Source organism: Giraffa tippelskirchi, chromosome 4, assembly GCF_054371585.1.
Source record: "Giraffa tippelskirchi isolate mGirTip1 chromosome 4, T2T-mGirTip1v1.2.pri, whole genome shotgun sequence".
NCBI classification, from domain to species: domain Eukaryota; kingdom Metazoa; phylum Chordata; class Mammalia; order Artiodactyla; family Giraffidae; genus Giraffa; species Giraffa tippelskirchi.
The window spans coordinates 75002493-75074581 of record NC_137278.1 but is presented as its reverse complement, the minus strand read 5'-3'; the positions used below and the strand labels follow the sequence as shown (position 1 = coordinate 75074581).

Below are 72089 nucleotides of genomic sequence, written 5' to 3'. Positions count from 1 at the left end.
GAGTGGGGAAAAAGGAATTTTCAAAAGGATCCATAAAATATGGTACCCACTATATACAATTTTAAGCAGCAGATATTATTATGTGTGTGTGTGTGTGTGTGTGTGTGTTAGTGGCTCAGTCATGTTCGATTCTTTGCGACGCCATGGACTGTGGCCCACCAGGCTTCTCTGTCTATGGGATTCTCCAGGCAAAGAATACTGGAGTGGATTGCCATTCCCTTCTCCAGAGGAACTTCCCAACCCAGGGATTGAACCCTGGTCTCCTGCATCACAGGCAGGTTCTTTACTGTTTGAGCTACAGGGAAGTCCTAGATATTATTATAGCATATATTATTTACAGATACTTACATAAGTATCAAAAGTAAAAAAAATGTACTGGAATAATAAATACTAACTTCAAGACACTGGTTACCTTTGGAGAGAGAAGAGGAAGTAACAGAATAGTTTTAGTTAATTGTTAACATTTCATTTCTTCTCTTCTCTTTTTTAAATTGGTAGTTATTTATTTTTAAAATTTTATTGCAGTATAGTTGATTTACAATGTTATGTTAATTTTGGCCATACAGCAAAGGTATATATATATATATTCTTTTTCATTATGGTTTATCACGGGATATTGATACAGTGAATACAGTTTCTTGTGCTATGCAGTAGGATCTTGTTGTTTATCTATTTTACATATAATGTTTTGCATATGCTAATCCCAATCTCTCAATCCTTCCCTCCTCTACCACCCCTCCACCTTGGCAACCATAAGTCTGTTCTCTGTATCTCTGAGTCTGTTTCTGTTTCATAGATAAGTTCATTTGTGTCATATTTTAGATTCCACATATAAGCGATATCATATATATTTCTTTCTCTTTCTGACTTTCTTCATTTAGTATAATAATCTCCAAGCCTGTCCATATTGCTGCAAATGGCATGGTTTCATTTTTATGACTGAGTAATATTCCACTGCATGTATACATCACATCTTCTTTATCCATTCATCTTTTGATGGACATTTAGGTTGTTTCCATGGCTTGGCTGTTGTAAACAGTGCTGCTATGAACATAGGGGCGCATGTATCTTTTTGAACTATAGTTTTGTCTGAATATATGCCCAGGAGTGGGATGCTGGATCACTTGGCAACTCTATTTTCAGTTTTTTGAAGAACTTCCATACTGTTTTCCATAGTGGCTGCACCAATATACATTCCCACCAACTGTGTAGGAGGGTTTCTTTTTCTCCACACCCCCTCCAGCACTTACTATTTGGAAACTTTTTAATGACTATTCTTTTTTAAAATTTATTTATTTAGCTGTGCCACATCTTACCTGCAGCGTGTGGCTCTAGTTCCCCAAACAGGAATCGAACCCAGGTCCCCTGCATTGGGAGCATGGAGTCTTAGCCATTTTACCACCAGAGAAGTCCCCTTTAAAAAATTGTTTATTTATTTGAATGATGGCCATTCTGAGCTGTGTGAGGTGGCACCTCATAATAGTTTTGAATTGTGTTTCTCTAATAATTAAGGATGATGTGCATCTTTTCATGTGCCTGTTGACCATCTATGTATCTTCTTTGGAGAAATGTCTATTTAGGTCTTCTGCCCATTTCTCGATTGGGTTTTCTTGTTTCTTTGTTATTCATCTCTTCTTTTAAAAAAAGGTGATATAAAGTAAATATGATGTAATATTTATGTATTTAATGCTAGTGATGAACACAGGGATACTCATTTTATAAGATTATATGTAAGTGCCTGTTATATATTTCTCTGAAATTCTTCCTAGGTAAAACAATTCATTTTGGAAAAGAAAAGAGGGATTAAATAACTCTGCCAGCTGGGAAGAGGCAGATTTGAAGAACCTGGATTTGAACTCACTCTGTCTGACTACAGAGAGAAACTGTTAACCACATAGTCTACATTTCTCTTAACTTACTGCTGCAAATATTTAGTAAACGGGCTTTCTCTTTCTGTCTCCCCTAAGAGTTTGTAAGCAACAGTAGAGGTAACCCCCTTATCTCCAATGGCATCAAGCAGTTTGGCTCAATCACTCTACTAAGCTCCTGGGTCATGCCCATTCCAGGAAGGAGAAGACCCCAACCTATCCCCGGGAGTTTGCTGACACCCATGGGGGTCCATCAGAAAGCAGTTCAGGATGCCTGCCAAAGGGAACATGACAAGACATCTCAATGTAGGCTTCATATCCTAATAGGCCTGGTACAGAGACAGTGACCTAGGTCATGTGGAAAATGTGGGCTCCTTAGGAATCCTTTCAGACTTTGTGGGCCACCAAAGAGAGTTCCAGAAATTTTGTCTGCTAGTCCTTGTTGAAAAAGAATATTCTCCCCATCCCTCTCTCCTCCTCAGTATGGCCCCTAAACAGTCAGCATCCTTCCCCTCTCAGAATGGGGAAGTGGGCAGTCAGATGGGAAGGTCTTGTGCAGGTGCAACGGGACCTTGAGCATGATGTGTGTTTCCATCACACCCAGCCGTCCAGACCACGGCAGTGAGGCCCAGGGCACCAGGGAGTCAGGGCTCCCACGCCTGTGCCCTCACTCTCCCCAACTCCTGTGTTCCTCTCACCTCTAGAAATGCCTTATCTCTTTGTCCTATCCAGCCACAAGGCTCATTTTAAAGCCCACCTTTTCCAGGAAGTCTGCCCAAACCCCCCCAGTCCACTGTGCCCTCTCACCTCAGAACTCCTGGAATATTTGTTATCCAGAGCTCTGGTGGGTTCCAGAGGAGCTGTCTTGTTTTTAACTGTTTCACATCTGCCGGTTTGATCTGTGAGTGACTGGAGCTCAGGGTCTCTGCCTCTTTTGTACTTTCCCATGATTCCTAGCACGTTGTCAGGCACACAGGAAACATTTAACATGTTGGTGAATAAATCAATGAATGAATAAACAAATGAAACATATTTGAAGAAGCTCCTGTAATTCTGTTCCTAAGGAAAGAGCAAGCCCCAAACTAGGTTAAGGGAAAGCCTGCCTAGCCTGACTTTGGGGATACCTCAGACACCCTCAGCATGGCGAGAGAGCGGTTTGCCTGCTCACTGGCCTTGAGGCGGAGGGAAGAGAGAAGGAGACGTGGTGCCTAGACGAGATGCCCCAATGAGGTGGGTGCTGGGGTCTCTGAGGGGGGACCTTGGCATTGGCCTTTCTCGTTACATTTTTGTTTATTTTTCTGTTTGTGCCCAATTACCTCAGACAATGTCCCACAGTGGCTTAGAAATGTGAAAACAGCTAAAGAAGAAATAAAGCGAAAGAGAAAAACAAGGAAAAGAGGGTAAACAAAGAGAGAATTCACCTTTCATTCGCCTGTAAAGTCCTCGGTTGGGGAATGAAGTTAAGACACAAAAGCTTTGCAACAACAACATTGTGGGGGAAGGCACAAGAGGGAAGCCGAACAGCCATTAAAGCAATTAAGAAAAGATTAAGGTCGCTTGTGGTGGAGAGAGAGAGAGACCCATTAATCAATAGGCCAGAAATCGCAGCAGGCTACAAAATTATAAGACCAGGCAAACTGGAGAACACACAGGCTTACCTCAACCAAGATGCCTGAGTAACCCAAAAGCAGAAACATTATATTCATTTCTCAGGCTTGGGGAAAAATGCTTCTTAGGGGAACCCTTTCCTTTTAATCAGCTAATAGGGCATCCTGAGGTGGGGGTGAGATCCACAATGATTTCAAGGCAAATTCTGGAGCATCGTGGTCTAAAGAAAAATTCATAATAATGCATGATACTAATGTGACTGGGTTGGAGGGAACATCATAGCAGAAACCTATATGATAATATTAAGGAGGGTCTTAAAACTCCCTGGGGGAGGTTATATTATTGTTCTCAAATATGTGCTGCTCCTTCCTAGGAAGACCTACATCCCTGCCCCACTGACAGTGGGCTTAACTGTATGACTTGCTTTGGCCAGTGATACATGTCACTTTTCAACAGAAGTTTTAACACCCAGCACTCTGTTTGCCCTGTGCTTTTTCCTCTTTGCAACAACAAATCCAAAATGTTGACAGAGGCTGTTTCCTCATTTCTGGACCCCAAACTGAAGCCAGGATATGGCAAAGACTCACCTGGCAGAGGACATATATTGTGAGCAAGAAATAAACTTTATCATTTGACACTACTGAAAAAAAAAAGGAGGAGTGTGTTTGTTACAAAGCCTATCCTGACTGATACATTTCCTTGCAACATGTCACTGCTTCATGGAAACTTAAAGGCTCCCTATTTCTCTCAGGATAAATCTCAAAACTTTTGGTCCTGACATCAAGCCCTCCCCTTGCCCCCACTCATCATAGTGTTCACCATTACCTTCATGTACCCCACAGTCTTGCCTGACTTCTTTCCTTGCTCTGCCCCACATACTTTCTTGGACAAGTTTTGGTGAAAAAGGTCTCCAGGGTTAAGGAATCTGAATTACTCAGGCTTTTGATTTTGCCCTCTCTGCTATGTCCTCTGTGAAGCCATTTCTAATCACTCTAGCTCAAAAGCCATCTCTGGACTGACCACTATAGTTCATGATCCGTATCAGTCAAACAACATTTATTTTTATTTAATGGGCTTCCCTGGTGGCTCAGTCAGTAAGGAATCTGCTTGCATTGCAGGAGACCTGGGTTCAGTCCCTGGATTGGGAAGATCCCCTGGAGAAGGAAATGGCAACCCACTCCAGGGTTCTTGCCTGGGAAATCCCATAGACAGAGGAGCCTGGTGGGCTACTGTCCATAGGGTTGCAAGAATCGGAATGACTTATAATATTATTACATGTGTAGTGCTTGCTGAGTGTCAGGTACTATATTCATAGCTTTATATATAAATGAAGCTATGAATATATATATATAAACACTATATATATATATATATGCACATTCAATTCTCACATGACCCCATTATTCCCATTTTACAAAGGAGTAAATAGAAGCAAAAAGAAGTGAGCTTATAGAACCAGCAAGTATAGTGTGGGGATTTAAACCCGGGCACTTGGGTTCCCTGATTTTAATCTCTGAAGCATACTGCCTGGCATTCTCCTGCACTATCTTGCATGTGGCCTGGGTTACCTCCCTAACAAGATGATGGAGCCCTGGAAGGCTGGGAATCTTTCTAGATCTCTTATCTTCCCTGGCATTGAGCCCCATAGCTGGTCCACTAACTCCCTGCGAGAATCTGTTGGTTGATTAAAAATATAGTGGGTTACTTCATTTCATCCATTTCTTTTCCTTCAGATAGAAAAGAAGCAAAGCCATCTCAGAGAAGACGTCTTCTCTAGAAGGCCTGTTACACTGTAGGGGAGGCATCCTGATGTCTGGCTGAAGTCTCCTGCTGCAAAATTGTCTTGGGCTTCCCAGGTGGCATAGTGGTAAAGAATCCACCTACTAATGCAGGAGATGCGGGTTTGATCCCTGGGCTGGGATGATCCCCTGGAAAAGGAAATGACAACCCACTCCAGTACTCTTGCTTGGGAAATCCCATGGACAGAGGAGCCTGGTGGGCTACAAGAGTCAGACGTGACTCAGCAGCTAAACAACAACAACATTGCATTGTTTTCCTTTGTTTCAAGATTTATAGCATATGAGCAGCTCTTAGAGTGACAACTATTGTTATTATTTTATTAATCATTATTTAGATCATTATTTTATTAATTACTTCCTTATTTGAACTCTGCCTTGTTCTCCCCCTCCCAAAATATATGGTGGCTAATAAGAAATCATAAGATATAGCAGAATACACACAAAGACCAAGAAAGGATGACCAAAACACAAAAAGCACACTGCAGGACAGTGCATACTTTGTGAACCATTTATAAAATTTATACAAAACGTAAATCTACTCACATATTTCTATAATTAATTTATTAAGAATAGGAAAGAAAAAACTGAACTAAACTTAAGGTATAGGATACTGCTAGATTTGGGGGGAAGGAAATAGTCCTAGAGTAGAAGGACGGTGGGCATTTCCACTTTCTGTGTAATGTTTCAGTGACTTGAAGTAAATCGAACAAAATATTAACAGCTGTCAATTTTGTGTGGCAGGTACTAGATATAGTACTATTTTATGTGCTTTAGATTTGGAAGAAGATCTCAGAGTTGTATTTACTTGCTCAAGTGAGCCATGAATTGATCTCTAAGCTTGCTAAAGGGCAATATAAGGAAAGGAGCCAGGTCAGTTCTATAATTCACAGTATCATGAGTATCCCAAAGTGAAAATATATCCAGGCTTTGGAGGAGCCCAGAAGCTGGTACTGAGAACTCTAGAAGCTATGCTTGTTCCCCAGTGTCTAGTAGGTGGTGGTTACAGCTGGGGTTTGGGAGTCTGAGAGCTTGTGTGTGTATGTGTGTTTCTGTGTGTGTGACTGGAAGAGGGAGCAATTGGTTACACATCTACAAACATGTAGCTCTTCACCTGAATTGTCTGTTCTAATGACTCAGGTGAGAGTCACCTCAGCCCTGAAGATGGGAATGCTCAGGGACAAGCCCCTCATGATGGCCTTGCCACCAGCCAATGACTCAATTTTTCAAATGGCATCACAGCAACGCCCAGATCATAAAGTTTCAAGGAGCCCCCACTACTATTGGGCAGGCCCCAGCTCTCTGCCTATCAGACCTGGGGTTTTCAAGTCCCTGGAAGAGTAAAGGGGCCGGCCGTCCTTAAAGCAAAGAAATGCAAGCTACTCCTGCCCTTGGCCAAAGCTGTGACCAACACAGGGAGGAGGTGAGATGGAGATGGTGCTGCCCACAGGAGCCTGGGAAGGTCACCAATGTCTTCTTCCCCCTGTGAGGGAACAGTAGTCAGCTGGGTGCAGAGGAGGCCGGGAACTTGCATCTCTAGAGGGCCACCCCTCCTCCTCTGGAGGTGAGCCCAGGTGACTCACCGTTGTGCCAGGTTTTTCCTCAGAAAGCATTCGAAATTGGCTCCAGCACCCAAATGCACAGTGATACAGGCACCTAGGGTCAATTCCAGGTGGTGTCCCCAATAGTCGAGCCTGAAAAACGTCTAATGCAGGTGTAACCAAATATCCAGCCACCACCCACCCTGCCAAAAAAGAATTCAAGATTGTTTGCCAGACTGGTCACACTTCCTTGTATGTCCCCTGGATGCCCTGCTTTGGAAATGAACTCCCCTGTAATCCCTTGAAGTGTGAAGCTGACATTTTACAATCAGTTAGTGTGGCTCTCAGAACCGTCTCTCTCTTTCCCTTCCTTAGGGCAACAATTAATGAAGAGAACCAACTGGCCCATTCAGGCCCCTCCAGAGCACTTACTCCTCAAACTGCCAGACTTCAGAGCCAAGGATCTGGAGCCAGAGTCCAGTCCCACTACTTGGTAGGTGGCACATTCCTTCATCTTGCTAAACTTTGGCTTCCTCATCCATTAAGTGGAAATTATATTAATGATGCACTTGCCTGATTGGGTTGTTGTGGGGGAAATGTCTGTTTGCTAATCATACATGTTAGTTGTTATTATCATTATTTATATGGGTGAGGGTGGCATTTCTACCCATAAGTCCTTCCCCTTGCCTTCTACCCTCCAAACAGATCTTAATTCCTTTGTAACTTGACAATCCAGTGCTCCATACGCTTTTTTTTTAATTAGTTTATTTTCTATTTTTAACTTTACAATATTGTATTTGTTTTGCCATACATTGACATGAATCTACCATGGGTGTACATGTTTTCCCCTTCCAGGACCCCCCTTCCACCTCCTTCCCCATCCCATCCCTCCAGGTCATCCCGGTGCACCAGCCCCGAGCACCTTGTATCATGATACATTGAACCTGGACTGGCGATTCGTTTCACATATGATAATTTACTTGCTTCCATGCCATTCTCCCATATCATCCCGCCCTTGCCCTCTCCCATAGAGTCCATAATACTGTTCTATTTATCTGTGTCTCTTTTGATGTCTCGCATGCAGGGTTATTTTTACCGATTGACTAAATACCATATATATGTGTTAATATACTGTATTGGTGTTTTTCTTTCTGGCTTACTTCACTCTGTATAATAGGCTCCAGTTTCATCCATCTCATTAGAACTTATTCGAATGTATTCTTTTTAATGGCTGAGTAATATTCCATTGTGTATATGTACCACAGCTTCCTTATCCATTCGTCTGCTGATGCTCCACATGCTTTGATTGATTTGATACTGAGCAGTGAGCTGTTTCACGTCTTCAGGGCAACACAAGGTTACACATATTCTACTTCAGTCTAGGCCTCGAGACAGTTTCCTTGGTCAGATGGTTTGGGGGTTTCTGAGGTGTGTGTCAGGCTTCTTTGGTAGCTCTGCTGGTAAAGAATCCGCCTGCAATGCAGGAGACCCCGGTTCAACTCCTGGGTTGGGAAGATCCCCTGGAGAAGGGAAAGGCTATCTCCTCCAGTATTGTGGCCTAGAGAATTCCATGGAGGTGTATATCACTGAGTGATAGGACCCTCAGCTCTGCAGCTGCCTTCTGGAAAGGGCGCCCCCTTCTCCCTCTCTCTCCCCGCTCCCCCTGCCATCTCCAGGGGAGAGTGAAAATTGGGAGTCAGCTCATCCTGAAGGATGGGGCCTTGAGAAACAGTCCTCTCAGCTCTTGCTTTGGGAAAAGAGTCTGTGAGCTGAGAGAAGCCCGTGGTTGGATTGGTCAGGTTCTGTGGGACAAGACAAGTCATTTCTGAGGTGATAAGAGAGACTCATGGGCCTCTACAAAGAGGAAAATGAAAAGGCCTGCTGGCCATTGAGGGAAGAGTGCCCAGGGACCCTTGCTAAGCCACTGCCTCACACAGCAGGGCTGCCCTCATTAGCATGCTGGCACTCAGGGCCCCTGGGAGCCACACTTGATGGATTATCCGGAGCTAAGAGTAATCCCAAAATCCATGGTCACAGGCTCCAGGAATAAAAGAGAGCTGGGAATTGGTGAGTAGGGGGAAGGGACGCTGCCTATCAGACAGACAATATTCGTATTCTAGTGCAGAGGTTCTTAAACTTTTTTGTATCAGGACCCCTTTTCACTCTTAAACATTATTGAGGACCCCAGAGAACTTTTTGTTTATGTGGATTATAGCTGTTGATATTTACTGTGTTAGAAATTAAAACTGAGAAATGTTTAAAATAGTCACTCATGTATTTTTAAAATCACTATAGTAAGCCCATGACATGTTAGCATACACAGAATATTTTTAGGAGAAATAACTATATTTTCCAAAGTGAAAAAAAATCAATGAGAAGAGTGGTATTGTTTTGCATTTTTGCAAATCCCTTTAGTGTCTGGCTTAATGGAAGACAGCTGGATCCTTGTCTCTGCTTCTGCATTCAGTCTTTTGTGATATCAGACATTATGTGGCTTCTGGAAAACACCAATGTGCACTCCTGAGAAAATGAAAGTGAAAAAGGCAAATCATATCTTAGTATTATTTTGTAAATAATTTTGACTCAGGGGTCTCCAAACCGTACTTTGAGAACTATTGTTCCAGTGAACAATGGAAATAACCCTTCTAAGGTTTCAGAAGCTTCTTTTAACTTTGCAGCTTCTACCTTCTTTACTTCTTGCCTCACTCTGATCTGCATCTTAGGCTTTTCACAAAATAAAAATCCTACCAGTGTGCCAGGACTGTGCTCAATGCTATAGAGACACAAAGATGAAAGAGCCAAAATATGGGGTTGGAGTTCAGCTCTGTATTGCCCTAGGCTCAGAGGACATGACCCTCAGCCTACAAGTGAAGGGGAGGGCAGGGCCCCTTCCAGAGTGGACTGGAGGGAAAAGAACACAACACAGTTAAGGAGCCCATCAGTGCTGCCAGTGACATTCTGTGTGGGTGGAAGCAATCAGAGAAGTCTTCATGGAGGAGGTGGGATTAAGGGTCTAATGTGCCACATTCCAGGTGGTTCTAATGGTAAAGAACCCGCCTGCAATGCAGGAGATGTAAGAGATGCAGGTTTGATCCCTGGGTCAGGAAGATCCCCTGGAGAAGGAAATGGCAACCCACTCTAGTATTCTTGCCTGGAGAATCCCATAGACAGAGGAGCCTGGTTGGGTACAGTCCATGGGGTTGCAAAGAGTAGGACATGACTGAAACGACTTAGCACACTCACAGTCTTCCTGGCACTTCGGAGCCTGAGAGAAGGTCAGGGTTGAGTGGTGATGAACTTAGGAGAGATAAAGGATGGATGAGGGTGCTAGGAGAGAAAGCACAGCTGATGGCAGAGGGAACATGAGGGTGAAGGTCAAAGGCAGGGCTGGGACCCTGTGAGCCTGCCCACTTTCTCCAGGGTGTGGACTGGTGAGCTACTGTGGATCAGCAGAGCCTCATTGGGACCTCATAGCAGCTCCCCAAATGCTCTCCTACCATTAAAATCTAGGCTGTGAGGACTCCCAGGACTCCAACGTTAGGTGACCTGAGAGGTTGGGTCCCTCACCCTTGAGTTCTGTAGGCCACATGCCCTCAGGGGCCCACCTGGGCTCTCCTACTTTCCTCTTTTCCCAAGTTAGCACAGTCCCTGGATGGTACCAGGCTTGTGTTCTGCATTTAAGGCCAGCATTCTTCCATTGCACTATTCACTTCCCTTGACAGCTATGGAAATAGAAAGAAGGAGAGAAGGAAGGAGGGAGGGAGGAAAAGAAATGATGCAGTTAGACAAGAATAATCTTTAAGTCCTTTCTGGCTCTGGAGTTGGCAGATCTTATTTAAAATGTGCTAAATGCCTGCCTGGGCTTCCCCAGGTGGCTCAGCGCTAAAGAATCCACCTGCGATGCAGAAGACGCAGGAGACGCCACGGGTTTGATCCTGGGTTGGGAAGATCCCCTGGAGGAGGGCATGGAAACCCACTCCAATATTCTTGCCTGGAGACTTCCATGGACAGGGGAGCCTGGTGGGCTACAGTCCATAGTGTCGCACACAGTCGGACATGACTGAGGTGATTGGGCACACACCTAGTCACACAAATACTCAGGCAAAGCTCTTGTTCATCACATCCTAAGTGAAGTGTGTGTAGATGAGGCAACTCCCTCTGTGGACCATCTGCTATATCATCTTCCAGAAGAAGGAGACCCCAGAGATGTAGCTAAAGCTACAACATTTTTTAAAATTAATTTTTACTGGAGTATAGTTGATTTACAATGCTGTGTTAGTCTCTGCTGTACAGCAAGGTGAATCAGTTGTATAAATATCCACTCTTTTTAGATTCCTTTCCCATGTTAGTCATTACAGATTATTGAGCAGAGGTTCCTGTGCTATACAGAAGGTTCTTACTAGCTATAACAATTTTTGAAGATGTAGCTGGGAAACACTCGAACACTTCTCTATAATGAAACAAGAGCCGGAAAACGAGATGCTTCCTTACCCTGGTGAGACTGTAAACCTCTCCCTTATTGTCTTTCTTTTTCCACTGCTCATCCTCACGTCCCCAAGAGTCAGGCACAGCCCCCAGGTGCAGAGAAGGACCCACATTGCTCCCTTCACATCTCCTGGTACAAGGCTCAGGGGCACCTGTTATCAAATGAGTAGTCAGTGGTCCATAAATGAGCACAATGATGTTGTATATGTAAGAGTGATGGGATCAAGCAAGTACAGGGAGGTGGGGGGCTAATGAATTAGTGACCCAACTGAAGTGGATGCAGAGCCTCAGAAAGCCAGAATGAGGCTGATTGAAGATCCACTTCTCATAAATCAACTGCCTGCCCATGGAGACTCAAGTCTGAGTGAACCATAATATGCAGATTGGTGGGAAAGCCATCCTCCTCCCAAACTGGAGAGAGCCTCTGTTTCGTGGAGCTAGATAAGACAGAGCAGCTTAAAGGAGAAATAGATCAACGGAACAGTGGGAGCCATTTGCTTTCTACTTTGTTCCTCTTTCTCCAGATTCTGTGGTCTCTGCTTAGCTCTGTAGCTTGCTGAGTGATTTAACAGATTTTTCTTTTAAACTTACTTGCTGACAAGGAAGCTCCAAACTTCCAATAAACCAGCTGTAGAAAGCCAGCCAGGACTACAGGAGGGAGCCACAAGGGAGTTTGTGAAAGCACAGCTCTCTGGGAAAGCTGCAAAGACTTGTGCATTAGTAATTCTTTTTCCAAATGCTGCCTGCTGCCATCTGGCCAGCCCTGACTTACCCCAGAGGGCAACGGGACTTTGGCCAGAGGAGGGAGATGGGGTGCAACCCGAGTAGGAGTCAGGAACAATGGCCTGAGCCTGGGTCATTGTCAGGAGCCCAAATCCATTGTTAGGAGTCGGGCCAGGTCACGTTAGGGGAGGCCCACAGTCCTTAGCCCACATTATTGGAAGACTTGCTTGTTATTATGCCCATCAGATGCTTAAAAGGAGACTTTGGTCCTGGGGAGAGCCATGACTGGCTAGGAGTGGAGCTGATTCTCCTGTCATACCCACCTCTTCCCATACATGTGTGATCCTTCAAGTGCTATTCTGAGGGAGAGATGATGCCAAGTGATGCCATGGGTATGGGGAAATAGGCCTTTTCATGGACTGCTATAGCCATGTAGATTGGTAACCTTTGCAGGTATATATGATAAAACCTTCAAACGAGTATACACTCTATCTGAGCATTTGCATTTCTAGGAACGTATTAATAGGAAACAACCAAATAGTGTCCAAAGGTGAAAGTACAAGGATTTGCTCATTGCATTTTTGTTTATAACAGCATCAGAAATCTGGAGAAGCACTAATCATCCACTGATGGGGTAGGTTAATGAATGGAGGGTACAGTCATGCCTTGGAGTAGTATACAGCCATTCCGAGTGACGCTGTGGGCCCCTGTATGTCACCAGGGACATATATACACAATATATTTTTAGGTTTCAAGTGGCAGGTTACAAAAGAACATTGCATTCTATGATTCCTTTTCTTTTTTGGTAAATAAACCTCGCATATATGCACGAAAACAGTCTAAAAGGATATATATCAAAATGTTGACAGTGGTTATCCAGCAAAGAAGGGTTTCGGGTACTTTTTATTTCCTTAGTTGAACTTTCTGAATTTTGTATAGTGAGTATATACTTGAGAAAATTTTTCTGATGGAATGGTAGAGGAAACTGCATGTGTGACTGTAGGTAAGCCAAAGATAGTTCTCTTAACAGTCGGTTCTAGGTCGGCTGTTTCTGATTGTCAAGTGCAGCAAACCAGGACTGACTCCACTCTCCAGAAGGATCATCAGGAGACAAAATCTCCTAACACAGCTCCTGCAGCTCCAGTAGAGAATCCAGCTCAACCTGAGAAAGACTTCAGGATATATTTTGGGTCTCAGCGTCCCCCTACTCTTTCCCTAAAAAGAGAAAAAGCCCACCAGGGCAGGGACCCTGAAATCACTTGCCCACTGCCTTCAAGGGAAGCCCTTCTTGACATACCACCCAGGTAAAGGGTAGGGGCATGTGAGAACAGCAGGTCGTAAAATAGAACACATTGCATAACCTAAATTTGTCTGATGTTCTACTAGAGAAAAATCTTCTGATGAAGCTGACAAGCACTAAGAAAAAGTTTCTAAATAAAAAAAAAATTTCAACATTTTCCCCCCAGTGTCTGTCTCTTAACTTTTTCATTTCTCCATCAAGGAGTAAGGAAGACAGACATCTCTAGGGCATCCTACCTTTTCACTTGTGTTAATTTAGGTAGCGTGTGGGATAAAGGCACCAATGAGACAAGTGAATAGTTACCTTCTGCATACATTGCACATTCGGATCTGGGTCTCCTAAGCATATTGCAGTAGATACCTCCTCCCTCTCTGAGGTTCTTCCCTCCTACCTCGCCACCTTGCCCCCAGTTTTATTAAGCTATAACACTATTGGTTTTAGGTGTAAGACATAATGATGTAATATATGTATATACTGCAAACTGATCACCACAATAAGTTTAGTTAACGTTCATCACCTCACATAGTTACACATTTTTTTTCTTGTGATGAGACATTTTAAAATCTACTCCCCACAAATAAGTGAGATCATACGGTATTTGTGTTTTTCTGTCTGACCGTCTCTGAGATTCTGATGGATTAAGTAGCAGCTCAAGGATCAGTAGCCAAGTGTGAAACAAAATACAGCTTTAAGAGTGTCTGAGGCAATACTGGATACCCCCTCACTCCCCCACCCCCACCACCTGGACTCTGACAAAAGTAGGGCTAGAGAACATGGTTTAGGTTTCAAGACAAAGAGGCAACTGCTATTTCTTTTCCCCCAGAACCAAAGGGTACAGTGCTAGGAAAGGTCAATTTGAAACACATTTGTAGAGAAAAAAAAGAGCAAGACAAGATAGTTCACATGCCAGGGCTGCTATTGCCCAAGTGATAAGCTGACTGGGTGACCCAGACCCCACAGTCATGCTGATGTGAAGCAGGAAGTAAAAGAAGTGGGGAGAGTGTCTGTGAACCTTTCATGGACAGTAATTGTCAGGTTCTAAGAGCCTCCCCTCCTCCTGTGGGGAAAGAACATGTACCATGTACAGTAAGCACAAATGTTCCCCCAACACCCCCTGAGTGGGAAGAGGGCTCAGAGAGGTTCTGTCCTCCTTGCAGACAGAGGCAGAAATATGGAGGCCAAAGAGGAGACATTCCCAGAAATGCCACAGCTGAAAAGACAGAAGGTGCCTTGGAAATGTGACCCCATTCATCCCCACCTTGGGTCCAGACCGTCCCTAATCTCTACTGTACTGAAGTTCCTCCTTCTTGACCTGGAGAGACCTTCCAGAGGTCACCTTCCTGCCTGGAGACCAGCTTAGCCTTGTTCCCCCATCTTCCTAGATGGATCCTTCCATGCTACAGGAAGCTGAAATCACTTCCTGGCACACTCTCCACCTGCTTGAGGTCTCCCTCAAAGAGACAGTAGTCTTGGTTGCCAATTCTGTCCCTCCTCCTGAAGAGCTAATGAAAGAAGGGATTTCAGAGGAGAGAGGATGGCTGTGGCCAGAGGTTGGGCTGAACTTTTCTTCCCAGGAGACAACCCTAAATCCCCAAATTAAGTTTCACAAATTACTTGCCCACTCTCCTTTACACAATGAGGCAACATGGAAGACGAAACAAGGATCTCTGACACCATCTAGTTTCCTCATATTTCAGAATATGGCCTGAGTTATGAAATGACTGGAGATAACTCTGTTCCCAGATAACTGAACCCAGATAACTGGGTTCTGCCCACAGGCCCTCGCTAAAACAGGTTTAGACTGCAATGGCTTGCCTTGCAGTATCCTTCCCTCCTTCCAAAGTCAGCTGATTGGATCAGGGGCGGCCCCTGACTTAAGAGCAGCTCATTCAAGCTGGTGAGCTCAGCCTAACAGAGTCTCCCTTTCTTCTACAAGCGGTGAGGATTCAGGAGTGGGTATTTGAGGTAAAGCCCATGTATTGGGTGGGCCAAAAACTTTGGATTTTTCCATACCATCTTACAGAAAAGCGCAAATGAAGTTTTTGGCCAACCCAGTAGAATGGGAGTTGGAATTAATGCCAGGACAAATTCAAGCCACACGCAAGTCAGGAATGGAGAGGAGTTAGGTGGGCGGGGCAAGCAGAGTAAGATGATCTGCAAGGAGAATAAAGCAGACCTGGAGAAAGACACTTCAGTTCAGCTCAGTTGCTCAGTCGTGTCTGACTCCTTGCGACCCCATGAACTGCAGCACGCCAGGCCTCCCTGTCCATCACCAGCTCCCGGAGTCCACCCAAACCCATGTCCATTGAGTCAGTGTTGCCATCCAACCATCTCATCCTCTATCGTCCCCTTCTCCTCCTGCCCTCAATCTTTCCCAGCATCAGGGTCTTTTCCAATGAGTCAGCTCTTCGCATCAGGTGGCCCAAGTATTGGAGTTTCAGCTTCAACATCAGTCCTTCCAATGAACACCCAGGACTGATCTCCTTTAGGATGGACTGGTTGGATCTCCTTGCAGTCCAAGGGACTCTCAAGAGTCTTCTCCAACACCACAGTTCAAAAGCATCAATTCTTCAGTGCTCAGCTTTCTCTATAGTCCAACTCTGACATCCATGGAGAAAGACACTAAGGGTAAGAAAAGATGGGGAGGGAGAGAAGGAGGATGGAAACAAGGAAAGACAGGTGCAGAAAAATGGAGAAACACAGAGGCGGGATAGGGCGGGGGAGGGAAGCTTTTTGGCTCCCAGAGACTTGCTTATCACCAGCTTCAGTTTCCAAGAGGCCTGAGTGTCCTTTATTTATTAAGATGTTTCCATATCCTATTAGTGATCAGCCCTCTCTTTAAGTTTCTGTTTCTGCGGCCACTGAGCTCTGATCCCAGCCCTGACCTCCGTGATGTAGCAGGAGGGGTACTGGGGGAGTTCTGGAATCTTCACTTGGTCCTGTCTCTTGAGTGCAGCAGGCACCCGAGGACAGCACCAGCTGCAAGGACTAAATGAAATCATGCACAGTTACACATGAGAGTCTGGGTAGATGAGCAACTGGCTTCTGAAAAGAGAATTGCCAGAGAACTTGGTACATGGGCTAAGAGAGAAAGGGCAGGAAGGGAGAAGGGAACTGGCTGAGTCAAAGCAGGGTTCTAGTTCCGAAAACACTGGGCAGAGGCTCACAGGATGGGTCCCACATGCAGAACTGGGAGCCAAGATGGGCTGGGATCTTGGGCCTTTTCTCTTAAGTCAGGAAAAGAATACCTCTCAAAAGAAACAGGAAGAACATCTTTGTGTTTTCATAAGTCCTACACAGTTTGTCTTTTTGTAAAGGAGTTGCTTTTGCCAAATCATCTCCTGCAAGCTTTGGAAGACTCCAACTTCAGAGCCACCAGGGAAGACCCCCTTATCCTATTCATGGTCAATTCTCATTATACATGTTATGTTCTATAAAGTCACTGTGAGCACTTTATTCACAAATACAGAGCCATTGCTACTAAGGGATATACAGGGTTAGGTTCCTGTGAGCCTCTGTTCACATAGTCATCCATTAGTCACTACAGACCATGAACTCGTTATTGCCAAATTCAGACTTAAACTGAAGAAAGTAGGGAAAACCACTAGGCCATTCAGGTATGACTTAAATCAAATCCCTTACGATTATACAGTGGAAGTGACAAATAGATTCAAGGGATTAGATCTGATAGACAGAGTGCCTGAAGAATATGGACAGAGGTTCGTGACATTGTACGGGAGGCAGGGATCAAGACTATCCCCAAGAAAAAGAAATGCAAAAAGGCAAAATGGTTGTCTGAGGAGGCCTTACAAATAACTGTGAATAGAAGAGAAGCGAAAGGCAAAGGAGGAAAGTAAAGATATACCCATTTGAATGCAAAGTTCCAAAGAATAGCAAGGAGAGATAAGAGAGCCTTCCTCAGTGATCAGTGCAAAGAAATAGAGGAAAACAATAGAATGGGAAAGACTAGAGATCTCTTTAAGAAAATCAGAGATACCAAGGGAACATTCATGCAAAGATGGGCAGACTGGAAAAGGTCAGTTTTCATTCCAATACCAAAGGCAATGCCAAAGAATGCTCAAACTACCGCACAATTGCACTCATCTCACATGCTAGTAAAGTAATGCTCAAAATTCTCCAAGCCAGGTTTCAGAAATACGTGAACCGTGAACTTCCAGATGTTCAAGCTGGATTTAGAAAAGGCAGAGGAACCAGAGATCAAATTGCCAACATCCGCTGGATCATTGGAAAAGCAAGAGAGTTCCAGAAAAATATCTAGTTCTGCTTTAGACTATGCCAAAGCCTTTGACTGTGTGTACCACAACAAACTCTGGAAAATTCTTAAAGAGCTGGGGATACCAGACCACCTGACTTGCCTCTTGAGAAATCTGTGTGCAGGTCAAGAAGCAACAGTTAGAACTGGACATGGAACAACAGACTGGTTCCAAATCAGGAGAGTATGTCAAGGCTGTATATTGTCACCCTGCTTATTTAACTTACATGCAGAGTACATCATAAGAAACGCTGGGCTGGATGCAGCATAAGCTGGAATCAAGATTGCTGGGAGAAATATCAATAACCTCAGGTGTACAGATGACACCACCCTTATGACAGAAAGCAAGGAAGAACTAAAGAGCCTCTTGATGAAAGTGAAAGAGGAGAGTGAAAAAGTTGGCTTAAAACTCAACATTCAGAAAACGAAGATCATGGCATCCAGTCCCATCACTTCATGGCAAATAGATGGGGAAACAGTGGAAACAGTGACAGACTTTATTTTTCTGGGCTCCAAAATCACTGCAGATGGTGACTGCAGCCATGAAATTAAAAGACACTTGCTCCTTGGAAGAAAAGCTATGACCAGCCTAGACAGCATATTAAAAAGCAAAGACATTACTTTGTCAACAAACGTCCATATAGTCAAAGCTGTGGTTTTTCCAGTAGTCATTTATGGATATGAGTTGGACTATAAAGTAATTTGAGTACTGAAGAATTGATGCTTTTGAACTGTGGTGTTGGAGAAGACTCTTGAGAGTCCCTTGGACTGCAAGGAGATCCAACCAGTCCATCCTAAAGGAAATCAGTCCTGAATATTCATAGAAAGGACTGATGCTGAAGCTAAAACTCCAATATTTTGGCCACCTGATGTGAAGAACTGACTCATTGGAAAAGACCCTGATGCTGGGAAAGATTGAGGGCAGGAGGAGAAGGGGACGACAGAGGATGAGATGGTTGGATGGCATCATTGACTCAATGGACATGAGTTTGAGTGAACTCCAGGAGTTGATGATGGACAGAGAGGCCTGGTGTGCTGCAGACCATGGAGTCACAAAGAGTCGGACACGACTGAGCGACTGAACTGAACTGAACCTTGGTTTATATTCAGTTGGTTTATGTAGTTCTACTGAAAAATACCGTATTTATTTATTATCCAAGTATTATGATTTACAATGTTATCTTAGCTTTGGGTGTATAGCAAAGTGATTCAGTTATACATACATATATATCTGGGTTTTTTCAGATTCTTTTCCCTTATAGATTATTAGAATATATTCAGTATAGTTCCCTATGCTATTCACCAGGTCCTTGTTGAGTTATCTATTTTATATACAGTAGTTTGTATATGTTAATTTCAATCCCCTAATCTAATATAAAATGGTGAATCATTAACACTGAATTCAGGGCCAGAAGAACCATAACTCATGCCTGAACAAAGCTTAACCAACACGTATGTATTTTCCATAAGGCTTATCACCATCTTCTTAGTCTTAGGAACCCTCAACAATGCAACTCAACATCCATGACACTTGCAAACTTCCTGTTCTTCTGAGCCTTGCTATATATTATTTCTGCTCCTCTGAATATCATTTCCAAGTCTCCCTTCCCAACACCCTATCTACAACTTGCAGAACCAAGTTGACACCAGGTGAATAGACCCATTTTTCAGGCTCAGATGGGGCACCACCTACTTGGGGAAGTTTTTGGTGAAAACCCAGATAGACTTGTGTTCTTCCTCACAGATTCTTGCTGTATTAGCATTAGAATTTTTATCACACTGGTGGTGTCATTGTTAACGGATACTCCTCCTCAAAATAACAAAAGCTCTTTGGGTGAAGAGAGTATTATTCTTTTATTAATTTTTGTAGCCATAGTGTGTAGGACAATACCGGGCTCCTGGGAATTACTCAGTAAGCATCTGATGAAAGAATCAGAAGGACTTCCCTGGTGGTCCAGTGGTGAAGAATCTGCCTCACAATTCAGGGGACTCAGGTTCTGTCAGGAAACTACAAGCTCACATGCCATGGGGCAACTAAGCCTGCACACTGCACCTAGAGAACCTGTGTACTGCAACTAGAGAAAGCCCCTGTGCCACAACAAAGACCCAGCACAACCAAATGAAAAAAAGAGAGAGAGAGAGGATCAGGAAGAATGCCCAGTTCCAAGTTTAATCTGGGCTACTGGACATGGAACAACAGACTGGTTCCAAATAGGATAAGGAGTACATCAAGGCTGTATATTGTCACCCTGCTTATTTAACTTATATGTAGAGTACATCATGAGAAACGCTGGGCTGGAAGAAACACAAGCTGGAATCAAGATTGCCAGGAGAAATATCAATAACCTCAGATATGCAGATGACTCCACCCTTATGGCAGAAAGTGAAGAAGAACTAAAGAGCCTCTTGATGAAAGTGAAAGAGGAGAGTGAAAAAGTTGGCTTAAAGCTCAACGTTCAGAAAACTAAAATCATGGCATCTGGTCCATCACTTCATGGGAAATAGATGGGGAAACAGTGGAAACAGTGTCAGACTTTATTTTGGGGGGCTCCAAAATCACTGCTGATGGTGATTGCAGCCATGAAATTAAAAGACGCTTACTCCTTGGAAGGAAGGTTATGACCAACCTAGATAGCATATTAAAAAGCGGAGACATTACCTTGCCAACAAAGGTCCATCTAGTCAAGGCTATGGTTTTTCCAGTAGTCATGTATGGATGTGAGAGTTGGACTGTGAAGAAAGCTGAGCGCCGAAGAATTGATGCTTTTGAACTGTGGTGTTGGAGAAGACTCTTGAGAGTCCCTTGGACTGCAAGGAGATCCAACCAGTCCATCCTAAAGGAGATCAGTCCTGGGTGTTCATTGGAAGAACTGATGTTGAAGCTGAAACTCCAATACTTTGGCCACCTCATGTGAAGAGTTGACTCATTGGAAAAGACCCTGATGCTGGGAAGGACTGGGGACAGGAGGAGAAGGGGACGACAGAGGATGAGATGGTTGGATGGCATCACCAACTTGATGGACATGGGTTTGGGTAAACTCTGGGAGTTGGTGATGGACAGGGAGGCCTGGCGTGCTGTGATTCATGGGGTCGCAAAGAGTCGGACACGACTGAGCGACTGAACTGAACTGGACTGAATAGCTACTGGGCACTTTGTCTGTCTGCAACTTTACCTCCTAATGATCAGACTTGGTCCTTTCTGAAGCTGAGCCTGAAGAAAAGGGTCCATTTGGGAAGAGATGAGTGAAGACCAGGCAGGGCCTAGAAACATTCATCACTGCAAGCAGGTGAGCACAGGTAACCACTAATGTTCAGTGGAGGAGCATCCATGGCACTCACATGGCGGGTAGCCAAATTCCAGACCTCAGATGGTCAGCTGAGCTGGTGAGGTGTCAGGGAGGTGTTCCCACTGGAAACAGAAGGAGGTGTATATGTACAACTCCACTTACACAACAGTGCTCACACAGTCAGTTGTGTCTGCTTCTTTGCAACCCCATGGACTATAGCCTCCCAAGATCTTCTATCCATGGGATTCTTCAGGTAAGAATACTGGAGTTGGTTGCCATTGCCTCCTTCAGGGAATCTTCTCGGCCAACGGATCGAATTCACATCTCTTACATCTCCTGCATTGGCAGATGGATTCTGTGTCACTAGTGCCACCTGGAAAGCCCATAAAAGTGCTGAGGAATAATTTGCTTCATTAACATGACACTTCTAACATTGGGTTAATTAAATGGCTTAGACAACAGGCCATACCTAAAGATCACTGCTTTTCTAAATTTCTGTCTCCATCTTTTTATTAGTTTACCCCCTGGCCACTATATTTTAAAAGATACTGCGTATCAAACAAATGGCATTTTATTTATTTTAAAAATTTTATTGAAGTATAGTTGATTTGCAATGTTGTTAATTTCTGCTATACAACAAAGTGATTGAGTTATACATACATATTTATATATATATACTTTCATATTCTTTTCTGTTGTGGTTTATCATAGGATATTGAATGTGTTTCCTTGTGCTATATAAGTAGGGCCTTATTGTTTATCCATTCTATATATAATAGCTTACATCTGGTAACCCCAAACTCCCAGTCCTTCCCTCTCCTACCCCATCTTTTGTTGCCAAACACAAGTCTGTTCTTTATATTTGTGAGTCTGTTTCTGCTGCATATATATATTCATTTGTGTCATATTTTAGATTTCAACATATAAGAGATGTATGGTTTCTGTCTTCTTTCTGACTTAATTTAGTTAGTATGATAACCTTTAGATCCATCCGTATTGCTGCAAATAGCATTGTTTCATCCTTTTTATGGCTGAGTAGTAGTCCATTGTACATATGTATCACATCTTTGCCCATTTATCTTTTGATGGACATCAGGTTGTTTCCATGTCTTGACTATTGTAAATAGTGCTCTATGAACACTGGGGTGCAAGTATCTTTTCAAATTATAGTTTTATCTGAGCATATGCCCAGGAGTTTGTAGGATCATATGGCAACTCTAGTTTTAGTTTTTGGAGGAAGCTTCATGCTGTTTTCCACAGTGGCTGCATCAATTTACATTCCCACTGATAGTGTAGGAAGGTTCATTTTTCTCCACACACTCTCCAACATTTGTTAACAAACAGCATTTTAAATAACTTCTTTCTCATCATTATTAGAGACATAAAACTGCCAATCAAGCTCTGACCACCATAGACTTGCCCTATTCCAGCCAGAAGTGGACACTTGATATTTACTCTGCTTATGATAGTTAAATATATGATTTCTACATGGATTTTACAATATTGAGATAACTTCAGCATATCCTTTACTAAGAGTTTTATTATCTTCTCTTGGGAAACCTCAGATTGAGAGTAACTGACATTGATGTCTCAATTCACCAGTGGCTTAATACTGATTCCTAACACAAGCCAAAGCAAAGCATCACAAGGTAAATCTGGGAGTGCCAAGGCTCTGATATATTGGGATCATTGGCTTATGTGTCAGCCCCTCTTCCATTTCTCCTACTGTGAACATCTTGATGACAAGGGCTTTGCTTTGCTTATCTTGGCATGCCTGAAATCTAGAGCATTCTGTGTGTGTATGTGAAAGTCGTTCAGTCGTGTCTGACTCTTTGTGCCCCCATGGCTATACAGTACATGGAATTCTCCAGGCCAGAATACTGGAGTAGGTAGCCCTTTCCCTTCTCCAGGGGATCTTCCTAACCCAAGGATTGAACCTAGGTCTCCCACATTGCAGGCATGTTCTTTACCAGCTGAGCCACCAGGGAAGCCCAAGAATACTGGAGTGGGTAGCCTATCCCTTCTCCAGGGGATCTTCCTGTCCCAGGAATTGAACTAGGGTCTCCTGCATTGCAGGTGGATTCTTTACCAGCTGAGCTACCAGGGAAACCCATTGCTAGGGACATAGTAGGAGCAGAAAACGAATTTGTTGAGTGAAAAAATGACTAAGCACACGAATGACTTATAGGCCCCAGTCAAAGCCCTTGATCACTTAGACTTCATAGGCATCACCCTCCTCATGTCCCAAAGCACTTCTTAACTTGGCTGAGCGGTTGACACTTAGCCACACTTTCACGTCACATTTTCCCTTTTATCCTGTGGCCATTTTTCTCCTAGAATGTACTAACTCTGAGGGGCTGGTCTTGGCCTTCCCCTATAAGCTCACTAGTTCCTTGTAGGCAGCCTGTACCCTCTGCAGCATTCAGTAAATATATATTGAGCACATCAATCAGTTGCTATAAATTATGAGGTACCTAATGGGAACACTCTTCCAGATGCTGTGGACCATTCAGACAGAAGCCATGGATCCTTCTTGCAAGAGCTTACACAATTAAAAACAAAAAAAAGGGAGAAATTGACTAAGAGAAAGATATAATAAGCCTATTGCAAATAGGAACTCACCTTTTTTTGATTACCCAAGACTCAGAAAAGAAAGCTGTCTTGGGATCCAGGGAAAAGCCAGCAGCCAGAGGTGAAAAATCACTGAACAATACTTGGGAGATGGGTTTATCCAAGCTGTTTGATTTACCTGGGATAAATGAAACCTTACTCCAGAATGCATTGCCTAGGTATACCAGCTCTTAGCGCATGCCCCATAGAGAGTCTCTTCCTCGTGTGTCTGGAATGTTTGGTCTTGTTATAATAAGAGATTTCCCATCAAGGAAACATTTCAGTCTCTGCTGGATGAGATTGGTGGTCTCTAACTTTTCTCTCTGAAAAACCACCCTCTCACACCTATATCCACCTTCCTCTCTCCTCAGTCACCAAAGGGAAACCCACCAAGTTACTTGGGTACCAGCCTTTGGCAGCCTTTTAACCCACCCATTCCATGCCCTCACCTACCTCCTCCCCTGGAAATGCAGCTACAGCCCTAGTAGAAATATGGAAGTCAATTTACACAGCGAGTATGAATGTTTTAGCATATTGAGTAGTCCAAATATTTAAATATCTATGATATAGGAAGCGTGGAGAACATTAAAAACCATTTTCTCCCTGCTGATTGCAAGAGAGGAAATACACACAGTCTCTGCTGTCCTGCACAGTTGCAAAACTGCTGGCCTAATCACATTGCCTATGGAAAGCATCTCTCCCGCCTCCTCTAGTCCGGTTTTAGGTTGCATTTACTGTAAACAAAGATGTATTTTCGGGGGGTGGGGGGTGGCGTTGGATTGAGTTTATTGTTTATGTAAATCTCTCAGAATGTGACATAGCAAGATAGCTTCCTACGTTGTGTTGATCCATATTTTAGGCCAACAGCCAAAGTATTTTATCTTTTCCTTCATTATAGTGATCTTCCAATTAGCCGTGGTCTGTAATACCCTGATTTTGGTGGCAGTGGTTTGGACAGGATTGTTTGATAGTTCTGCTCGAGAGGCAAAATAAGGGGCCTTATTATAGAAGTGCAGAGGTTGTGTGGGAGCTGAGTTCTGTTGCAAAGTTTGCCGATAAGGGGAAAACCGGCCCTTAAGCGTCCATTCTGTTCTGTATATTAACACTTCTAATCTGCACTGCTGATAAAACTGCAAGCCATTTGCCTTTGGAGGAATTAGTTCTGCCTCACTTGTGTAACCAGGCGATGGTGATTAACCTTTAAACTGTCCAATATTCCCAGCAGCCTCCTGCTCCAGATTAGAAACTATTTAGTTATGACCAACTAAATTAACAACACTCCCTCCTCTGAAGAATGAGATTTGGAAGGTGGATGCATTTTAAGGTGGAATTGTGTTTTGAATTGGTGAGCCATCCTTCTAAGGTGCTTATTTCCTTCTTGTCAAAGTCAAGGCTGCCACACTGGGGATGGAGGGCTTAGCTGGGGGGCAGGGAGGAGGGAAAAAGAGGAGGGGGACCAGTTGTCCCAGTTGGGTTTCCAGATCTGAGGTTTCACAGGCACAAAGGAAACCTGTCTGAGGTTTAGATTTCTGTCCCTGTTATCATCCAGGTTAAAAAAGGACTTTAGCTCTCTTGCTAGACCCGTGCCACGCTAATGGTGGGATTGAGCAACTGTTCCTAACAGGAAGACTAAATAATAAAGAAGGTAGAGCTCCCTAGCCACCTGACTTCCACTTTCTTCCTGGAATTGAAGGTCAGAAAAAGATGCCAACTGACTTTCATGTTCCAGACCCAGAGATCTGCCCACGGCGATTGCGTCTCCCCAAATGAACTACAGTCATGCTAACAATCCCACTTTAGCTCTCTCCTCTCTGCCCACTGCCAGTGTGTCATTTATCAGTGAACACATACTCTCAGTGGTGAGGGCCAGGCAATTATGTAATTGTGTCATGCCTTAAATCCCGAAATTGTTGGTCCTCCTGGATAACAAATAAAATAGAACAATAACCCTCACTACCACCACCCAGTCCTGGTAGCAACCTTTTCTGTTTTACTAGTTTCATATGAGCTGCCTCCTTAAAAACTGCTAATCTAGATACTGTATTAGCAGGATGTCAGTCAAGCTGCTGTCCACGGCGAAGCCTTCTTCATATACCAATTTAAATCATTCATGGTCTTTTCTTTGGCATTATTCAAAAGATCATAATAATTTTCTTGTGCCCATAGCACAAAAAAATCAATTATTTCCCCACAAAGACTTGAAAGTACTTAGCGAGTGCGGCAAGAAAAGCTGAGGGTGATATCAAATTGAAATTGCACTCATTACATACAACACAATTAGTTGCCACTAGCCTGGCCGGGCTTTAATTCTGAATGGCATATCTTTATTATTACAGAAACAAGCATGCAAATGGCATTGTTCAGGATTTGCCGAAATCAATAGGATATAGTGCTGTGTGTTTGGTGGCCACTGTCACTCATGCTGCTGTGGATGCGAGATAATGTGTGTGTTTGAATTAATGAAGGGAGCAGGCAACATCATAAGTGACACCCAAATAAAAGAAATGGGTACATGATATTTGTAATTATTCTACTTGTGTTTTTGTTGTAAATACTTGTGCTTTTTGTTTTTTAATCAAAGGATTAATTGCATTTTAATAAGGCATTATGATTTGCAGAGCTTTAGTTAATTAAAACTTGTAGTATATAATTATGAAGTGATGCTGAGATTTTTCTAAAGATCACCCATATGTTCAGAATATGTATAATTTTTCTGTTAAGCAGTTGCAAATTCTCTCCTGCTCCCACCCCCCTGCTTCTCCTTGGTCCCTCCCCCACCCACAGAAGACACGGATGACTTACATGAAACGTTAGTTAAGCAACAATTCCAGGTGGATATCTCTAAGTGGCAACTAGAACCAAGTTAAGTTACTTCACAAATTAAAATGACTGTGAAGCAGCAATCTTGTGATAAACTGTGGCAGAAAACTTTCTTGTCGACACAGCTTTCCAGTTAATCTTCCCAAGGTGCAGCACTGTAGAGGTCTGGAGAGTTGATGTGAGTTTTAAGTACAAACATTGAGATGTTAGATGTGGGCGAGATGGTGCCACTGAGAGTTAGACCCTGGTTGGTTCCCTGAGGGCTAAGACCCAATCCCAGTGGGACCACTGAGCCCCACCCTTGTCATCTGAGACACACAAGAACTTATTGGGGTGGGATAGGGAGGGGAGAGGGGATGTTGAATAACACAGAAGCTTGGAATTCCCAAGTGTTACCATATTAGTAATTCACAGTGGAATCCAGCCCAGAGACATGTAATCACGTTTCCTGTAGGTGTGTATTATGTGAAGGCTGATGGATTAATTGCTAGATAGATGGAATAGAGCTAAGGTAAAACATTATTAAAAAGTTTTAGAATCTTAATGTAACGTTTTGAAGTTTGCTTTGGGGAATTTTTTCATTTCAGTCTCCTCATTTTCCATTCTCTCTGGGATCAGGAGTCTTCTCCAAAGGAGGGATCTCTTTGCTGAAACTTAGGATGGTCTTTGTTGAGACCGTGTGGACCGAAGATGGTGGGCAGATGCAGGAGCTGGTGGCTGGGCCCCATGTAGCCAGTGATACAGTGGGATGAGTTGACTTCAGAAGACTGGACTTTATTTACCCTTGGGGACCTGGGCACCTAAGGGCCAATTTTTCTCTCCCTCTAAAGACCAGAGTCTACAATGAGGAATATCAAGATTCCTCAATGCCCTCCAAAGTAACATGAGGAAGAATGACCTTGAATGCAAGAGGATTCTATAGTGTTCATGTCCCAAACCTGGTTCTCCAGGAGACCCACAATAGTGCTCTGAGTAGGGTGGCCCAAAGCTGATTTAAAATCTAATATTATTAGGTTGGTCATGGCTTCCTATTTTAACTCTGAAAACCTAGAGCCTGAAAGGTGGCTCATTCAAAGCTTGCTCACATATTTGCTCAGCAACACAATGATGTATGATGGAAAATAAACTCTTGTGGCTTGTTCATCCTATCAGCCGCGGCCTGTAGCAGGGAAAGAATGAGGGAAGGTCAGTCAATTATGTGTGGTAATCACTGTAAGCATATTATCTGAGACACAGATGTCTTCTATGACCCCACACGACATGGCTATTAACCTTGGAGCAATATAAAAATTGAGTGGGTTTGGGGGGAGGAGTGGAGGTAAGCCAGACTTTCCATCTAGCGTTGTCCACAGGCTTGGGGAAAAAAAAAAGTTGAGAACATGAAGACTGTTTTCAGGAACCCAGCCAATAATCTGACCCCTGCTCACCGAGGCTGGATCTTTGTACCTCTCCTTCCCAAGAACTTGCTGGTGGCCTAGTCAGGTGTGGAAGGGCTCGCCTCATCTGAAAACGAGACCGGCAAATTGGCTTGGGACATACTGCAGACACACAGTGGCCCTGGGATGCTATTTTCTGTTCACCAGAAGAAAGGAGAGACTGAAAAGCAATTTGAGCATTGATGTGTGTGTTTAGATAAGTTGAACTCCAGTCTTGGACGGTAGTGGGCAGGGAAGACAGTAGGGTCACCCAGGCACCTGGCTTGCCCCAGAGACCCGGACTGATGGAAGTCAAAGGTTTCTCTCAGAGCTGCAGGGTGAATGGATTGGAAAAGCTGAAGGTTAGGGACCTGAAGCCAGTTAGAGAACTGCCATAAGTCTAAGTACAGGGTGGTGATGTAAGACAATGCTGGAGAGGAAGGGGTGACTGTCCTAGGTGTCAGAGCGGCCAGCAGGATTTGGCAGCTGAGGGGAGGTGGTGGTGAGGAAAAGGGAAGAGCCCAGCATCACCTCAGTCCCCCACAACAACGACTTACATGTCTACTGCTTTCACCCTTCTTTTAGAATAAAAGCATTAGGGTTTGAAAACATTCAGTAACTTGCCCAAAGTCAACATCCATCTTTTATCCCAGCCAGATTTGGAACCCAGTTTTTGGCTCTGTAACCAACACTCCCACTGTTGTCCACTGTGTGTGTGTGTGTGTGTGTGTGTGTGTGTGTGTGTGTGTGTGTGTGGTGGGGCATGGGTAGAGATCTACCCAGTTTTTGGCTCTGTAACCAACACTCCCACTGTTGTCCACTGTGTGTGTGTGTGTGTGTGTGTGTGTGGTGGGGCATGGGTAGAGATCTGCTCCTTCAGGACCTTGATCTAATGTTCACCTCTTCTATGTATCTCCTCTCTTCTTCCCTTCTCCTAAACTGTCTCCAAGGAAAAAAAGTTTAGTGATGTATTAGCAGAATTGCATTCGCAACCCCAGCTACTTCTATATTTTTAAGCTATTATGAGAAGGTGATTGTACCAAATGAGCTATAGAAGAGTTGGTGTTGCAGTAATTAAAAAAAAAATTCTTAGAACAGCTTAATGTAACAGGTACCTGTGACACATGTTTTAGCGGGTGTGACACAATCGTGGTGAACATGACTAATAAATGACCTTATTAAGCGTTATTTTTCAAAGTCTCAGCAGACACGGTTGTCTTTTCGGCATCCTCTCCATCCCACACCTTCCTAACAGAGCCCGCTTTGTTTTCGTTCCACCTAGTCCATGTGGTCCTCACTTTCAGAGAAGGCTGATTCTGGTCCCAGAAATGGCCGGGCAAAGAGAGGGAATGGCTCTGAGTTCTCACTGATGTCACTGAGCTGGTGACCATATGCTATGGAGTTGCCCTACCTCTGAACTTCGTGTGCTGTGTGATCATTTTAAATTTCCGTATTATAGAAGTTGTTTTCTTCTTTTTTAAAAAACTTATGGTAAAATGTACATAGCATAGCATTTACCATTTTAAGCCTTTCTAAGGGTACAGTTCAGCTGCATCAAGTACATTCACGTTCTTGTACAGCCATTACCAGCAGCTCCAGAAGTAAAAAAAAAAGCTTCCAGCAGTAAAGAAACAGAATATTCCAGACTTACATGGCACTGGAAGGAAAGGCAAGTAAATATTCCCTTTGCTCTTCATCTTCTCAACTGAAACTCTGGACCCATTAAACATGAACTCCCCATGCCTCCTTCCTGTAGCTCCAGGCAACCACCACACTGTTTCCTGGTTCTATGAATTTGTCTGCTCCAGGATTTTTGCTGCTTTCTGGTTCTATGAATTTGACTACTCTAGGAATCTCATGTAAGTGGAAACATACAGTGTCTGTCTTTCTGTGACTGCCTTATTTCACTTAGCATAATGTCTTCAAGGTTCATCGATGGTGTATGTGAAATCACTTTGAAATGAAGTTTCTGATTCTTACAGCTGAAGGCATCTCAAATTATAAAACCTGTTAAAAGTGAAAGTGAAATTGTCAGTCACTCAGTTGTGTCCGCCATAGACTGTAGCCTGCTAGGCTACAGGATCTTTATCTATGTTCACCTCTTCTACATATCACCCCTCTTCTTCTCTTGCCCTAAACTGTCTCCAGTGAAAAAGAAGTTTAGTGTAGTGACCCCATGGACTGTAGCCTGCCAGGCTCCTCTGTCCATGGAATGTTCTAGGCATACTCCAAGAATATTGGAGTAGGTTGCCATTTCCTCCTCCAGGGGATCTTCCCGACCCAGGGATTGAACCTGCGTCTCTTGCATCTCCTGCATTGGCAGATGGATTCTTTACCATTGTGCCACCTGGGAAGCCCCCTAATAATAGCAATAATAGTAATGATAATAAGAATTACTGTGTGACAGGCACCCTTTTAAGAGCTTTATGTGTAACTACTCATTTAATCCTCTAGCAATCCTATGCAGGCAGTAATATTATTACCCATATTTTATAGCTGGGTGAATTGAAGTACAGAGAGGTAAGCAAATTTTCTAACCTCTGCCTGGAATGAAGGGTCAGGATCCTCTCCAGTCCTTCTTGGTCTGTCTCTTGCTTAGGTCTTTCTGCTCCCACCTGAGTAGCATGTCCCACTTCTTCCTGATCTGAGGCCAGTTCTAGAAGGAACAGCTCCAGGGTCCCAGAACCTCAAGGCCCAGAGGCAGCTGGTACTATGGGCCAGAAGACCGAGAGTGGGCAGTCAGGCCACCAGATCACTCCTCTGAGAGTCCTGAGCTCAAGGAGAGAGGTCTTGAGGGTTTGGCTAGTGCCCCTGGGTAGCAAGGGTGAGAAAGGATAAAGTAAGCCTGGTCCCTTGATTCACTGTGCCCGAGTCTGAGGAGGTGATGGGCAGCAGGGATCTGGGGAGCAAACTGAGGAAGGGACCAGCAAGCACAGAAAGCTCCAGAGACCAGGATGCAGACAGAGAAATACTTACATTTTCCCCAGCAATTCTGGGGAAGGAGTCTAGCAGCTCCTGCTCTAAACTCATTGTTGTCACTATAGAGGAGCTTTTGTTGTGACTAAGGAAGGAGGAGAGAGGAAGAAGATGGCTTCAAAGCGTAGAGCGTGGGAGTCAAAGAATCACCTGTGGAGACAGGGGTGTGTGTGTGTGTGCACGCACGCTCGCGCACACACGCATAGACATGCGCGCACGTGAAATATGCCTAAATTTCCTCATCTGTATCAAGGAGGGCAGGAAAATGCCTGTCCTTCTGACGTTATGAAGAGCTTGTCAAGAACAAATGAAAGGACTTCCTGGCAATCCAGTGGTTAAGACTCTGTGCTTCCACTGCAGGGGGCACAGGTTCGATCCCTGGTCAGGTAATTAAGATCCCACACGCATTATGGTGTGGCCACAAAAATTTTTTAAAAAGTTAAAAAAAAAAGAACAAATGAAATATATAATTAACACGGTATTATATTGACTACAGTTGATTACACTATTATATAATTGAAAATAAAACGAACAAAGAAGGTAATGCCTTATGCTTTGAAAAGAATAAATCCTTCAGGGTAAATTGTTATTAGTGTGCCTTTTCAAGATGTCATTTGACCTGACCTCGTGGTGATAGAAGGAAATTTGCATTTGTGAGTGACATGATGAGAACACAACCTTGGCTATGTCCCATTTTGCTGCCAATGGAAGGAAGTCAAAAAGGCATTTGAGGTGACCCAAATGTCAGTTCCACATTACCTTCTTTGCAGAAATGCTCATGTCTGTAGCATAGGCCCTGGAGTGCTAGGGGGACTGAAATTCTCAGGAAATCCAATTGGACAGAAGGGAATGGACTCAGATTTTTCTTAGCTGGAGGAGAGCTAAGGACGATGAGTGCCCCTAGAAGCAGGGAGGCTGACTGATAAACTGTATACTTGGTGGAGGGACAAGAGGAGATAAAAGATTAAAAAATGTAATAGAAGATTTACTTACACTTCTTGGAACGGTAATTAAATTTATTTATAGTTATGGAAAATTTGGGGAAGGGAGGAAAAGCAATTTAAATGCAGAGTTTTCACAGGGCGGCTGCAAATGGCTTGCTTTAACTTGCCTCTGAAGGTTAACAGAATGGCAAGGAGGTCGGACTGAAGTGCATATGATAAGTGACAAGTGTTAACATGGCAAATCATGTATTTAAAATTACTCTGAGCTTTATCAAATGTTTCCTCTCAAAAATAAACTATCCTGGAAGGAAAGGTTAACTGAGAGAAGAATATTACTCTAATGTTTCTGAGATGACTGGGGAGGGGGTGGTGAAGGAAAAGAGTTCTGTAATGTAGGAGAAGTAGTGATAAATATAAATAGGTTGTTATATTATTAACAGTAAAGAAACAGAATATTCCAGACTTACATGGCACTGGAAGGAAAGGCAAGTAAATATTCCCTTTGCTCTTCATCTTCCTTGTCTCCCCATGAGCTGAGCAGCTTTGGACACCAGGCAGATGCAATGTTGATGACAGTAACAGCCAGTGCCACAGAACTGTAATGACCCTCAGTCAACCTTGACTGTTAAGAGGTGTCCATAGAATTCTCTGAAGTCCTCCATCCACCAGTCCCTCACAAATCTTCTGTTCCTCACAAATCTTCTCTCTGACCCTGCCTGGTTGAATAAATTTTTCTTACAAATAGCGCTTTGGAACAATCTCCAAGATATATTTGTAAGTGGAAACAGTAAAGTGTATTATATTCAACAACACGGATATATCTTAAAACTGTAATACTGAAAAAAAAGCAAGACAAAAAAGAATGTATACAATATGATTGCATTAATATAAAGTTTAAAAACAGGCAAAGCTGAATTTTACTGTTTAGAGATGCATTCAGAAGAGGCAAAACTATAGAGAAAAACAAGGAAATGAATATCACAAAAGTCTAGATAATGTTTCCCTCTGCAGGGAGGTAGGGAGTGGATGATTAAGGAGAGGCAAACAAGAGGCTCTGGAGTGCTGGAGTGTTCTGTTTCTTCATCTGAGTGGTGGCCACACAAGTGTACAACTTATAGTTACTAACTCTATTTTTTTCCCCTTGCTATGTGCATATTATTTTTCCCCAGTACCTTTTTCACACAAATCTAGGTACAGAGCTGTGTGTATAATATATCATTCATTTCCAAAAATAAGATACACATGTGTATAAGGCAAATACTAATCAAAATAACTATTCATATCAGACAAAATATATTTTAAGGCAAAAGGCATAAATATAAAGTGACATATTACATGATCAGTAGAACAATTAACAAATAAGCCATGAATATCATGAAACTGTATGTGTCTCAAAAGATAAGATAGGCTCAAAATATATAAAATAAAAACCAATATGAGGGAAAGATTTAAATAAAAAATTACAATGGGAGATTTTTAGTACACTTCAATCAGATGAACAGTTTAAGCAGAAAATAGAATATGTAAATAATAGTATCAGGTAGTAAAAGGGAACATAGATACAGAAGCAGTAGAAATTTTAAAATCATGAAATAATCTATAGACAACTTTTTGCTCTTACATTCAAAAGCTTAGATAAATGAAAAATTATCAAAAGTGACTCAAGGAAATTTACCAACTTCAAGGACTTGTAATCATTATTAAATAAATTAAATCAGTATTCAAATCCATCATCAAAACAAACTGCTCTAGAGAACAGAAAGTTAGAAAAAGCTAACTCATTGTACACAGCTAATTAAACCTTGGTATTAAACCTAAACAAGGATAGAAGGATAATAGAAAATTGTAAGATGGATAAAAAGAAAGTCTTATAGCAATGTTATTTATCAACAAAGAAGTAAAATACTAAATCAAGTCAAACTCAGAAGTGTTTATAAGCATACTGTCTTATAAAACCAAGTAGGATTTACTCCAGGGATGTATCATTCAATAGTAAAATATATATCAATGTCAAGTAACTACTCATTAGATTAAAAAGAAAAAACTTAACAATCATCTCAACAAATGCAGAATATATTCAATAAAATTCAAAACTCATAATTTAAAAAAAGAGAAAAAGAAAAGAAAATATCTAGCTCAAAATAGAAGGGACCTGTTTTAATCTGATAAAGAGTATCAGCCAAAAATCTACAGTCTTACTTAATGTTTGAGGTTTAGCAAGATTTCCTTTGATGTCAAGAAAAAGACATGGATGTCTTCTATTGCTCCTCTTATACAAGATTGCACATGAGTTCCTAAAGATGTAATAACACAAGGAAAATTTAGTTATAGGAAAGGAAAGAAAACAAATTATTATCTACATGTGTGCATGCTAAGTCACTTTCATCATGTCTGACTCTGTGCAACCCTATGGATAGCAGCCTGCCATGCTTTTCTCTCCATGGGATTCTCTAGGTAAGAATACTGGAGTGGGTTGCCATGCCCTTCTCCAGGGGATCTTTCTAACCCAGGGATCAAACCCGGGTCTCCTGCATTGCAGGCAGATTCTTTACCATCTGAGCCACTAGGGAAGCCCAATTATCTACATAGAAAACTCCAAACCCAAACTCTTAGACCCTAGAGTCTAAGTCTGGGTACAGCACAAACTTACAAAGCATTAGCACTTCTAGATGCCAATAATAATCTATTAGGCAAGACAATAGTCAGTGTAATTCCAAACAAAGTTCCAATAGGATTTTTCACAGAACTTAATCTGATTTTAGAAAAGACTCTGATGCTGGAAAAGGTTGAAGGCAGGAGAAGAAGGGGACGACAGAGGACAAGATGCTTGGATAGCATCACCAACTCAATGGACATGAGTTTGAGCAAGCTCCGGGAGATGGTGAAGGACAGGGAAGCCTGGTGTGCTACCGTACATGGGGTCGCGAAGAGTCAGACATGACTGAGTTACTGATCAACAAATCTGATTTTAAGACTTGTACATTAAAGTAGAAATGCATAAGTAACCAGCATAAATCTGAAAAAGAAGAAAGATAAGGAATTTGCTTCATAAGCTCTCAAGACATATTTTTAAGTTGGCCAGTTCACCAAATGCCAACTTGTCAAATGGCTCATTCAGTGAATGGCCAGATTGCCAAAAGTTAATTTGACAAAAGCCAATTTGCTGAAGAATTAATTACACAAATGACTGACTCACAAAATTTACAAGATGTACCAAGTAGCCACAATGTGTTATAAGCAATATTCTTAACTGAGCAAGGATATATTCAACATAGTAAATATAGTCAAGGTTATATTCAAAACTATATACCTCAAGTATAATCATATACTCATTATATAATCAATGACTTTATAATAATTTAAACTTCATTAGTATATTCTTCTTAGATATATGTAAGAGAAAAGATAAAAATCAATACATGAGTATATTCAAGACTATATTAAAACATTCAGGAATACATTCTTCATAAACTAACTTTTGGCAAACTAAACATTCCTTCAAATGCTGCTAATAAAAATGTAATTTAGAATATACATATTCTACATATAAAATCTATTTGAGAAAATTATCTCAAGAAGAATATTATCATATTTTAATAATTCAACAGTTTATTATTTAATGTATTCAAGAAGATTATTTCCTAAAATTTTTGAAAAATTAGTAAATGTGATAAGGGTTAGCAACTGGACATTAGGTGAATTGATTTAAAAACTGGTTTCCACATAGACTACATGCTGTATGATTCCATTTATATGGCATGTCTAGAAAAAGCCAATTTGTAGAGATGAAGAACAGATCAGTTGCTGCCTAGAGCTGGAAGGGTGGTGGGTAGGTATGGGAATTAATTATAAAAGGGCATGAAGGAATTTGTAGGGCAATGGAAATGTTCTTAACCTGAATTGTGATGATTGCACAACTCTATAAATTTACTAAAATCATTGAATCGTACATTTGCGATGGGTGAATTTTAGAGTATATGAATTATAACTCAATGAAGCTGTTAAAAATGGGAAAAAATGGCTTTCAGTAAATTGATTGCCAGCATTAATAACCTGGAACTATTATTATAAAAGTATAGTAATTAAGACAGTGTGGCGTTGGTATAGGAGTAGATGGAAAGAACAATGGAGTAAAATAGAAAGCTCAGAAATAGATTCAAATATGTGTAGGATGTTGATATACTGCAGAGGCAGTACTGAAAAATAAGTGAGGAAAGAATGGACTGTTCGCTAGTTGGTATTGTACCACTTGGCTAACCATATAAAACAAAATAAAATTTGATATCTATATTACATCATGCACAAAATTTAACTCCAGATTTATTAAAGAGCTAAATATAAAAAATAAAACTTTAGACTTCTGATTTCTGGTCTGTCTTATAAGAAGCTTAGAAATCTTTACACCATCCTAACAACAATTACAAAGCTGAATGAAGTGAAAAAACAAATAAATGAAATCACAGGGCAAACGGCTGCCCCCAAGTTGGAGAGACAGACAGAATGTCAACACCCTATAGCAGAAACCACCATGGGAACTAGGTAGGAAAACCTAAACTGTAATTGCTGGAGGCTCAGTATAGATAAGCTCAAGAAATAGGAACTCTAGGGAGACCCAGTCACAGAGGGGCCCTCACACTTTTGTGAGTTTTACCTTTAGGAGCTCTGTGAGGTTCTCATAAGGAATACTGGAGAAAAATCCTCTTGTGCTTCCTGTACATGGGGGAGAAAAGGAAGCATTTTGAAATACACCAGAGTATTCTATTATTTTTAACAAGGCCTGGCCTCAGGAGAAACTATTTTACGAGAGCCTAACTTATTGGGAGTATGTCAGAGCCTGGACGATGGGAAGTACCTAAATCCAGCCCACTCTAGACTTCCATGTGGAAGAAGGGAAATACACACCATTCTTTCCCACTGAAGGGGGGAAAAAGTTCCGAGAAGCACTGGTGAAGTTCACAGTCCAGGGCCACAGGCTTGTTAAGAGACTGACAACTGAGCATAGGAGTCATGTATAATTCACCCTTCCTCCCATATCTTACAACTATGTTACTAAAGGCTCATTACTCCAGTTCTACTTACCCAGGGCACCATATCCACCTTTCAACAAAAAATTAAAAGGTGTGTGTGTGTGTTCAGTCGTGTCCGACTCTTTGTGACCTCATGGATTGTAGCCCTCCAGTCTCCTCTGTGCATGAAATTTTCCAGGCAGGAATACTGCAATGGGTTGCTATTTCCTTCTTTAGGGGATCTTCCCAACCCAGGGATTGAACCTATGTCTCTTGCATCTCCTGAGTTGGCACAAAAAGGCATACTAAAAGTGGAAAAAAAAAAGCAGAGCTTGAAGAAACTGAACAAACATAAGAACCAGAGTCAGATAAGGCAGAAAAGTTGGAATTATCAGGCCAAAAATTTCTCAAATTATTATTAATATGGTAATGACTTTTTTTTTTTTAAAGTAGGCAAGAACAGATGGATAATGAAAGCAAAGAGATTGAAATTCTAAGAAAGAATCAAGGAAAAATTCTAGAGATCAAAACTGCTGTAACAAAAAAAAAGAATGCCCTTAATGAGCTCATTAATGGATTGGACATGACTCAGAAAAGAGTCTCTGAACTTGAATATGTAACAATAGAAACTTCTAAAACAGAAAAGAAAAAAGGCTGGAGGGCAAACCCCTCCAAAACAAAACAGAATACCTGAGAATTGTGGGACAACTACAAAATGTGTAACGTGTAATGGGAACATTGGAAGGAAAAGAAAGAGAAAGGGGAACAGAAGCAGTATTTGATACAATAATGGCTGAAAATTTCTCCAAATTAATGTCAGATGCCAAACCATAGATTCAGGAAGCTCAGAGAACAACAAGCAAGATAAATGCAAAACAAACTACCTAAGCATATCACCTGCCTCCTGAGAAATCTGTGTGCAGGTCAAGAAGCAACAGTTAGAACTGGACATGGAACAATAGACTGGTTCCAAATCAGGAAAGGAGTACGTCAAGGCTGTATATTGTCACCCTGCTTATTTAACTTATATGCAGAGTACATCATGAGAAATACTGGGCTGGAAGAAACACAAGCTGGAATCAAGATTGCCGGGAGAAATATCAATAACCTCAGATATGCAGATGACACCACTCTTATGGCAGAAAGTGAAGAAGAACTGAAGAACCTCTTGATGAAAGTGAAGGAGGAGAGTGAAAAAGTTGGCTTAAAACTCAACGAAGATCATGGCATCCGGTTCCATGACTTCATGGCAAATAGATGGGGAAACAATGGAAACATGACAGTCTTTATTTTGGGGGCTCCAAAATCACTGCAGATGATGACTGCAGCCATGAAATTAAAAGACACTTGCTCCTTGGAAGAAAAGCTATGACCAGCCTAGACAGCATATTAAAAAGCAAAGACATTACTTTGTCAACAAACGTCCATATAGTCAAAACTATAGTTTTTCCAGTAGTCATGTATGGATGTGAGAGTTGCACCATAAAGAAAGCTGAGTGCCAAAGAATTGATGCTTTTGAACTGTGGTGTTGGAGAAGACTCTTGAGAGTCCCTTGGACTGCAAGGAGATCCAACCAGTCCATCCTAAAGGAAATCAGTCCTGAATATTCACTGGAAGGACTGATGCTGAAGCTGAAACTCCAATACTTTGGCCACCTGATGTGAAGAACTGACTCATTGGAAAAGACTCTGATGCTGGGAAAAATTCAAGGGAGGAGGAGAAGAGGATGACAGAGGATGAGATGATTGGATGACATCACTGACTCTATGGACATAAGCTTCGGGAGTTAGTGATGGACAGGGAAGCCTGGCGTGCTGCAGTTCATGGGGTCGTAAAGTCAGACACGACTAAGCGACTGAACTGAAGCACATCATATTCATATTCAGAAAAGCAAAAATAAAGAAAAATTCTCAAGCCAGAGAGATAAAACAGCTTACCTATAGAGGAACAAAGATACGAACTGTATCTGACTTCTCAGAAATTGTATAAGCAAGAAGAAAGTAGAGTGAAATATTTAAAATGTGGAGAGAAAACTATCCACCAACATCCACCCATCAGGGAATTCTGTACCCTGCAAAAGGACTTTACAGACAAAAATTGTAGAAATTTTTTGCCAGTAGACCTGTCTTGAAAGAAATGCTAAAAATTCTTCAGAGAGAAGGAAAATGATACAGGTCAGAAACTAGGATCTACATTTTTTTAAAAAAGTTTTCCGGAAAATGAATAAATGAAAATAAACATAAAAACCTAGTTTTCTTTTCTTAATTTATCTAACATTTCAAAATAATAATAATAGCAACAATGTATTTGATTATCTATGTATGTATATGTATGTATGTGCTGATGTTTGCTTACACATGAGTGAAATATATATGCAGCAATGATAATAACACAAGGGAAAATAGGGAGGACTTAGGAATATTTTGTTATTAGAAGACAGTCCAATCATGAAGTGGAATAGTATTGTTTGAAAGCAGACTTGAAGTAGTTGTAAATGTATATTGCAAACTCTAGGACAACCACTAAAAAAAAAGTTTAAAAAGTAGTATAACCGATATGTTAAGAAAGGAGAGAAAATGGATGCTCAATTAAAAATGCTCAATTAAAACCAAAAAGGGCAGAAAAGTCTTGAAAGAAAAAAAAAAACAACCCAAAAGTACAGGGTGAAAAATAGAAAACAGATGTGGTAGATACATTTTTAAAAGGTTAATAGTGGGTTTGTCTGTATTTATTTTTATTTATTTGGCTACACTCAGTCTTAGTTGTAGCATGTGGGACCTTTAGTCGTGGCACACAAACTCTTTAGTTGTGTCATGTGGGATCTGGTCCCCTGACCAGGAATTGAGCCTGGGCCCCCTGCATTGGGAGCACAGAGTCCTAGCTGCTGGACTACCAGGGAAGTCCCCCACCCCCAAATGTGTTTGGATATTAATCCAGCTATATCAATAATCACCTTAAATGTCAATGGTCTAAATACACCAATATAAAGACAAAGGTTCTCAAAATAGATTAAAAGACAAGACCTAATTTTATGTTGTCTACAGGAAATCCACTTTATTTTTTTAATTGAAGTATAGCTGATTTACAATATTATATTAATTTCTGCTGTAAAGTCATTCAGTTATACATGCATATACATTCTTTTTAAAATATTCCTTTCTATTATGGTTTATCATGGAATATTGAATATGTTTCCCTGTGCTACAGAGTAGGACCTTGTTGTTTATTCATTCTATATATAATAGTTTGTGTTTGCTAACCCCAAACTCCCACCCTTCCCTCACCAACCCCTTTCTTCCCCTTGGCAACCACAAGTCTGTTCTCTATGTCTATGAGTCTGCTTCCTGTCTCATGGATAAGTTGATTTGTGTCATATTTTAGATTCCACATATAGGTGATATCATATGGTACTTATCTTTCTCTTTCTGATATACTTAACTTAGTGTGATAATCTCTAGTTCCATCTGTGCTGCTGCAAATGACATTATTTCATTTTTTTTTAATGTCTAAGTAGTATTCTATTCGGAGAAGGCAATGGCACCCCACTCCAGCACTCTTGCCTGGAAAATCCCATGGATGGAGGAGCCTGGTAGGCTACAGTCCATGGGGTCGCTAAGAGTCGGACACGACTGAGCGACTTCACTTTCACTTTTCCCTTTCATGCACTGGAGAAGGAAATGGCAACCCACTCCAGTATTCTTGCCTGGAGAATCCCAGGGACGGTGGAGCCTGGTGGGCTTCCGTCTATGGGGTCGCACAGAGTCGGACACGACTGAAGCGACTTAGTAGTAGTAGTAGTAGTATTCTATTATATATATATATATATATACCACAACTTCTTTATACATTCAGTGGACATTTAGGTTGTTTTCATGTCTTGGCTATTGTGAATATTGCTGCTATGAACAGAGAGGTGCAGGTATCTTTCCAAATTACAGTTTTGTCTATATGTGTGCCCAAGAGTGGGAGTGCTGAATCATATGGCAACTCTATTTTTAGTTTTTTAAGGAATCTCCATACTGTTTTCCATAGTGGCTGCACCAACTTACATTTCCACCAACAGTTTTACAAGGGTTCCCTTAAGACATCCACTTTAAATATAAAGACATGTATAGATTAAAAGTAAAAAGATGGAGAAAGATACACCAAATTAAGCCTAATCAAAACAAAGCAGGGGTAGCTGTATTAACTTCAGACAGAGCAGACTTCAGAGCAAGGAAAATTATCAGCAATGAAGAAGGACATTACATAATGAAGGGTCAATACTCCAAGAAGATACAATAATTCTTACTATTTAAAATGTATGCACCTAAAAACAGAGCACAAAGGCATGTGAAGAAAACAACGAATGGAACTGAAAGGAGAAATAGATGAATCCACTGTTATAGCTTAGCGACTAAACCACCACCTCACTATGAGATACAGTTTTAAGGGGCTTCCCTGGTGGCTCAGTCGGTGAAGAATCCGCCTGCAGTGGTGGAGACCACCTGCAGTTCAGGAGACCCAGGTTTGATCCCTGGGTCGAGACGATCCCCTGGAGAAGGAAATGGCAACCCACTCCAGTATTCTCACCTGGGAAATCCCCTGGACAGAGGAGCCTGGTGTGCTGCAGTCCATGATGTCATAAAAGAGTCAGACATGACTTAGAGACTAAACCGCTACTGTTATAGCTGGAGACTTTAACATCCCTGTATCAGAAACAGATAGATCCAACAAGCAGAAAAATCAGTAAGGACACAGTTGAATTCAATAGCACCATTAATCAATTAGATATAATTGACATCTATAGACTACTTCATCCAAGAACAGCTCACATGGAACATTGACCAAGATAGACCACATTCTGAGTTATACCTCTTTTTAACTTAAATATAGTTGACACAAAATGTAGTTAGCTTTAGGTGTGCTACATAGAGATTTTGCATTCACATATGTTATGGAATGACAACAATGCTATCTAGTAACCATCTGTCCCCATACAAACTTATTACAGAATTACCTACCATATTCCTTATACTGTGTGTTACATCCCCATGGCTTATTTATTTTATAACTGGAGGTTTGTTGCTCTTCATCTCCTCTAATTATTTTGTCCCATCCACCTTCTTCTTTGGCAACCACCAATTTGTTCTCTGTGTCTTTGAGTATGTTTTTATTTTGTTGTGTTTGTTTTGTTTTTAGGATTCCACATATGAGATAATATGGTATTTGTCTTTCTCTGACTTATTTCACTTAGCACAATACCCTTTAGATCCATCCATGTTGACACAAAGAGAGAGATTTCATTTTTTATAGGTTGAATACATTGTCTGTGTACATACCACATCTTTATTTTTTTTATCTATTGATGGACACTTAGATTGCTTCCATATCCTGGTGATTGTAACAATGCTGCAATGAACATAGGGGTGCATATATCTTTTTGAATTAGTTTTTTTGTTTTCTTTGGTTAAAAACCCAGAAGTGAAATTGCTGGATCATATGGCAGTTTAATTTTTTGAGGGATCTCCATATTGTTTTCCAAGTGGCTGCACCAATTTACAATTCCATTGTGATTAAGGGTTCCCTATTCATCACATTCTCTCCAATACTTGCTATTTGTTTTCTTTTTGATGATAGCCATTCTGATAGGTATGAGGTGGTATCTCATTGTGGTTTTAATTTGGATTTCCCTGATGATTAATGATGTTGAGCATCTTTTCATGTGTCTGTTTGCCAACTGTGTATCTTCTGCTTGAAAAAAATGTCTATTCAGGTCCTCTACCCGTTTTTACAATCAGTTTTTTATATTGACTTATTTGAGTTTTTTGTGTATTTTGGATATTAACCCCTTATTGGGTGTATTGTTTGTAAATATCTTCTTCCATTCAGTAAGCTGTCTTTTCATTTTGTTGATAGTTTCCTTCACTGTGCAAAAGCTTTTTAGTTTGATGTAGTCCCATTTGTTTATTTTTGCTTTTGTTTTCCTTGCCTCAGGAGGCAGATAAGGAAATATTTCTAAGACTGATGTCAACAAGTGTGCTGCCTATATTTTCTTCTAGGAGTTTTATGGTTTCAAGTTTTACATTTAAGCCTTTACTCCATTTTGAATTTGCTTTTGTATGTGACGTGAGACAGTAGCCCAGTTTGATTCTTTTGCATGTAGCTGTCCAGTTTTCTTGACATCATTTATTGAATATATTATCTTTTCTTCATTGTATATTCTCATCTGCTTGTCATAGATTAATTGGCCATTTAAGTGTGTGTTTATTTCTGGATTCTCTATTCTGTTGCATTGATCTATGTGTCTGTTTCTCTGCAGTACCAAATTGTTTTGTTTACTGTAGCTTTGCAATATAGATTGAAATCAGGGGATATGCTGTCTCTAGCTTTGTTCTTCTTCCTTAAGATTGCTTTGGCTATTCAGGGTCTCTTGTGTTTCCATACAGATTTTAGAATTATTTGTTTAGTTCTATGAAAAGTGCCTTTGTTATTTTGATAGGGATTGCATTAAATATGTGGGTTGCCTTGAGAAATATGGTCATTTTAACAATATTAATTCTTCCAATCCATGAGCATAGCAGTCTTTCCATTTTTTTGTGTCATCTTCACTTTCTTTTATCAATGTCTTTTAGTTTTCAGAGTACAAGTCTTTTAACTGGTTGGTTTTATTTTTACATATTTTATTCTTTGTGATGCAATTATAAATGAGATTGTTTCCTTAATTTCTCCTTCTGATAGTTCATTATTAATAGATAGAAATACAACAGATTTCTGTATATCAATTTTGCATACTGCGGCTATACTGAATTCCTTTATTAATTCTAATAGTTTTTTGTAACAACTTTAGGATTTTCTTATATAGTATCATTTAAGCTTTAAACAGGGATAAATTTACTTCTTTTCCAATTGGTATTCCTTTTCTTTATTTTTTCTCATCTTATTTCTGTGGCTAGGACTTTCAATGCTATGTTAAAAAAAAGTAGCAGGAGTGGGCATCCTTGTCTTGTTCCTAATTTTATAGGAAATGCTTTTGGCTTTTCTCTCTTTCTTTTTTAATTGGAGTTTAATTGCTTTACAATGTTGTGTTAGAATCTGCTGTCCAACAGAGTGAATCAGCTATGTGTATACATATATCCCTTCTTGAACCTCCCTCCCACACCACCACCTTGTCCCACCCCTCTAGGTCTTTGCAGAGCATGTAACTGAGTTCCCTGTGCTGTGCAGCAGCTTCCCACTAGCTGTCTGTTTTACACATTGTCACATATGTACGTCACAGCTACTCTCCCAGTTCGTCTCACCCTCCCCTTCTCCCACCGTGTCCACATGTCCATTCTCTACCTCTGCATCTCTAGTCCTGGTCTGCAAACAGGTTTCATCTGTACTATTTTTCTAGACTCCACTTATTTGTGTTAATATACGATATTTGTATTTCTCTTTCTGACTTACTTCACTTGTATGACAGACTCGAGGTCCACCCACATTGTTACAAATGACCCTTTCTACAAATTTTCTTCCTTTTATGGCTGAGAAATATTCCATTGTATATATGTAACATATCTTCCTTATCCATTCTCCTGTCAGTGGACATTCGGGTTGCTTCCATGACCTCACTGTCGAGTATGATCCTCGCTGTGAGTTTATAATGTATGGCCTTTATTATGTTAAAGTATGTTTCCTCTATACCCATTGCATTGAGAATTTTCACCATAAATGGATGTTGAGTTTTGTCAAAAGGTTTCTCTGTATCTCTTGAAATGATCATATGGTTTTTATTCTTCAACTTTTAAAAACATTTTTAATTGAAGGATAATTGCTTAATAATTTGTGTTGGTTTCTGCCTTTTCAATTTTTTAATGTTGTATATCATTTTAATTGATTTGTGGATACTGAATCATCCTTGAATCCCTGGGATAAACCCCACTTCATCATGGTGCATGATTCTTTTAATGTATTACTGAATTTAATTTGCTATATTTTGTTAGAAATTTTTGTACTATTGAGTGCTGAAAAGGAATGAGCTATCAAGCCATGAAAAAATGTGGAGGAAACTTAAATGTGTATTACCAAGTGAAAGAAGCCAATATGAAGACGCTATATACTATATGATGTTCTAGAAAAAGAAAAACCATGGAGACAGTAAAAAGATTAGTGGTTGCCAGAAGTTATTGGGAAGAGAATGATGAATAAGCAAAGTTCAGAGGGCAGTGAAACTATTTTGTATGATAATATAATAGTGGATTCATGTCATTATACATTTGTCAAAATCCCTAAAGTGGATGACACTGAGAGTGAAGCCTAAAGCAAACTATGTATTTTGCTTGATAATGAAGTATCAGTGTAGGTTCATCAACTGTAACAAATGGTACAAGATGTTGATAGCAGAAGAGGTTGTACATGTGTAGGAACAGGGGGTACTTTCTATTCAGTTTTGCTATGAATCTAAAACTGCTCTAAAAAATAGTTTATTAATTAAAAAATAAAACTTTCTATATGAAGAAAATATAGGAAAATACATTTATGACACAAAGTAAGGTATGATTTTTTTTAGAAGACACATATATACACAACACACACATAGGGAAATCATAAAGGAAAAGGCTAAAAAACGTGACATCAAAATAGAAAACTCTGGGGACTTCCCTGGTGGTCCAGTGGCTGACACCACACTCCTATTGCAGGTGTTCAGTTCCTGGTCAGGAAACTAGATCCCACATGCCGCAGCTAAGAGTTCACATGCTGCAACTGAAGATTCCGCATGCTGCAACAAAGATCAAAGATCCCATGTGCCACAGCTAAGGCCTGGCACAGCCAAATAAATAAAAAAAGATAAATTTTAAAAAAGAACTAGAACATGACCCTAATTTAAGACAAACAGGAAAGGAAGGCTCCTAAAAAAATAGAAAACTTTGTGAAATAAAAGACACCATAAACAAAATCAATAGCCAATCAATAGGTTGAGAGAAGATATCTATATCATATATAATAATCAAAAGAGCACTGTTCAAAATAAAGAACTACAAACAACCAAGCAGAAAAATGCATGAATTGCGTAAGAAGAAACCTGAAGAGACTAAAAACACACATTAGTGTTCGGCCTCAGAATAATCGAGAAGCACTAATTAAAATCACAATGAGAGATCATTTCACACACGTAAGATTAGCAGAAAGTAAATCCTGATTGTTGAAAAGGATATGAGAAATAGGAACTCTCACACAATGTTCTTGGGAATGCAAATTGGCATAAAAATTTTGAAGCTCAACTTAACAATATCTAGCAAAATGTGAAATGTGCATATCTTATGGCCTGGTTGATCCATCTTTAGTTAAATACCCTAGGAAAACATTTGCATATGTGTTTCGGGAGACATTACAGTACTGTTCATTCCAGCATTGTAACAGCCAAAAATTGGAAACAATCCAAATGTCCATTAGTTAAAAAAAAAAAAAGGAGTAAATCAATTGTGCTATGTTTATTCAACAAACTACAATAAAGGGGCTAAAATGTATAGATTGTATTTAAAGTTATCAACATGGATAGATAAACGTGTAAAAGAGTAAAAAATTATGTAATGTTACAAATCATATTAATTTATTTGTGAATTCTATATGTAATAAAACATATAGTTATTTATGGATACCCTGTCAAGTTAGGAGTTTTTGAATGAAAGTACAGAAACCCCAGCTCAAAGTGGCTTCAATGATGATGAGATTTATTATTGCAATGAAACAAGAAGTCTAGAGAAAGGGCATTTAATTCAGCAGTTTAAATATGTCATCAGGACTTGGGTTTATCTTTTTTTTCATATAGCAATTTTACACGTGTTATCCTCAGCCTAACTCCTCTCTTGAGCACTGTATGGCTACCACAATCTGAGGCACCACATGTAGACACAACAGCCTCCAGTGAAAGAGAAGGATCACTTCTGTCTTTGGTAGCTCGATTCTAAAGCAAAGACCCCCTAACCAGACCACTCAGTGGACTTCCCATCTGAACATCTCCCTTGTTCAGAACTGTATCGGTGTTCTTTCCCAAACCAGTCACAACAAGGAAAATGCGTCGTTAAGAAATGTAGGTCAGGGAGGTGAACAGCAGGACAAAATGGGTAGAAGGGGCTGTGGGTAGAAGAAGGGGGAAAGTTTGATGTGCAGAATTAAAAAACCAAAATCCATTAGTCACTTGGTAGACAGTATTCATTCTCATCTTCTTCCAGAACAACTTTCTGTATTGCTGAGGCTGGAAAGTTGGAAGTTAAATTTCTTGAACTCCTTGCAGTTAGGATCCTAGATGGATATTAGGGCTGTGCCACAGTAGCCTCTAAATGTTGCATCATATGCATTTTTAAAAAAATTAACATCAGGACTTAAAAAACAAAATCCATTCTAGATATGTGACACAGAGAATTAGATGTTTATGAAATATCTAGAGGGTTGGAGGAACAAGGCATGGCCTGAGCTTCTAAGAAGATTTCTAGAACATCACAGTCCAGTTGCTACTTCCTCTAGCTCAAAAAGGAAGGCAGGGCACTGGGAGGCCATCAGGGATATACTGAGTTCAAGGGCACACTGCCATAATTGTGATTCAGGAATCAGGAAGCTTGTACTGGAAACCACTGCCATAGTCATGACAGCCTAGACATTAGACATAGTTCAGCTGTCACCACCTTTGCAAATACCTTTCAGTACCTCCCCCTCCTCTCCCAATCCACACACACAATGGATGCTGGACCATGACATCTCCACAACCTTGTTCGCCAGCAGAAAATAGCCCCAAACAACTGGAATGTGGGCTGTGCCACAGTAGCTTCTAAATGTTGTGTTAAATGCATATAATTATTAGAACCTAATACTCATCCAGAATCCTAACTGCAAGAGAGTTTTAGAAATTTAACTTTTAACTTGCCAGCCTCAGCAGCAGTACAAGAAGTTATTCTGGAAGAAGATGAGAATGAATGCTATTTACCCATTGACTAGTTTTTCAGAGTGAGAGATGGTATTTACTGCAGTCTATCCCTTTGCCTACCCATGCATTCAGTATAAAAAATGTTCATACCCACAAAATGCATTCATCCACCCAACACAGGAAAGGGATGAACCAAAGTCTCTTTCAGTTACAGCATTCTGACCCAGGTCCAGGATCTGTGTAGATGTAAAATCTTGTTAATCAAGTCCTGATATGGTAGAAACAGGCACCATTTCCCAGTATCCACTGAGGAAGGGAGGTGGCAGCGTCTGACCATGGTACAATGACAAAGGGCTAAAATGTATTATCCATCCCCCAGTTCAGTTCAGTCACTCAGTTGTGTCCGATTCTTTGTGACCCCATGGACTGCAGCACACCAGGCCTCTCTGTCCATCATCAGCTCCTGGACTTTACTCAAACTCATGTCCATTGAGTTACTGATGCCATCCAGCCATCTCATCCTCTGTAGTCCCCTTCTTCTCCTGCCTTCAATCTTTACCAGCATCAGGGTCTTTTCCAATGAGTCTGTTCTTTGCATCAGGTGGCCAAAGTATTGGGAGTTTTAGCTTCAGCATCAGTCCTTCCAATGAATATTCAGGACTGATTTCCTTTAGGATGGACTGGTTGGATCTCCTTGCAGTCCAAGGATACTCTCAAGAGTCTTCTCCAACACCAGATTTCAAAAGAATCAATTCTGCAGTGCTCAGCTTTCTTTATAGTTCAACTCTCACATTCATACATGACTACTGGGGAAAAATCATAGCTTTGACTAGACGGACCTTTGTTGGCAAAGTAATGTCTTTCCTTTTTAATATGCTGTCTAGATTGGTCATAACTTTCTTCCAAGGAGCAAGCGTCTTTTAATTTCATGGCTGCAGTTACCATCTACAATGATTTTGGAGCCCCCCAAAAATAAAATCTGTTACTGTTTCCATTGTTTCCTCATCTATTTGCCATGAAGTGATGGGACTGGATGCCATGATATTAGTTTTCTGAATGTTGAGTTTTAAGCCAACTTTTTCACTCTCCTACCAAACACCCACATCCCCCAAACACCCACAATACAATAAAAAAAAAACACTTTGGGAAATGTAAAAAAGGTACCCACACATGCTTAGTCGTGTCCAACTCTTTGCGACCTCATGGACTATAGCCTGCCAAGCTCCAGTCCAAGATTCTCCAGGCGAGAATGCTAGAGTGGGTTGCCATTTCCTCTTCCAGAGGAATCTTCTAAATCCAGGGATAGAACCCACATCTCCTGTGTTTCCTGCATTGGCAGGCGTATTCTTTACCACTGAGCCCCATTGATACATGGCCCATGGCACATATGGTAGTCTTCTGGACTCCTTGTGCTGAGAATGTTGTGAGATGCTCTGTCTGTTATCTGGCGAATCTGTTGTCTTGGAGAATCTCCTTGTTCTTTGTCTTTATGGCCATATAAAGTGGGCGTCAGATGAAACAGCTCTTTATTGTGGCTTTACAGCTTTAAGGGCACATACTTTCAGTGTTGGGTCAGGAGTTAGGGGATGACCATAGAGGCGCAACAATCAATCCCAGGTTGTTGTCAGTGGTCTTGGCGTTTCTTTGGTAATGCAGTTCCCTTGGCAGGTTTCCTGTCTGTTTGCTTCCAGTGAGTTCCATGAGCTACAATCTTTGATTCTTTGCCCTCTAGCCATGTCCAGTTCCTGACCTTCAATCTATTGGCCTCTGTCTTTAGCAATTCTATCCAATTCTATCCATCTTTCTTTTTTAAAATATTTATTTATTTGGCTGCACTGGGTCTAGTTGCAGCACATGGGATTGACAATCCTTGTTGCTTCATGCAGGATATTTAGTTGCAGCATGTGAAGTCTTATTTGTGACATGTGGAATCTAGTTTCTTGACCAGGGATCAAACTTAGACCCTCTGTATTGGGAGCACATAGTCTTAGCCCCTGAACCACGAGGGAAGTCCTCCAACTCTATCTGTCTTGAGTGCAAAAACCCCAGTTTGCCAGAAGAGGATGGGAGAGGCAAGAGGCAAGTATACATTGCTATTGCTCCATCTCCATCTTTTCTGTGCTATGGGGCTGCCTTTAACCATCTAATTCTGGTAGGACTTTACCAAAAGCAGTAAGAAGTAGCTAACACACCAAGATTCTGAATTTCTTCCTAACACTACAGCCATAGGCATGTGGCCTATGTCCCAAGGAGCAATGGGGAACACTTGATGAATCTAGGGTCCCCAACCTCCCAGCCTCCTCTATCCTACCACCTCCACTCAGCCAATCCCCAATTCCGAGTTTGATACTTGCAGCACAAGTATCTGATTAAAAGTATCTGATTAAGTTTCTGATTAAAAAAATAAAGGGAAATAATCCTTAATAAAGCCAATAAAAACAGATATGTTTAAAGAATATAAAAACATTAGCTGGATACATATCAAATTCATTACAGAGCTGCTGCAAAATGGACAGGGACTGCAAGGTAAATGCATAGTCTTGATTAGCTGGTAAACATTGAGGAGTGGTCACGGCTTCTGTGTGGCCCTGACTTTTTACATGCCCCCGCCCAGTCACTCCCCAAACCACAAGCTCATTAATGGAAGACAGCGTTGAGTGTCACTGGCTGACAGTGTGCAGCTGGCAGAAACGGGCCCATTTGCCACCATTCAGCCAGTCTGGCTCTACACCTCAGATGAGCCCGGATCCCCTCCAAACACATTTTCCTTTTGTGTGATATATGTAAAACACTCCTAATGTGAGGTTCCTCAGAGCTCACACTGCCCGTCTAAGTGTTTTTTAAAGAATCGAGCTCTTACCTTTTAAAATTACACTGGGGTGGTATTGTTCAAATATGTAAGACTGACTGCACCAGAAAGCGGCAACGACAGGATACAATGCACTAATTTTACCCCACTTTGACTTAGAAAATATAATCGGTACTTACAAAAATTGTAAATACTAAAGAATCAAGAGAATAGGATTATTCTAAAATAGGGCGCTAATACATCAAGCAAAATAGCTTTTGCTAGTCTTAACTGAGGGCCATTATCTATCAGAGAAGATATATCTCTAGCCTTGATAACGTAAAGAAACACAAATGACTAAAGAAGCTTGCCAGCATTTCTGGGAGGGAGGAGAGAGAGTCCACAATGATATAGAAACTTGGAAAAGCTGAGTGATTCAACAGGGTGGGTAATCAGCCTTAAGCATGCCTGCAAGGGGGCGAAGCCTGCCTGGCTCATGACCATCATTTCCATGGGAGCTCAGTCCTTCTCTACTCTGACTTGCTGGGGCTATTCACAACCCAGGACTGCCTTATTTACCTCTTGGTGGCTGTGTTCAATCCTTGCAGGTGTCTCCCCAATGAAATGCAGCCCCCTCGGGGTAGAACTGTGCCCCATATTTCTCTTCTCTATCAGCTCACACTCTCCAACTTCTGGCCAGCAAACACAAACAGTAGCCTTGAGCTTCGAGACCTCACCCAATTTTTTCCTCTCTCTGTGTCCCTGCCTATGGTAAATGGAAAGCATTGTAGACAATTGGTCATACAGCCCTGTGCCTTCCTGAAGATGTACAGAGGCATTCGTTTTGGACATAATTCCAAGCTGGAAATGTAAGATATTCTAAATATAAAATATTTTAGTTGGCGAGTGCTATTAAGGTACATCTAAAATTTAGTGTTTAGAAGAAATTTTTTGATTTACAGGGACTAACACTGGTGGGGAGTTGAGGGACAAGTGTGGGGGAAGGGTCCCCCTGTCATTTTACCAGAAATTATAGGCTATTTGTAATGACCAAGCAATGTGTGTTATGTCCTTCCACGTTGGCCCTTCCCTTTTTTATGAGCACTCAGTCTTTACAGGGTCCCCTATGGCCACCAAGTTCATCCCCCTGCCTTTGAGCATCACCACTCCTAAGTAATTCCAAGAATATGAGACGAAGGGCCAATCTGGTAGAAATCGGTACCCTTCATACTGTCTGTGCTTTTCACATTTTGTGTGATTCTCAGTGGAGGGAAAAAAGAGTGAATAGAGGAAGTGTTCATTTCATATTATATACATTTATATACATGTATATTTATTAGAACATTTCTCCTATTTCTGTTCTCTATATCAAATCCAGCTCATTTTTATCCATGGGCACTTGAATACAATCCTGGAGTCCACATGTTTTCTTCTCAACAATCATATGTAAAATGTATTTATTGGTTCCTGATTCTGAAAGAAAACCTGAAAATCAAAATTATTGTTGCTAGAGTAAATATCTTCGATATGTCTTATTTTTGTCATTTGTCATTGTTAAATTTACTATTCATAAAAAGTATCTTATTTGAAAATATTTGAAAAAAATCTGTAAATTAGATTTTGCCCTTTCCCCAAATTTCTGAGTAGATATCATCTTGCCAGAAAATAGTTGTCAATTATGAGTTAAATGAGTCACTCTTAGCCAAATAATTTTAAAAGCTAAATTTTATAAGTATAAAGAGCATTTTGTGAAAGATGTTTCATGTGGGAAAAGCACACACATATATTTAGTATGGGTGTGAGTGAATTTTAATATGTTAGATATGATATGAGTTGGGGTCTCCAAATTAAGGTAACCATTCATTGTCCATGATGATTTTAGGACAACCAATGACTCCAGTTTGGTCTCTACTAAGAATTTCTGTCTTGATTTCCATAGAAGACTTAAGTTTCCATTTGCTGTGTATGTATGTTGTGTGTGTGTCTTTAAAAAATGTGTATATATATGACATAAAACTTGGTACTTAAACCATTCCATTTGCTTTAAAAATAAATATAGCATCAGGACTTACTGGCAGTCCCATAGTTCAGAATCAACACTTCCACTGTAGAGGGAGCAGTTTCAATCCCTGGTCAGGGAATTAACATTCCACATGCTGTGTTGTGGTAGTATATGGGATGTGACCAAAAAACAAACAAACAAAACACCCACATGACAAAAATATAAATAAATAGATACAAGATAGTGTTTGTGTCAGTTCAGTTCAGTCACTCAGTCGTGTCTGACTCTTTGTAACGCTATGGACTGCAGGATGCCAGGCTTCCCTGTCCATCACCAACTCCCAGAGTTTACTCAAACTCATGTCCATAGAGTTGGTGATGCCATCCAACCATCCCATCCTCTGTCATCCCCTTCTCCTCCTGCCTTCAATCTTTCCCAGCATCACGGTCTTTTCCAGTGAGTCAGTTCTTCGCATCAGGCAGCCAAAGTATTGGAGTTTCAGCTTCAGCATCAGTCCTTCCAATGAATATTCAGAACTGATTTCCTCTAGGATGGACTGGTTGGATCTCCTTGCAGTCCAAGGATCTCTCAAGAGTCTTCTCCAACACCACAGTTCAAAAGCATCAATTCTTCAGTACTCAACTTTCTTTATAGTCCAACTCACATCCATACATGACTACTGGAAAAACCATAGCTTTGATTAGACAGACTTTTGTTGGCAAAGTAATGTCTCTGCTTTTTAATATGCTGTCTAGGTTGGTCATAGCTTTTCTTCCAAGGAGCAAGTGTCTTTTAATTTCATGGCTGCAGTCGCCATCTGCAGCGATTTTGGAGTCCCCCCAAAATAAAGTCTGTCACTGTTTTCATTGTTTCCCCATCTATTTGCCATGAAGTGATGGAACCAGATGCCAGATCTTCATTTTCTGAATGATGAGTTCTAAACCAACTTTTTCACTCTCCTCTTTCACTTTCATCAAGAGGCTCTTTAGTTCTTCGCTTTCTGGCATAAGGGTGGTGTCATCTGCGTATCTGAGGTTATTGACATTTCTCCCAGCAATCTTGATGCCAGCTTGTGCATCATCCAGCCCAACATTTTGCACGATGTACTCTGCATGTAAGTTAAATAAGCAGGGTGAAAATATATAGTACTCCTTTCCTGATTTGGAACCAGTCTGTTGTTCCATGTCCAGTTCTAACTGTTGCTTCTTGACCTGCATACAGATTTCTCAGGAGGCAGGTCAGGTGGTCTGGTATTCCCATCTCTTTAAGAATTGTCCACAGTTTGTTCTGATCCACACAGTCAAAGTCTTTGGTATAGTCACTAAAGCAAAAGTAGATGTTTTTCTGGAACTCTCTTGCTTTTTCTATGACCCAACGGATATTGGCAATTTGATTTCTGGTTCCTCTGTCTTTTCTAAGTCCAGCTTGAACAACTGGAAGTTCACAGTTCACGTACTGTTGAAGCCTGGCTTGGAGAATTTTGAGCATTACTTTACTAGAGTGTGAGATGAGTGCAGTTGTGTGGTAGTTTGAACATTCTTTGGCATTGCCTTTCTTTTGGAATGAAAACTGAACTTTTCCAGTCTTGTGGCCACTGCTGAGTTTTCCAGATTTGCTGGCATATTGAGTGCAACATTTTCACAGCATCATCTTTTAGGATTTGAAATAGCTCAATTGGAATTCCATCACCTCCACTAGCTTTGTTCAAAGTGATGCTTCCTAAGGCCCACTTGACTTCGCATTCCAGGATGTCTGGCTCTAGGTGAGTGATCACACCATCATGGTTATCTGGGTCATGAAGATCTTTTTTGTATAGTTCTTCTGTGTGTTCTTGCCACCTCTTAATATCTTCTGCTTCTTTTAGATCCCTACCATTTCTGTCCTTTATTGTGCTCATCTTTGCATGAAATGGAGAAGGAAATGGCAACCCACTCCAGTACTCTTGCCTGGAAACTCCCATTGATGGAGGAGCCTGGTAGGCTGCAGTCCACGGGGTCGCTAAGGGTCGGACATGACTGAGCAACTTCACTTTCACTTTTCACTTTCATGCATTGGAAAAGGAAATGGCAACCCACTCCAGTGTTCTTGCCTAGAGAATCCCAGGGATGGGGGAGCCTGGTGGGCTGCCGTCTATGGGGTCGCACAGAGGCGGACACGACTGAAGCAACTTAGCAGTTGCATGAAATGTTCTTTGGTATTTCTAATTTTCTTGAAGAGATCTCTAATCTTTCCCATTCTATTGTTTTCCTCTACTTTTTTGCACTGATCACTGAGGAAGGCTTTCTTATCTCTCCTTGATATTCTTTGGAACTCTGCATTTAAATGGGTATATCTTTCCTTTTCTCCTTTGCCTTTCACTTCTCTTCTATTCACAGTTATTTGTAAGGCCTCCTCAGACAGCCATTTTGCTTTTTTGCATTTTTTTTTCTTGGGAATGGTCTTGATTCCTGTCTCCTGTACAATGTCATGAACCTCTGTCGATAGTTCTTCAGGCACTCTGTCTATCAGATCTAATCCCTTCAATCTATTTCTCACTTCCACTGTATAATCGGAAGGGATTTGATTTAGGTCATACCTGAATGGTCTAGTGGTTTTCCCTACTTTCTTCAGTTTAAGTCTGAATTTGCCAATGAGGAGCTCATGATCTGAGCCACAGTCCGCTCCCGGTCTTATTTTTGTATAGCCCATATTATTATTTTGGGTACTTGATTATTCCGGATTTGGACTGTTCCTTAACTGACTTGTGTGTATCTAGTCTTTTCTCTAAGATGATAAGTTTCTTGAGGTAGAGAGCAAGTAGCTTCTTTTATGAGGTATGAGACTAAGAACAGAGCTGAGTATTTAATTGGAATTCAATAAATACTCAGTAACTGTGTGAAGGAATATATGAGTACATGGCAGAAATCTTATTGAGACACTTGATTCAAAGCTTGCAGTGCCATACTGAGTGTCAAACTATTTTGTCCAGAGAAAACCAGTGTACTACGGTGGAGGTACCCAAGGTGAGCTGGGGTAAAGGAACTTGTGCCCTTTTCTGCCTCCGAGTTTCTGGAAGACTCCTTGATCTGCTCCAGACTGAAAGAATCTTTTCCAGGTTCAAATGGCTCCTGAGGAATTCATATAACTCTTCCTGGAGCTTCTGCTTCTCTAAATCTCATCTGGGTCTCTGTAGTAAAGAGTTGACCAGTCATAAGATACTCCCTTTCCCAGGAAAAACAACTCTTATCCACTTACCCTTCCCCTCAGCATTCATCCTAAAACCATTAATGGACCTTCTGTCTCTAACTCCTTCCTTGTCCTCACCATTTGTTTATATTCTGGGACCTACATAACTATAGGTCTGGGACCTATATAACCTATAAAACCAAGACTGAAAGTGAGCCCATGACTTGAAATCAAGTGGCTTGGATCCAAATCTAGCTCAGACCCCAACAGTGTGGCCTTAGCCAAGTTACCTAACTTCTCTGACTTAAGTTTCCTCCTTTGCAAAATGAGGTTAATAATATATAACTTACAAGGTGTGAAATAAATGAGATGATATGCTAGAAAACAGCACACAATAGATGCTCAATCATGTTTGTACATTTTTAAAGAATCATTTACTTATTTGGCTGTGTCGGGTCTTAGTTGCTGCACACGGGATCTTTCTGGCGACATGTGGGACCCTTCACTGTGGTGTTCGAGCTTCTGTAGTCATGGTGCCTTGGCTCCAGAGCACATGGGCTCGGTAGTTGCAGCACACAGATTTAGTTGCCCTGTGGCGTGTGGGCTCTTAGTTTCCCAATCAGAGATCGAACCTACTTCCCCTGCATTTGAAAGTGGATTCTTAACCACTGGACCACCAGGAAGGCCCATGTCTGTACATTTTAATGTAACTTAGTTATTACCTCTGCTTCTGGTTTTCCTGCTTTCCTCTGTCCCTTTGGGTCCCTGTGATTCTTGATGAGTACACTATTAGTCAGTGGTCATTTCACTAATGGCTGCATGTAGTTTTGAAACACTTACTTGTGTATTTGATTGTGTGTTTGTGGCCTCATTGCAGATAGATGGTATTTAAATTTATGCCACTCTTCATAGAAATCCTTGTGAATAGCTGTAAGATTGGTTTGTCCGACTTGGGAACATATTATCCTTGCCTTGTCAGTTGCTCTCATCAGAGTCCTCCTTTTCTTCTCTGTGTCAGAAGTGACAGAATGGAAGATCTGCCTGAGTTCCCTGGAGAACAATGAGAGGCTTCACAGAACTCAGTTTGGAAGATGACACACGTGTTGTAGTTACAGAGTGATATTCCCGTGACACTTGTAAGTGGGAAGTGAATTGGACACCAAATGAGGTAATGGGATTTGGGGGGCGGAAAAACTTGCTTCCAGAAGTTGCAAAACAAAAATTCCTCCAAACAGGAAGAACTGCCCAGGGGATTCTGTATATGGGATGTTCAAAGTTGATTAACCATCCATCCTCTGCCATCAACCCCTTGGCCACTGCTATAGGTGATGATTCTGAACTCCCTAGGATAAGATCCATTTACAGAAATATTTTCTATTCTATTTCTTTTTCTTTGGGGATGGGGGTTAATGAGTACCTCAGTCCTTGAAATCTCTAGCAGGTTTCTAATGATCATTAAATCTTTCTTCCTTCAGCAAACATGCAGTAAGTGACTAATGAATGAAGTAGGAAAATCCTGGTTCATCCAAGTAGTCAGTCTCAAGGGTGACACACTGATCCCTTGTGCATCAGCTTGGAGGGAAATTCTTTGCTACTTTTGGCCTCATTCATTTTCTTCTGCAGATACTATGGTGAATAATCTAATTTCAAATGCCCATTCGATTCAACTCCAAATCCTGAGTGTATCTACTTACACAGAACTTAATTCAAATCCAGAACCCTAGCTACAAGAAAAATTCAGAAACCTAGTTTTCATCTTTCTAATCTCTCCAACTGCAAAAAGAATGAATGGAGAGAAGGTTGATGAGCTAGTCTGTAGTATTTGGCCATCAGTGTAACCAGATCTCATGGAGAAGATGGGCTTTGAAATAGGCCTTGAAACTGTGTAAGATTTGTTTTAAAAGGAAAATGTTCAGGGAGCATCCAGGGAAATGTTCAGGGAAGAGAATGCCTGGCTGGTGAAGAAGGAAAGTGAACAGGAGATAATAAGAGTAGCTTATCTGGACTAGAGTAAGCATGATAGGAAGGCAGAAGGTGGGTAGGAGTTTAGAAGGCTGTTTAGAGAAGACTTAACTTGGTCCAATAAGCAGGGGAGGGGGAGAAACATTGAAGGTCAAGGAAGGGAGTTTGAAGAAGATAAACTAATGCTACCAGTCCTATTAACATAATCAATATACACTTGCTAATGGGTGATTGCCTACCCTTTCACTTTTCTACAGTTCTTAAACTCTATGAGTAGGTTCCACTATGATCATCATATCATTTTGCTGGTTTAATATTTTCAGAATCAGTATACAACCCAGGAAGCAGAGAAATGTTTTTAAAAGCAGAAGGGGGGAGTTTCTTGGTATTCCAATTGTTAGGACTTGGCACTTTCACTGCCTTGGGCCCAGTTCCAATCCCTGGTTGAGGAGTGAAGTTCCCACAAGATGCATGCTGTGGCCAAAAAAAAATTTTTTTTAGAAATAAATAAAATTTTTTTTAAAAGTAGAGGGAAATTATTTCCATCCTGGACTTCTATACCTAGGCAAGCTATCAATCAAGCATAGGTGCAAGACAATGACATTTTCATTCATATATGAGCTCAGAAAAGTCACCTCCCATTTGTCCTTCACATCTTTTCACCATGAAGTATCTGAAGGAGTAAATCAAGAAAGAGGAAGACATTGGACACCAGAAATGGAGTCTAATACAAGGGCAAATCTTAGGGAATCAAGAAGATAATCATAAGAAAGACTCTAAGACAGTAACTTCGCAGTAGCCTAGGGAACAGCCAGTTCAGACTGAAGCAGGAGGACAGTCAGTTATGAAATGGAAATCTCTACAGAAAAAAATAAGATTGATAAATTCCTAATATTTTAAATGTATTGAGAGACTTACAACATTCAAGGATGAATTAATAAGTATATAGTACACTAAAGAAAAGAGAATTATTGACTCTACCAAAAACAAGGAAAGTACAAGAAAGGAAATAGAACCTAGAATACATATAGCTCTGCAGTAAATTATTATTTTCATAGTCATGGTAATTAAATGCCAAACATTGACCATTTCAAAAATTATGATATAACTATGTTGTGAACTTGAGGGGCAGAGAAAATGTTGGTGGGGAGGGAGCAAATGTGAATGGGGTGGGAGGAAAGTGTAAGAGATCTTCCTTAGTAGAAAGTTAGTGGACAGGGTCTAAGATTGGAAAGGGCAGAAATAACAGCATAAGCATGTCATTTAGATAAATGGAGCTAAATAATAGAAGAAGGTGCTAGATTTGAAACTGTGGCCTCTGGGGACTGTGAAAAGGGAGTTGGGAATGAGCCTTATATAGAGTTGCATTTTTTACCTTGAAACTATGTACCTGTATAACTTTGATAAAAAAAATAATAATAATAATGTTCCACAAGGATTTACAATAAATGCTCAAGCTTAGTTCTCTCATCAGTTTCCCTGTCACCAAATCCGCTCAAAGTCTCAGACTCTTCTAGTTACTAGCTACAAGCTACTGGCTGGCCATTTATATCAGACCACAGACTGGCACTGGCAAATGAGTGGCTCTGACTTTGTTAAATTCTACGTTTGTTGCAAAATCAGAGTTTCTTAACAAAATCTTATAGAGATTTCTTAAAATATTACTATTAGTGGTGGCCTTGGCTTGCATGCAACCTAGGGAAGGCAAAATTGGTATGGAGGAAGGCCCTGGAAGTAGCAGGTTTGGTCTTAGTATGCTCTAGCCAGGGACAGAGCAACTTAAGAAATTTGCAAATGTGGGAAAAACAAAGCTACAGCACAATCTAAAAATTAGTTTTTGTCTATGGCTTAAAATCATGTGTTCTATCCCTCTGAGTCAGGCTGTAAAAATAAAGGAAAACTGCTCAAGGAAAGCAATACAGAGAGCTGCTTCTGGGTGAAAAATCAGAGAAACACTGTAATATTTTCAGCCCTTCCTCTGGCTGTGTTCTCTGTCACTGTACTTCCCTTGGGCTGCCTGACATTTGGAAGAGGGAGAGATAATTGTTACTGTTCAGGAGGGAGGGAAAGCCAATTGTTCAATATTGGAAATTTAGAAAGTGTTTCATTTTCTAAGCTCCCAGTTACTAATGTAGTAGGTCCTCTGAAAAATTTTCTTCATCCTTTTCCATGATTATTTTCTTTTTTTCTTTCTAAGCAGCATAAAGCTCCCGTGGAAGGCAAAGAACTTTTCTTGTTTGAATTACTGCCACCATGAAATAGATTGAAAAATATATATCATTTTATATCAACCAGTAGCATCCCAATCCACAGAGGGGTGTCAACTAAAGCTATCAAGATAGTATCAGAGTCTTAATCATTTCTGGAACAGTGAGAGCCCCAACACCAACCAGCACCCACAAAGGCTGCAACCCCAGGGCCAGCTGCCATCACCCAGGACAGACATCCGCTTGGGATTCAATCTCTGAACTCTGTGACCCAGGGCATGTGCCGGCGGGCTCCTGCTATTCACCCAGGCACAGTGGCAGAGTGGGCCCTGACCTCCCGGAGCTAGAGAATCACAAAGCCCTGGTTATTGCTGTCGAGAGGACTGGGAACAGCATGGGATTGCTGCAAACACACCCACGCACATACGAACGTGCACTAAATATCCATAATCAAATACTCCTCATGGTGGCCACACACTTAGTTAATGCAGCCTGGCCCCATGTGAAGCTGTGCAACATCGTGGGAAGCAGCACAGCTTCAGAAGGAGACTGGATTCAACATTCAGCCGTCAGTTTTTCTCTAAACCTCTGTTTTCTCCTCAATAAAATGGGGATAATAATAGCACCCCCCCTCATGGGGTTTTATAAGAATTCAATGAAGCCATATGTAAAAATCTCTATAGCCCAGTGTCTTGCATAGGAAAAAAAAAATTCCATTGACGTTAGCTGTTATTATCAATAATAAAAATTGAAATTTACAAGTAGGCATATTTAGTCATTGTCATCATTCAGTTGCTCAGTCTTGTCTGACTCTGCGACCCTGTGGACTACAACACGCCAGGCTTCTGTGTCCTTCACCATCTCCTGGAGCTTGCTCAAACTCATGTCCATTTAGTCGGTGATGTCATCCAACCATCTCATCCTCTGTTGTCCGCTTCTCCTCCTGCCTTCTTTCCTAGCATCAGGGTTTTTTCTAATGAGTTGGCTCTTCGCATATTTAGTCAGTACTAGACAAAGGCACTGGCGACCCATTCCAGTACTCTTGCCTGGAAAATCACATGGACAGAGGAGCCTGGTAGGCTGCAGTCCATGGGGTCGCTAAGAGTCAGACACGACTGAGCGACTTCACTTTCACTTTTCCCTTTCATGCATTGGAGAAGGAAATGGCAACCCACTCCAGTATTCTTGCCTGGAGAATCCCAGGGACGGAGGAGCCTGATGGGCTGCCATCTATGGGGTCACACAGAGTCGGACACGACTGAAGTGACTTAGCAGTAGCAGCAGATAAATGTTTGTCCTGATGGTAAGAACCGTTGTGGGTCAAAGAATTCGACCCTTTTATGGAACTTCTTCCCAAAACCTTCTTGGAGGAGGGGGTTCCTAGTATATTTAAGTATCTGTTTTCAGACTACTAACTATTTGATGGGAAGTTTGGAGCTACAAGGTAGAGAGAGGTTCCATAAAAAATTAAATAGATGAACTCTGAAGGTAAAGTGTAACTTAATGGAGAAGTAGGAGTTTTATGAAAATTCCTTTTATGCCCAGCTCTAAGACTGTGTCAGGGATTTCAGAGAGAGAGAGAGACCTTAAGACCGAGATCATCTGTCCTTTCTACCTGAAGGCAACTCTCCTATGAAGAGCAGTTTGGCAGCAAAGAAGCATACCAAGGGGTCCTGTTGGTGGTTTTGATAAAGCCTCCCTTTGTTGTGAGGTTGGTGCCTTTCCTGGATGGAGGGGCCTGCTTCCATCCCTCGCCCTGGATGAGAAATGGTCCAAACAGCTGAGTATCCCACTGGGCTGACTCTTTTCTCTGGGGAAAGACCCTCTGCATCCCACTCTCTCTGCCTCCCACCAGCCCCAGGGAAGACTCTGGGAGGACCCTCCCAATCCTTCCAGAGCTCACACCATGGTTCCTTTGGGTTGGATCCCCTTACCTAGCCACAGGATGTGGGGCCAATGCTGGAGGGTAAGAGATTTTGTTTTGGGGCCAGCCAACAAAATGACTGTAAAGGGTCTGCAGTCCCTGGGAGAAAGAGGTGTTATCTACCAACATGCCACGTTTGTGTACTTCCTGCCCATCTCATCTCCGATAGTGGTTGGATCACAAAACCCACACTCTAGGGGGTGGGTGTTACTGGACCCATTTCACATGGGAGGAGATTAGGGTTATGTAACTACAAGGTGACACCAGCTAGTTAGGTTGTGCCATCTCTTGGCCTTTTGCCCACAGGTTTTTCCATCTCATGGGACCCAGATACAAAAGGAGCCCCTTTCTCATCAAGGGCACCTCTGGAAAGTCAGGGCTGGGATTGCAAAGGGAATTCATACATAGTCCCTGCCATCAGAAAGTTTACAATCCACCAGGTAAAACAAAACACGTGTGTGCTAGAGGGTAACTGACCATTTTTGCTCAGCAAATCATGTTAGGGCCTCAGACGGTGTCTGTGTGACTGTCTGCCTTTGAGAGCTTACGTCCTAAATGATGCAAAGAAGGCCCAGGCAGAAAGAGAGTCTGACCTGGGCATGACCAGAGGGCTGAGGGACTTCCATGGGGGCCGGTCAGGAAGCAGAGCAGTTTGAACTTGGCTTTGAAGAACGGCCAAGTCAAGAGACGCTTCAAAGGGGTTCCAGGCAGGAAGAAGATGAGCTTGTGTGGCTCCTTTCAGCGGCCAAGGAACCTTCCAGAACCAGAACTGGAAGTTTCTTGTGTGCGTGAAGGGGATGACAGTGAGGAAAGGTAATGGAGACCAGACTGTGGAGGGCCCGAGGGGCAGCTGGGATGGTTGACTGTCGACATGAGGGCAGTGAGGGGGGTCTTTAAATTTTCCTGGCAAGGATGTGGAATAGATGCAGCTCTCTGAAGGCAATGGGGGCAGGGAGTCCAGGTAACTGCCCACAGCCACAGGTGGAGCTGGTGAGCTGAAGGAAAGGTAAGGACAGATGGAGAGGTGAGTTTTTCCTGAGAGATGAGGAAGGGTGCTCTGGGGTCAAATGGTCCATGATGGCGACCCTGGGTGTGATCTTGGGCAAATTACTTGACCTCCCTGGACCTCAGAAACAGTACCCAGAAGTGTAAATAGGACTTCCTTGGCGGTCCGGTGGTGAAGACTCTGTGCTTTCAATGCAGGGGACGGAGGTTCTAGCCCTGGTCGGGGAACTAGTAGGATCCACATGCCAAGTGGTGTGGCCGGTGGGGGTTGGGAGGAGAAATGTCAGTAATAGTGGTACCTGCCTTCTGCTGAAGGTAGGACAGGTGTGGACCAAGACAGATGGCAGCCTTCAAATGCGCTGTGCGGAGGCTGATGGGGTGGGATGCTCCACAGACTGGAGCCCTTGATGGCGGGGTAGGAGGGCGGGGCGGGCGGTGCCTCTGCAGCGTAGAAGCCCCTACTTCAACCCTTTCTTCTTCTCTCCTGTGTCCCGCTTGTCTCCAGCTCCTAGAAATCAGGCTTTATTCTCAGAAGGAAAGAGCATGAGGCTTCTTGGAGGGGATCTAATTCTAACCAAAAGACTTCCACCTTTTTATTGTCTCCCACACAAGGTTGGCGGTGCAGGCAGTGAGGGAGGGAGGGAGGTCTATGGAACCCGGAAACTCAAAAACCGAGGCAGCCCCTCCGCCCCGCAGCGCGGCGCTCAGAGGCAGCTGGAGCGCCAGGCGAGGGCTTTCCCTGTGAGAATCAGTTTCAAATATGAGGTTGATTTTATTTTCCCCCGTTGCAATTAACGGAGAAAAATATTTCAAAGCTGTATAATTAAAGGCCGGCATTTTATTAGGGTTTAAAATAGTTGCTATGAAATTTGCTCCTGCCACTGGTAATTACAACGTACATCTTAATATCCCCCTGCTTGCCAGCCCTGAGATAACAGCGCCTGTGTGCTGCATTTGGCTCCGCAGAGAAGGTAAAATCCTTATCTTATCTCCATCTGCACACAACAACCAGCCTCTCTTCCAATTCAACCCTAATCTTCTTAGTAAATAATACTGATATTTTTCACCATAACAAAATGGAGCTGGTGCCAGATTCTCACTGATAACACCTCTCGTTTACACACCATTCTCTGTTAAAATCGGCCGATTTTTCTTAATCTCTTTAACTTATCAAAAAAAAAATACTTTTTACATTCGGCCATAGTAAGTTCTTTGCTACCAAATAATAATATTGTAAATAAATCCCTTTGCCTGCAGCTGACTCATTGAAAAGATCCTCAGCCTCCTCATTTTCTCCATGAATGGGAAATTGTTCTGCTCTTCGATTTCCCTCTAACTTTGGGGTCCATACCAAGTGAATTGTTCCCAGGCAGGCCCTGAGCCATCTTTGTATCTCACAGGGTGTCAGCTTAGTCCAGGACATGCAAGCTTGTTCTTTTTTTTCCATTGTCCTGGGTGGTAGGCTTCCCCCACCCCTATCTCCATCCACGTCCAGCTTGGTCTGTCCAGGGAAAATGCAGAGATTTCAGGCAAATCCTGGCAGGCTCTTCTCCAGCCTGCAGAACTCCGCACCCGTCCCCCTCAACTTCCAGTCTCACCATACTCCAACACACGGGCTTTGCTCAAAGCCCCATGTTGGCAGCAACTGGGACCCAACTGGCTTCTCCTGTTGCCTTTCATCATGACTCTCAGAATGTCATGCAACCAGGGAAGGCAAAACTGAAATGTATTCATCACACAGCAGGTATTTATTGAGCACTTGCTGTTTGCCCATTCCAGGTTTAGCCTAGAAGGGATTCCAGAGATAGGAAAGCACAGTTTTGCCTGCCAGGAGCCCACCACATATGCAGTAGGCTCTCTCTAGGCATGAAGAAAACTTCCAATTAGGAGGAAGATTGGGATTTAAGAGATGTGAGATGTTATAAGAAAAACAGGATTGGGGCAACAAGGTTGAGAATGAGCCCTTGGAAGCCTTTCAAATATTTGTGTAATCACAAAGATAAAACAGAAAGAAGATAGTGACAAAGACACTATCAATAACATTTTACATAGTGCAAATTAGTAATAATTGGCACTGTACTGGGAGATTCCAATTTCCATTTCCAATTTCCTTGTCCACTAGAAACTTTCTATGATTTGTCTCTCCTGCAGTTCCCATAATATGCTTGTAAATTTGCTTTGCTTTGTTGTAGATAATGCAACAAATGTAGAGGGGTAATGTAGAGGGGTTTTATTTTCTATGTCTGTCCTCCTTTCAAACATCCAGTGCTTTCTCATCCTATGATGCTCCCATCATGGGCAGCTGCCTCCTATCTCTGGGGCCTTGATTCTCTAGGATGGGAGTCTTGTCTCTCTCCTAAGACCCTGATGAATCTAGATGCTTAGATAGTGAAGGCTGGGGATACCCTTTGTTTAGGCATTTCTCAATTTCACTTGACTCTTACATACTAGAAATCCGGGATGTGGGCTCTGTCCATGGTACATCTTTCCAAGCATGTGGCACCAGCCTCTTGCCCTTGAGTCGAAGGACTACAGTTCTGTTCTTTGTTTGCACTCCTTATCTTCCTTTCTCTTTTCCAAGGTAGCACTGGAAAGCCCTCCCATTTTTTAATTCTCATCCATCTGCCTCAGATGCCCTTTTTATTCCTGATACACAGTTGGCTCATCATCTTGGAGGCAGGAGGATATAGTTATTAAGAATTAGAATCAGACAGAGCTCAGTCAGAGTCCCACCTCTGCTACTTGTCTGCTGTGTGACTTTGGGTAAATGACTTAACCCCTCTGGGCCTCAGTTTTCTTAACTGTAAAATGGACATAATAATAAACCTATCTCCTAGGGCCAATGTAAGGTATTTTATAATCTGATTTTAAAATCTATATATGTACCTGGATCAATAAATGCTCAACAAAAGCTCAATAAATGATGGTTGTGGTTAATAATAACATTAATTGGAACTCAAAGAAGAGAGCTATCACTGGCTGGCAATATCATTGGCTGGGAATCTATCCAGAGTCATAGAATGTCATGAAAGCTGCTCACAGAAGGCCAGGAAAATTCTTTAAAGAAGCCTCTTAGCATTTTGGCCTGGGGACATCTTCAGAAACTGTTTGCTGGATGCACTGATCCTCTTGGGAATAGCATGAAGGGCACAGACAGTACAATAAACAACTTTGTGCCCTGGTTGATAATAAATAATACAGACCCCAAAATGTGTAAACCTCATTTTTTCAAAGTAAAATTCTTCCTGATCATTCCAAAGGCCAATTTAACCCAAACTGTGCCTATAAAACTCTCAGAGCTTCTGTTTACCTGGGCCTAGTGAGGAATTTTCATACAAAAACAACTACCGATGGATCTTGGTGCCAGATCCACCCTCTACTCCATCTCTTCGGGACAGTTGTTCTTCAGGGTGGCCACCATGTTGGTTCCACTGCTGAAGCCTCTCCAGCTGCTCTGAGATTCCCTCCTCTTTCTAGTTACACCCACGAAGTTGAAGCAGAAGATAATCTAGCATGTCGGTCACTCCCTAGCACTTGTGTTTAGACTTGCATTAAGTGTTTACTGTGTACCAGGCATATGCACAGTATGGACTCTTTAGGTGTTAATTCATTTAATCTTCCAACAATCCTGTGAGGCAGGTACCCTCTGGGCCCCCTACCATCACCAAGCTTGTCCCCTCCAGCTTGACTCAACCCTCCACTGGTCTCCTGGAAATCTTTCTCCAGCTTCCAAGGCCCTGCCATGTCCCACAAACTGGGGGAAAGACTTTTAGACCTTTCCCAACCCTCATGGCCTCTCTTCTCCTTGATCTCCAATCACTGCCACACTGTTATGTCATTAGATGGTGTGTATTGTGCTTTATTCCAGCAAGATTCTGAGGCCTTTTAGGGCATAGATCATGATACAGAATCATAAATGTCTAGGGCTAGAAGCTGTGTTAGACATCTTTTCATCTAACACCCCATTTTATACATGAGGAAACAAAAGTCTGCAGAGGCAAAATATGTTTTCTTTTGTATTCCCTGTGACTTCCTGCATTGGATGGGTACATGGTAAACGCTCGATAAATAGCAAGGCCATCTGTTTGGATCTAACATTGCTCCAATATTTACTCTAAAATCTTTGGTACAAGCCTGTCTAGCACCTGTTTTAACTGACCGTGTTCACAATATACCCTACATACAGGTATCCTGCTTTATGAAGATCTAATATGCCAACTGCCCAAACCAGATAAACTAACACGAATTATTCATTCTAAAAAGCAGGGGCCATTTAAATAGCTACTATATTCATGATAAGGTTGGATTTTAGCTCTGTATTTAAACTGAAATTTTTGGCCACATGTCTGTTGCAGAGAATAAGGCCCTCATGCACTTCCCTTGCTTTACAATGGGAAAGGATTTCTGAAGGTCCACTACTTTGCTCCTGAGTCTGAACCTTGGCTGAGGAGTCATCAGCAAACACAAGCTGACTGGATGAATGGACGGACGTGGGTATGGTGATGCAGCAGCTTGAGGAAGCCAGATCTCCAGGTAAAAATGTGGGAGGTAGGAGACAGCCCAGTTGACACTGTGCCCTACTCAGCTGGGGTGCAGTCATGCTTTGCCATCACCAGCTTTCTCAGGACAACAGTCAAGACCAAATGCTGTCCACTGCCTTCCTTACTTTGCTATTGGCCATCCCAGCCTCTCCCTTGACATGTTCTCTTCCCTCCGTAGTCCCTGTCTCTCTCCCATCTCCTTCTCCCTGTCTGTGTGGATAGGTATGGGAGAAGGGAAATAGCCAAGTACCCGTGTTAAAAACAGATTTTCTATTATCTGGGAGGTTCTTTAACATGCATATGAAAAAGACCCTGGCCCTTTAAGAAGTCAGGCGGTAAATATTGGAAGCTCTTGCAAGCTAGGATAGAGCAATTCAGAGAAGATTAATTAGAAGTAAACTGCTGACACAGGGACGTTAAGTGCTCCATGAAGTCCTTGCCCTTCTCAATTATCCACCCTGGAAGACAGCCTATTCTATTGGGCCCGAGTTACCATAAATAGACCCCACTGTTGACCTGATTGCTGGAGCCCACAGGGGAAGCCTGAGATCTGAGCAATAAATCTGCCTGCAGAAGACTTCATATATTTGCCAGGGACTGCAGTGACTGGCATCCTGTAGGATCTGAAACAGAGACGTTCCTATGTGAAATCCACCTTCGTTGCTCAGCCCTTCTTGCCCTCTGCTCACCTCCCCACCATGGGAGCCTTTCAACACCTCAAATTTAGTCCGTACTTGAGCGTTCTGCACTCACTGCCATATGGTCCCATGATTATTCTCCACTGTTTCGTTTGATTATACTTTCTTTACTCAGTTATAGCATAAACCTGATACAACATAAAGTCGGACATGACTGAGCATGCATGCAACAATAATAACAGCAAACATTTAGCAAGTGTGACTCATATAGGCCAGACACTGCTCTTAGCACCTGGCACAATAATCTCACTTAATCCTCAAATGTATTCTAGTCCTATTTTACAGATGAGGACATTGAGGCTGAGAGAAGGTAAGTACTGTCTGAGCACTACACTTTCATCCCTCTGCAGGACATGGCCTCTGCCAGAGCCAGGTGCAGGCTCTTTCCTTCCCTCCCTGTCAGGGCTCCACACATCACACTTACTTGGCAAATGCCACCAGCCAGCGTCTCCCCCATCCAGGGGACTTGGAGCTCAGATTCACAGATGTTGAGATGTGTCTTTCCATGGACCTGTTGTGGAATGCAACAGGGTGGCGAGACAGGGGCCCAGACATCTGGAAAGCAGTATCTGCTTACACCCAACAAACCATTTCCAGAATGTGAGGCTGAAAAGTGGTGGGAGATGTCGATGCTTGCCCTGTGGCAGCTGTGGCAGCCCCAGACTGGGAATGCTGGTTAGGGTGCCAGAGGCTCTCAAAGTCAAGGGCAGAACCTCCCTGCCCAGTATGGACCCGCCCTGCATGTGGCAGCCTTGATTGGACCCTCGTTTATTATTGTAATGAGGATCCCTTTTCTAATGTGTTTTTTCTAGCCCTCATGTGGCTGAACTGTTATTTTTCTCACTTGACTTTTTTTTGCCTATGAAATGTTTTGGATAAATATGCAGCTGAAATGGCTTGCTACTGACTGTGTACATTTTTAGTTGAATGAAAAGTAAAGAAATACAGCATTTCGCATATAAAATATCCCGTTAATGTTATATAATTTGGCTGCAGAGTATCATTTTGCTTTTATGAAAGGGTTTGGTGAAAACCTCAGGAATAGCAGATGGCTAACATGCAGTAATTATCGGTTACTAAATATCACTTATATCATACTGGTCTATTCATACAAGTCTAACTACATTTAATGTATAATTTTTTAAAAGACAATAGGTAACATGAATGCCTGAAACAGTGGTGGTACTTAAGTAAAATGGAGGAGCCACCTAAGGCGTAAGTGACTCTAGGGGCCTGTTTGGGCAGCCGAGCCCCCCTTCACCATTGCATATTGCCCTCTGCTCTGGGTTTTTGCTGGAAGCTGGGCTCTGCTGACCCACAGCTGGTCAGGGCGGGAATACAAGGAGGGATGTTGTGTGGAGGTCAGCACTTGAGCAGATGTTTTGAATTCTCGGCTTGGAAGCTGATGTTTAGGACCAGACACAACAGCCATTCTCAGCATAATATCTGTTTGGCTATGAGTCGGTGAGGATTCAGAGACCCCAGGATGGATCCTGCACTGCCCAACATTGAAACACTTTACAGGCTGTGAATCCCATGTGAGGCCTCTGCATGAGGCAAGGGCCAAGGTGCTATTTCCTTTCCCCAAATAACTCCCCTCAAAGCTCACTGACCTTCCAGGTCCCCTGCCTTCCCTGTCACTCTGTTCCCAGAGAATGAAGAGCCAATCCAGGTAACTCAATAACTGCTATTTTGAGGAAGCCAAACTGCTGTAAACAGCAAGTGCCTAATCAATGCTGTCTCACTGGCACATATTCAAAGCTAAATCAAAGTGGTTTTACATTGCCTGGTGGTTTAGAATTAGCAAAGCCTCGGATGGCAAGTAGGTTTCAATTCTTGAACCAATTCTGATCAATCAATTGGGAGGAATCTGAAGAGTGCCCATCTGAGAAAAGGGGTGCTGTAATCAACTAGTGATGTCTGCCATGGACATGGGCATGAGGACAAGAGTTTGGTATGTATTTAATAATCCAGCTTGCTTTAGACTGAATGTATCTGCTCCAACTCCATAGGCTATACCCTCATCCCCACTGTTACAGTATTTGGAGGCAGGGTCTTTGGAAGGATATTAGGTCATGAGGGTGGAGCCCTCATGAATGGGATTAATGCCCTTATAAAAGAGACCCCAGAGAGATCTCATGCTCCTTCAGCAATGTGAGGACACAGAGAGAAGACAACTGTCTATGACCAGGAAGCCCTCAGAAGACACTTTCTGCTAGCACTTTGATCTTGGACTTCCCAATTCTAGAACCATAAGAAATAAATTCCTGTTGTTTAGAAGCCACCAAGTCTATGGTATTTTACTACCTCAGCCCAAACACAGCTCTACTTACCTCTAGATCTCATCTCATTGAAACCTCCTCAAGAAAGCCTGCCTTAACTTTTCAGTGACATAGCACAGGACTTAAGAACACAGGCCCACCATCAGGATCTGAATTGTGGACTGTAGCCCCCAGGTTCCTCTGTCCACGGGACTCTCCAAGCAAGAATACTGGAGTGGGTTGCCACGCCCTCCTCCAGGGGATCTTCCTGACCCAGGGATCAAACCCTTATCTCTTGTGTCTCCTGCATTGCAGGCAGGACCTTTACCACTAGTGCCCCCTGGGAAGCCCACCCTGCAATTTCCTCATCTGTAAAACGGATGAATATTAGCACCCACCTTAGAGGATGGTTGTAAGTATTAGATAAGCTGAGACATCAGTATCAACTACAACAGTGTCAGAGTCAGAGTTCAGTCCTCCTGAAGACTTTGCTAACCATTCTGATTATTTCCAGGCTAGTTCCTGTTGCCTTATTGACCTCATCCAGTTGCAGTTTGCCTTTGCAGTGTGGTATTTGGTTAATGTCTGCTTCTCGAACTACTGTCTACCCAGGAATGGGTATAGATGACCTCCTGGGCTGAGTGCCTCATTCTGAGAAGGAGAAAGAATGGACAAATCTGGGGACACCTGAGCTCTCCTCTAGATGATTTTCTCCTACAACTTATGCTTGTGCTAACATAGCAACCCACTCCAGTGTTCTTGCCTGGAAAATCCCATGGACAGAGGCGCCTGGTGGGCTACAGTCTATGGGGTCGCAAAGAGTTGGACATGACTGACTGGCTGAGCACACATGCCACATTGCTACAGGAGAAAGAGAGAGATGGTAGGGGGCGGTGGGGGAGAAGCACAGGAAAAGAGAAAAAGAAGAGGTGAGAGAAAAAAAACTGGTGCAAAAAAGAGGGAAAGGGAGAAAAGAGAAAGATTATCTTTTAAAATGTGGATTCATTCTGCTGCACAGTAGAAAACTAACACAACATTGTAAGGCAACTATATTCCAATAAAAAGTAATTTCAAAAGAAAAAGATAAAACATGGGAAATGGGAAAAATGAGAATGTTAAAGAAGCAAGTGAGAAGAAGAGGGGGAGAGGAATGGAAGAAAGAGCCAAACGCTGAAGGAAGTGGACATTTTGAGGGATGAGGGAGTCAGTCCAGGGAAAGGCAACAGGAAGCCTCACGCTGTCTGAGGATCCCCTGGGCCTTGGAACTGGTTCTCTGTGGGGGAATCTGCTCCAAGGCTGATAGTGTGGTCTCTGGACTTGGCTGCCTGAGTGTGAATGCTGGCCCTCCCCGCTTCCACATACTTAGGCAAGCCCCTTATCTGAGCTCTGATTTCCTCATCTGTAAAACTGTGATAGACAGTACATATTTCACAGCATCACTGTACAGTCTGTGCTTCGTATTCGTGCATCCAACCAATCACAGACCGCGTACACTATGCTTACAATCCAGATGGGTTGAATCTGTGAATGTGGACCGCAGATAACAAAAGATCAACTGACTATGGAGCTTGAGCCTCCGTGGATTCTGGTATCGTATCCATGGTGGATCCTGGGACCATTTCCCTGTGGTTATAGAGGGACGACTGTAGTACTGAAATAACTCATGTAAATTGTGTCAAGTCGTTGGCACCCAGTAAACTCTCAATGAGTGCTAACCATAAGGATTGTTATTATTAGAAAATGCCCAGTGGACCCCAGGATCTCTAATGCATCCTTCCTTCTCTATGGCTTCATCATGTGCTCAAAGCTCGGGCATATTAAGCTTGCAGCACCAGTAGTTAACCCACTCTAGCACCCTTTTATTGAGGATCCCTCTGTTTCAAGCCCTGTGCTGAGCCCTGGGGATGGAGAAAAGGCCCAAGAAGCCACTCTGGGCTCTAGGTAGATACTGAAGCCCATCCTTAGGACACCCTCCCTGTAACCTTGGGGCTTTCTCTCTCT

At 41.9% G+C, this 72089-nt stretch overlaps 1 long non-coding RNA gene across 1 annotated transcript; it reads right to left on the bottom strand.

Moving 5' to 3' along the window:
- Positions 1-20115: 20115 nt before the first annotated feature.
- LOC145546065 (uncharacterized) lies at positions 20116-41199 on the bottom strand. Its single transcript, XR_014082456.1, has 13 exons — positions 41090-41199; positions 36726-36957; positions 36298-36356; positions 33846-33940; positions 32114-32362; positions 30703-30852; positions 30265-30436; positions 28842-29733; positions 27739-28665; positions 26294-27470; positions 23504-23630; positions 20768-21217; positions 20116-20549 (listed from the first exon to the last, which is right to left on the bottom strand). It is a non-coding gene; the product is annotated as an uncharacterized LOC145546065 (long non-coding RNA).
- Between the last annotated feature and the right edge of the window lie 30890 nt (positions 41200-72089).